This window comes from Mustela nivalis (genome assembly GCF_964662115.1).
Source record: "Mustela nivalis genome assembly, chromosome: 15".
In the NCBI taxonomy this organism is placed as follows: Eukaryota; Metazoa; Chordata; class Mammalia; order Carnivora; family Mustelidae; genus Mustela; species Mustela nivalis.
The window spans coordinates 5,383,087-5,455,175 of NC_139034.1; the positions used below are offsets into that span (position 1 = coordinate 5,383,087).

General features: G+C 41.5%; 1 long non-coding RNA gene across 1 annotated transcript; it reads left to right on the forward strand.

Moving 5' to 3' along the window:
* The first annotated feature begins 3,077 nt into the window (after window positions 1-3,077).
* Window positions 3,078-40,231, forward strand: LOC309849296. Its single transcript, XR_014303637.1, has 4 exons — window positions 3,078-3,242; window positions 10,344-10,384; window positions 34,765-34,986; window positions 39,493-40,231. It is a non-coding gene; the product is annotated as an uncharacterized lncRNA (long non-coding RNA).
* The last annotated feature ends 31,858 nt before the right edge of the window (window positions 40,232-72,089 follow it).

The following is a 72,089-nucleotide window of genomic DNA, read 5'->3' on the forward strand; positions in this document are numbered from 1 at the left end:
AAGATAATTTTTGGTTCCCCAAAAGACTTCCTCTGCTTTTCCAAATGTACCAGTTTTTGGGTCCTTTGAGGGGTCAATCTTCTTGGCTTAGGGTAGTTTCTTACTATTCTGGTCACAGTCTGTGTAGAGCTGCGCACAAGTTGCTGGCTCAAGAGACATTCCTCTATCATGGCTGGTCGTGGTTCTGGCACTTTGAATATCATTTGACAAAACTTGTCAAGATTTACAGTAACAAAACTTAAAGGCAACAATGTTACTGATTTGAGGAAATATTATGCATTAGCATTTGTTGTTCACTTACTCAGGAGAAATTTGATGGGCACATTTCATTTTGATTCAAAATATGGTAATGGTACGTGGAGCATGTGTGCTATGAATTTTGGCAACTTTGCATGGAGAGCTTCCAACAGACAGTTTTCAAGCAGCCTCCCCCTGGACTTGGAGATCTTCTTTGGTAGACTTGGGGGGAGGGAGTTCCCTTTGGTGACCTTTGCATATTGATGTGCCTTGATAGGAAGTGTGAATGGGCTTACTATTTTAATTATGATATTCTTATGTACTGGTCTGTGTGAATTGTGGTTTCAGCTAACAAAAAATATAAAACAACAGAAGAGATGTTTTACGGTTTTTGAATCTCAGGGGCACTTTAACTGGAGGTAATTATTTTTACTGATTGAAAATAGAAATGTGTGGATAGTATTTGGAGTTTGTCTTCCCTAAGAGTACAAGAAAGGCTTTATAGCTAAGCCTTACGATGCATGACTTACCAAGGATTCTGTGTTCTTGGACTCTTCATGCCCCAGTTTTGGGAGTTCTAAGGCAGATTCAGACCCCATTCAGGCTCACCCTTAGCAAGACCCATGTCAACTGAACCGTCTTCTAGGACTCGGCTCAGATAATACCTCTCCCTTGAAACCTTTCTGGATAACCCCAGCTAGAAACTACATCCCTCCATCCAGCCCAAGGTAATCCTTTCAGACCGTCCTTTTGTTTTTGTTCGCCTTCCTCTTCTCTTCCTCTTCTTCCTCCTCCTCCTTTTTTTTTTTTTTTTTCCTAGCACATTTTACTTTAATTTTGTCACAGTTAACTTTTAATCTTCTGGTCCTGGTGTAAGTCCTTTGAAATCAGGAACCATGTTTATTCTTTACATAGTCCCCAAGTGTTAAGCTTAATGAGCTGCCTTAAAGTGAGTGATAAATAAAAATTGTTGGGTGACTCATCAATGAATTCTTCATTCATTTGTTAACTCAGCAGTTACTTATTGAGAGGGTGAGGAACTGGAAGACATGTTTGCCTAATAAGCCAGATGGGCTTCTACGAAGCTCTTATGATGCCATGGTTCATAAGACCACCCCTATCTCCCTACCTCTACCTCCCGTTTAATTTTGGCCACGCTTTGATCCTAAGCTTCTGGTTCTAACTCATTTGGTCTTTCTATATATTTCCAGACTATCAGTTCTGGATAATTCTGATATTTCCCAGCTGTGGATGCCCAGAATAAGCATGATTCATAGTGGAAATGTGGAACCTTTATAGTGATAGATTTGACTTTTGCCACTCTGCACATAAGAATTATAATTTCATGGTATGAGAATTACTGATAAACACTACATGTTACATAAGGTTATCAATGCTCAGAAGCCAGTACTGGAAACCATTTCCTGATGACACATTAAAGTCTGGGTATGATACTATGACTAGAGCAGAATGATGTCGTATGGCGTGTATGATTGTCAAATCAATCATCTGAATAGCGTGTTGATGACTTTTTTCCATCGATGCTCTTCTTTAACTTCATCTTTCTCCCTTCTTCTCTTCCCTCCTTCCTTCCACTCTCTTTTACGTTAAGAAAGATTTCTTTTTGGAGGAAAATTCTTATCATACTACAAGTGGAAAAGTAGTACCACTTTACTATAATTGATTAAAGCATAAATGTGGGACTCCCAGAAGAATACACGTTTACCACATGATACACTAAGTTGCCCCTTCCATGTGTCCCTGCTCTGCTTTGAACCATGATGTTACTGGAACAACAGGTTGAGAAATGGTTGCCCACACTGGGGAAAGCCAAAGAGTCCTGGGAAGAGAGAGGCCTTTCTACCCACAAAGATGTGTTGTTGGGGAAATGTTACTGAGTCTCTTTGAATTTCCATTTCCTCATCAAAGAAAGGGGAATAATAAAGACTCCCTTGCAGAATTGATGTATCATAACAACATAACGTATGCAAAGTAATATTTAGTCCAATGCCTGGCAACAAAGGTAGAGGAGAATGAATAATTTGAAGGCTTCTTTATTTTTTCCAGTGAGCAAATGTGATGACAATTTTTGTCAGAGAAGGCAAGCAGCAAGTACGGAAAGTGTGCTCATAGATCTGGAATGACTCTTCATTATACTTGAGTCATTTCACATTCGAAGGTGTTTGGTGGGAAGAGGCTGAGGACGTGAATGTGCTCCTCCCGGTGGTCCAGATCACAGTATCAGGACCCTGAGAATGAGCTCTTGTAACTCACCTTGTGGTCCCTTCTTTCCTCACCACTCTGCTATCCTACCACTTGGGGGCGCTCCATCTACCCTGTCTCCAACAACGTCCTTCTCTTTGGATTCCTCTTCAGTCTGGGAAGAGCTGTTGTTTCCTGAGTCAAGTCAGGAGAGGGAGTGTAAGATAGTGACTAGGAGGAAGGGGCAAGATGTGCCGGCGCCTGGCCAGGTAACAGAGCCCTTGCCGGGGCTCTCTGGCACTGAGCCTGGTGCTGTCAGTGACCCTGGGCACCTCTGAGCTCTTGTGGTTTTGGCATCTGGGGAGAGAGCTCTTCCGCCAGCCTCTGCCTCCCACTCCATTCTTGTTGTAAGCCATCCCTTCTGCCCCATGGTAACCTTCAGGAGCTGGGAAGCAGCCCACTCCGCAGGGCTCTCCGCTCTACGCCCACCATGCAGCCCTTCTGTGGGTTGTGGTGTTATCACCAGAGCAACCAGGGGAAAGAGGGCAGCTCACATTTATCAAGTGTTCGGGAACATCATGTACCAGGAACGGGAATGCTGATGTCTCACACACAGGAGCCAGACTGCTTTCTAATGGGTGGTTAAACAAATTAAAGCAGAAACTTCAGAAAGCAGATCATTTCCCAAAGTCCTTCCATTTTACTGATAGGTAACGGAAGCCACAAGAAATGGAACCTTCTCCATGGCCAGTTACTAAGAAGAGCTACCAGCAGTTCCTCGTTCAACTGCCAGGAGTAAATTTGTAAGTCTGTTCATTGGAACTCACAACTCATTCATTTTGTACCTTTTTATTGTTTATAACTTTTGTAATTATTTTATAATTGTTATAATGAAAGTCAGATGTCTAGACAAGGTTACAAAAGTGCTTCAGCTCCTGTTGTAAGTCACATTGCAATGCAAGTGAAGAAGATACAATATTTTCAGGCTTTGTAATCAAATTATAAAAAAAAATCACAAATGAAAACAGTTTAAGCTCTCAAAATTGATATCTAGTGCTTTAGGAAATGAAGTTCGTACTTCTAGCTGACTGTGGAGCAAGGCAGAAGCCTCTATTTTGATTCTCAAGAGGACTGCTGTTTTCTGTGCAGTCATTTTTTCCTCTTCTTCTTCTTCTTCTTTTTTTTTTTTTCTTCCCAACCCTCTGGCCCTGCCATCTTCCTCACACTATCTTACATACTTGGGGTACAAGCACAGAAAAATATAGGTCCTGACCCAACAGTTAAAAACTGAACACAACAAAAATTCAGTATGGTGAGTTTAAATTCTAATTATATCCAGGATCTATCCACACTCTCCAACGTCTCCCACTGGACCAGCTCAGTGCTCTTCCAATTGGCCTCCCCAAATCCGCCTGGCACCCTCCACTCTGTTCTCAGCTATCTTTGTCTCTTCAAAATATCATACCACCCACCCCAAACTCGAAACTCCCACTGGCCTATAAAACTCTGCAAGGAGTTCTCTGTCTAATATTCCCTTTCCCCAGTCACCCCACACTTACTGGTTTCTGCCTTATGGGGTGTTTTCTGTTTCTCTGAACCCCTGGATGACCCACACTTCCTTCACTTAGTTATTCTAACTCATGCTTATGAATGCATCACTCCTTAGGGAAGCCCAGTCTGCTAGAGGACCCAGTTACAGACTCTCTTAACCCTGTAATTTTTCTTTTTTCTTTCTTTTTTTTTTTTTAAGATTTTATTTATTTATTTATTTGACAGATAGAGATCACAAGTAGGCAGAGAGGCAGGCAGAGAGAGAAGAGAAAGCAGACTCCCTGCGGAGCAGAGAGCCCGATGCGGGACTCGATCCCAGGACCCTGGGATCATGACCTGAGCCGAAGGCAGAGGCTTTAACCCACTGAGCCACCCAGGCGCCCCAACCCTGTAATTTTTCTTCAGAGCACTTTCTACAGTTGCGATTTCCTGTTTGTGGAATTACATGAGTAATGTCTATCTTCATGCCAGTCTTACTCCTGTACACATGGAGGGGCTTCTCAGCTCCATGAGGGCAGGGAACAACCTCGTAGGCTATCTGCTGAAGAGCTCCGGGAGGGAGTCCAATCAAACCTCCAAGCACAGAGACTAAAATGTGCTGGGTTTTGTACCCACAGCATATAGAGCAAGTCCTGGCTCTGGAGATGCATGTTGAATTTGTTTTAATTTAGTAACCACCACAAAGAAAAATGCAGCCTTGTGATACCACTTTCGGGGTTGGAGGACAAGGGCCCTTGGTTCAAGGCTGCCATCTGTCACTTCGTTCAATTGAATTACACTCTTCCTACATAAATTGTGTCCAGCCTAGATAGTCTCATGACAAGTGGTGACAATCTTAAAATACAGTAGTCTAGCATCAAGTGAACTGTAGGGGCAGGGAAAGCTGAGTGAGATCTTAAAAGGATCTCTAGGTTTCTTAATGCTGCATACACATTTTCCCAGAAAGTACAAGTGAGCCCTACTCTCCTGCCGCAGAATACCTTAGTTGACCTTTGGAAAAGTATCTAAGAATTGAACAATGGTTTTCCTTTGCACCAAAAATGTATCGCCCTCTTGCCATGGATGTAAGTAAGCTCTTAACTCCTCAGCCCATCCTCTTTCTTCTGTAAAGCATTTATCACCCATCCTCTCTTAGGGACTTGTCTTCCTATGAGCTGAGGTTAGTGGCCATTAGGACAGTTCCACACTCACTTCAGCTTTTCCCTTCCTTGATGCTCCCAAGGAAAGAATGCATTGACCGTTTCGTTTGAAACTGAGACTAGTAAGAATATATCAGCTTAGAGAGAAGTTTTAAGAAGTTGTACCAGATTCCCTGCAGTCAAGGTTCTGGTCTAAACTTGTCCTATAATGTAACATGTTATTTTCCGATGCTGCTGTGGTTTAGCCAAGGAGGTCTCTGAATCAGGAAGAACGATCTGGCGCTCTCACCCTGGCCCTGCCCCTCATTAGTCATGGGATTCTCTGATCTTTGGTTTCCTTGCTTGTGAAAACAGTGTTTGTAGGCCTATTTCTCAGGGTCATCATGAAGATTATGTGAGATAGCTCACGAGTAAGTACCTGACACCGAACTGGGCAGAAATAGAATTGCATAAATGTGAATTTCTTACCAGTTGTCAGTTTTCTTCCTTAGCTGAGAAATTTGGGAAGAATGCAAAAGTTATACTCTAGACAGAATTCCAGAAAGAATTTGGGTGAAGCTGGCTGAAAAATGTTGATGATGAAGGTGGTAGCTACTATGCTAATCTACCTACCTACCTACTACCCAGCGTCTGTCCATCCTTTTGTCCATCTGTTCACTCATCCATTCCCTGTCTATCTACCTCTCTCCCTGTCATCTATCATCATCATCATTATCAACATCTATCCTAACCTATCTACATACCCATGTATCCATTCTCACACACACGCATACATACACATAAACATGATTATAAACACCCATAATTAAACCCGAGGTAGCAAACTTTGTCCCAGATAAAAGGGACTGTTTTAAATTTAAAGAGTTTCCATTCAACTAATTAAAAACATATGACAGCTGTGGACACTTGACCTCCAGATTTGTCTTTCTAATTGCTTCCTGCACATCTGCTTCCCACACATCTGCATGTGATGTCACAAAATCCACTTACAAGCTTTACCTTCCTATCTGCTTCACTTCTTGATATTTTCCATCTTGGTTAATGGGATCATTATCTGTCTATGAAGTCATCTAAGCCAGAAACCAAAGACATCTGTATTTGGTTTTCTTCTTTCTTACATCCAGTTCCCTTGATTGGTACCCTACTGCCTACACATGCCTTGCTTGGTTCTGTCCCCTGTTTGGCATCCTGTCTTCCAAGGCCACATCTGTAGAAGTGAAAGTTAAGATTATCATCACTTAGAAGAGAAAATGGATTCTGTATTTCTTAAGACAAATTTTTGTAACCAATCTCAAAGTAAATTTGGCAATTACATGTTTGGAGGGGAGTTCTGAAAATAGGTGCTGAGTTTTCCTAAGGAAAAGGTACATCCTGGCCACCTCTCTTTCATGTCTCCCTGTCCTCAGAACTCAGACCTCACATGCCCTTTTGAGGCTATGAAAACTATGGCTTAAATTGATGATCTAATTGCTCTCACACATTTTGAGTTCCCATCCAGAAAATGAATATGTATATTTGTAAATAAATAAATTTATTTCCACTGCTCAACTTCTTATAAGTCCTATTTATTTTTTAAAAACATATCCATGCTTTCTATTTTTGAAAGTTTTCCCTTCTTGTTTTCTTCATGTAGTCCTTGAACTCTAATGATGTGAGTTTTATTTATTTTTCTTTTTTTGTTATTATTTTTGTTAACATATAATGTATTATTAGCCCCAGAGGTACAGGTCTGTGAATCATCAAGCTTCACAGCACTCACATTATCACATATCCTCTCCATCACCCAATCACCCTCTCCATACTCTCCCTCCCCCCAGCAACCTTCAGTTTGTTTTGTAAGATTGAGAGTCTCTTATGGTTTGTTTCCCTCCTGATCCAATCTTATTTCATTTTTTCCTTCCCTAGCCCCCACATCGCCCACTCTGCCTCTCAAATTCCTCATATTAGGGAGATCATATGATAATTGACTTTCTCTGATTGACTTATTTTGTTCAGCCTAGTACCCTCTAGTTCCATACTTTTTATTGATTAAAATGTAATATTCCTACTGAATCTCTATTTCCTTCTCTTAAGTTTGGCTAAAGTGCACCACAAATTTAAATAAACCTTTCCTGGATTGAGCGGGTTCTGATGTGTTTACTGTGTCCTTAGTATCTTTAGTACCCTAACTATTCATAACACCCAATGAACTATTGTATGACAAGGCATCTGGCTGGTTTTCATCCCCGCTTCCTTGGATAGAGTCTTGAAACCTTAGGAATGTCTTAATTGGAGCATCTTTGTTATTCATGGTGGATCCCTCAGACCACATCTGAGTTTATGCTAATAAGCTGACTCATGGTAGGTCCCTAAATAGTTTTAGAATGAGGGACAAGCATGTGATTAAAGGGTTGAAGTTTTGAACCAGGTGGTACCATCAGCTTGACTTCTTGACCTCTGGGGAAGGGATAGGCGCTATAGATTGAGTTCAGTCATGTGGCCAATGATTCAGTCAGTTGTGCGGGTGTAATGAAATCCTCCAAGAAACTCTGGGCATCTGAAGCTTGTGTGAGCTTCCTGGTTGGTGTTATACATTGATGTACCAGGAGGATGATACATCCTAAGGACATATTTGAGACCCTCTCAGATCTTGCTCTGTGTGTCTCTTCATTTGGATTCATTTGATTTGTAACTTTTATAATAAAACAGCCATTGAACGTATGAGTCATCCTAGTGAATTATCAAACCTGAGGGGGTCCTGGAAATTCTTAAATCTTAGCCAGTTGGTCAGAAGTGTGGGTGGTCTGGTACTCCCAAGATTTTGGGGTTGTGTCTGAAGTGAACACCGACTCGTGTAGGACTGAATCCTAGATCCCTGAAGTCTGACCTACCTCTGGGTAGTTAGTATCAGAATGCCATTGCAACTACTGCTTGTCTTCTGTATTATCAGAGTTCTCCAGAGAAACAGAGCGAAAAGGAATGTATAGACCCATAAAAGAGATTTATTAGGCAAAGTAGCCTTCATGGTTATGGAGGCCAAGAAGCCTCACAATCTGCCTTCTGTAAGCTGAAAAACCAGGAAAGCCAGTGTGTAATTAGGTATGAGTTTGAGGGCCTGGGAATGGCAGGGAGTAGAGGGAGTGCTGGTGGTGTTGGTCCTGGTGCCCAAAAACTATCCTTCTGAGAACCAGAAGCACCAAAGTCCAAAGGCAGGAGAAGATAGATGTTTCAGCTCAAGCAGAGAGCAGATTCACCCTCCCTCCGCATTTTTGTTCCATTCCGCCCTGACATGGGTTAGATGATGCCCGTGCACATTGATGAGGATGATTTTCTTTGTCCTATGTACTCATTCAAATGTTAATCTCTTCCAGAGACCTCCCCCCCCAACCTTACAGACATACCCAGAATAATGTCTTACCAGCTCTTGGGCACTCCTTAGCCCAGTCAAACTGACACATAGGATTAACCACCAGGCCTTCTATCCTGCTCTCTATCTGTTACATTGCCTCCTTCCAGCAGAGTCTTCTGCTTCAGCTAAGCTAATTGGCTCTCTGCTCCTCTCAAGTACTGCGTTTCTTTCAGCCTCTGGTTGGGACACCTTTCTCCTGTGACACCTCTGTTTTACCCATCAGAGTAAACCCCTTCTTCCTCTTGCCCCACCTCTTCCTTAGGACATTACCTCTTATGCTGTACTCTTTCTTCAACACAGGAAATTAATGTTTATTTTGAGAATATATTGTTTTCTTAATAGCATAAGAAGAGATCGTGAAGCTCTTATACTAGGCTTCCTATTAAGGAAAAAAAAAATTCCTTCTCTGCTTAGCATAGTGATAAAAACTTACAACTTAACATATACTGAGCAATTGAATAAGAAAGATTAAAATGACACGTGTACTTACATTGATATGGACTGTGGACTGCACTAACTCACTGTAAAGCTTTACATTTGGAAGGGACTTTGAAGGTCATTTGGTAAGATGCCTTTGTTTTGCTACTAAGCCTACTAAGGCACTCCATAAATATTTGTGGAATGAACAAAGATAAGGGAAGATGAGCCCCTAGGAGTAATTGACTTGCTTGTGCGCCAACGCTATTAATATTTATTAAACAAATGAATCCAGATTAACCCAGTATAGCAGTGGGACCACTCTTTCCCCTTTCCATGTGACCCTAGTTAGCAGCCACATTCTCCTCCCTCACTTGGTTATTGGATGTGAACTTCTCTCTGGTGCTAACAAGACTCAAATGATCATAAGTATCTTAGAGAGTGAATGATTTTTTACTCATTCTTTTTGAAATAGAAAGGCTTTATCTCAGATCAACGTTCAAATCCTTAAATGTCTCCTCTTAGAAGGCTTACCACATGTAGAATGAAATAAACTTAAATCCATAAGTCTAAGTATCTAAGATAAAAGGGAAGTCACAAAAGGTAAAGTGCTTCAAACTTGGGTCTAGTTACCACATATTTGTAAGCCCTAATTATTTCTATTAAATTGCCTGCTTATTTACTTCTGAATAATAGCACAAAGGCACTTGCTTTCTAAATAGTTTATTTCCTAGAAAGATATTTTTGGGTATATTTTTAAGAAATAAGATTTTGCTAGTTTTTCAGATGAGCAATGCTACTGGTGATGAACTAATCCTCCAAGGGAAGACTGTGAAGGAATCTCTCTTCCCTGTAGGACTTTGAGCAAAACTATTTACTTGGTATCTTTTAACTATAATCCACCAGGGTAGGCTTGGAAGAGCTCCAAAAGTCATTTCCAAGAGGATATTTATAAAGCATATAAGAGGCAGGGGGAAAAGAAAATAGTATACGACAGGGTTTTGTCTTTGTTTGCTCAAGAATAAAGTAGAAATCTGGGGATTGCCTCCACTTACCAATAGCCATAGGATCTTATCTGGAATATGTCCTCTGGAACCTTTGGTTCTCTGTATGCAATTGTCCCATCATTCAAGGGGAAAGTGATCTCCACTGCCTGTGGCATCAGAAATATGCCTGAATGCTTTTTGACAAGGTGGAAATCACAGTAAGATCTTGAATCTGATCTATCCTGAGGAAGCACAAAATTGGTCATGTTAAGGTTGATGAGGGTTCTTAGAAAGAGGAGGGAGAACATTGTCTCCCATGCTTGGACTCCTGTAATAAAACCATTGCAGGAGCAGCACAGGACTGAATTTGTGTGACCACAGCAAGTTCTTTACTTTGTGCATGTCCTTGTTCTTCATTTATAGGATGGCAACAGCAATCCCTACCCTACCCACTTAGGCTTTTGGTAAGTACTGAATGCAATAACATCTGTCAAGACTCAGAGTGGTGCCCAGCACTTGGAAAGTGCTCAGTAATTTTTGTGAGTCAACTAATGCAAAGACAGCAATAGTTGCTAAGTATACCATATATCCTGTATGAGGCATGACACAATGTACTTCACTGGTATAATGGAATGTAACAATTGAACAATTGAAATGCCCAGGCCCAAATCTTTCCTTTAATACCCAGCTGTTTGTTTTAATCAAAATATATCATTCCCTTCAGGGCATTCCTTACCTTCTGTGGTTATTTTGCTTCCTAGAGAAATCTTATGGATTTGTTTAAAGATGATTCCCTAGTATTTAGGTTCTTTGAAAGTATGCTTTCTGTTGCGGTTTAGGGGAAAGTAAAATTGTTTAACTCAAAGCAGCTCATTAGATTTTGATGAATATTAATGGGAACAAAGACACTGAGTTATAGTTCGGTTAGCGGTCAGCTCATCTAATGATGACGTTCTGTAGTTATCTGATAATAGCAATTCTAGAAATTGAAGGCAAAAGGAGCTACCTGGAATCTAGGAATGGCCAACGAAGTTGACCTCCTCAGCTATCTCTGTCCAGGTTATAAAGGCGTGGACCTCCCTTATGTCCCCTCCTGTCAGGATAGCAGAGTAGCCTCACCTTTAGCTATATCACTGTGACGCATGAGTTGGTGAAATTTTACCTGTTATATTCAGAACTGAAGCACACTAAATCCCCCTGGCTTCTGTTTAGGATCTTCCCTTCAGGACTGGTAGAATATTGTTGTAGCTTCACCTAGGGTGCATAATATCCATTTGCATCATCTATAGTGATGGGCTTCAGTGAAAAAAATGCCAGTATAAACAGAACTTCAGACTGGGTATTTTCAATACAAACATTTGGAAGTACCTGCAAGCTAAGTGCAAATGGTGTGCACACTATAGATGTGTTTAATACAGAGTATGTGCTGAGCAATGGCTGTATGGTTGCATTTTGTCCTTGCAACCCTTCAAGGTAGGTCCTGTTAGAACCCCAATTAACATATAAGGAAACTGAGGTTTAGAGTGATTCAGTAGCTCTTCTAAGATCTTACAGGCAGTTTGAGGCAAAACCACACCATGTTCTGAACAACTAAGTTGGAATCTTGAGAGTCATGTGTGTCTGATTGTAAATGCAGGTAAATCAATGCAAGAAGAAGTGCATCTTGGCCACAAGTCCTTCCACACCTGGGCTTTATTTTTCTTTTTAATGAAGAGTCCAGAGATGAGCATTTTTGGGGGGTTTGTTCAGCTGTTTGCCAATGTCTGGGATCCAAGTTGGTGTTTCTGTGATTCTTGTGACAGCTTCAAGTATCATTCCCTCCTGTGATAATGTGGAAAAGCAGGAAGCAAGGCTGGCAATGACCATGTTCTTCATTTGTCTCTTCATTAACCTGAAGGAAACGCCTCTAGAAGTTTTCCTGGGAAGACTTTGCCCAAGCCAGGCTAGTTACATGCCTGGGCTTAGCTATAGTGGGGATCGGGAAGCAAATGTGAGGGTGGGTGGGCTCAGTAATGGGAGGAGGGATCCGTTGTCAGAGGAAATGGGGGAGAGTAACCTCCAAACCCCCTCAAGAACTATGAAGTCTGCCTCCAGTAAGATGTCCAGACCCTCTGCTTTTACAATAGCTACAGCCAAAAGACTGGAAGTCTAGCACAGGGCTGTAGATGAACTGGCCTTTTATGCTCTTTTGATGACTATATTTTATAATTATAACTATCACTTTTTCAGTGAGGTAATTATTGATGATGAACCGTTGGAATATTGAGCCAAATTAAAAAAATTAAAAATCACCTTGTGACTGGTAAGGACATGCAAGTTAATAATAGCTGGTGATATCCATAGCTAAGATTGACCAAATGTTGTACTACAAGCTTTGCCTACAGTACTCCGGAAAGTCTTCACAGCAACGAAGAGAATCCTTCCTGTTTTGTAGCTGAGCTGTCCACAGGTTAAGCAAACTGCCCACGATTCCACATCTCATCCACAGCAGCACAGCTGTGATGCAGGAGCACAGCCCTTCACTACTTCTCTCCTAACCTGCCTCTGAGTTAGTGGAGGCTTAGGTTAGTGGTTCTCTGTTCACTCTGAAGAGAGAGACCCTTTATCTGGTACCATAAACCAATGACTGCCTTTCAAGTCCCCTCAATATTCCTATGGGAACTTCTGTCCTTCTTGGCTCTTTCCTGACCATGGCTCTTGGGTCCTGTGGTGGCCATCTTCTCTCAAGCTCTGTGTTTATTCCCTGTGGTTACCACCCTGCTTCACCATCCCCCAGTGTGAGGCCCTGCAGTGCTGCTGGGGGCAGCAAGCATGCTCTGAAGGCCTACTGGACAGAGGGGCATCTAAAGCCCTTTTAAATTCCTGATTGCATCTCTGCTTTGGCTCCAACCTTTTTGCTATCTACTTGTGATTCCCTGTCTTTCTTTAGACTGAAGCATTGGTTTTCCACTTGATGGTAAGATAAAGTATCTGTAAAAGTTTTGCAATTAGTTTTGTCTTTGATGGCCTCACACTGATAGACATTTTCTTCCCTAATGAGCCTTTAAAATTGGAAATATAGCTGCAGAAAGATTTATTCTTCTATTATCCAAAGCTAATCTCCAGGATGATGGGCTGATCTTTGGGCCTACATCTTGTGTAGGAAGGGAACAGCCCAAGAATCTCAGTCATAAAGTTATCATGCATCCTTGAAGCTTGTCCCCATTTTGTACTGCCTGGGACACATTCTTTACTGGCATGTAGATGTAATATTTATTTCTTATCTCATCTTTCAACCTTCCATGTGAAGTGGCAGTCCCAGCTTGAGCTAAAGCCAAAGTTAAAGACCTGTCTGGGGATCTGATGAACTGTTTGAGGCAAGGTCAGAATCACTGTGGATTTAATTTATGAAAAGACAACTGAGGAACATGAAATGACAAGGACAGCATTTTGTGTTTGTTCTGGAGACTGGCCCTTTGCCCTGCATCTGCCTTGTGCTAGAGACCAGGGTTTTTGGAGGAAGTTGAAGGAACAAGATTCTTGAGGATATAAGAAGCCCTTGTGGGTGACCAAATGTGACCCAAAGTCAGGCGAAGGTCTGTTCCCACTTCTGCATGGAGGTCAGCATAGCTTGGGTTGTGCGATGAACAGAGAATGGATGCAGCAGTTATCTGTTGAATGAAAGAAGGAAAGAGTGAATATTTAGAGACAATAAAGGACTGAACATCACCTCAAGGATATGCAGCCTGGAGTGCCCCAGAGAATGGTCTCTGAACTGCAGTCTTCTGAGCCACTATGCTGGATACTGGATCCCAAACAGGAAGGTTCCCAGGAAACTACGGGAGGCAGTGTTCTTAGCAAGGAAGTCTGAGGAGGACAATGTGGAGAATACCAGGTAGAGAAAGGTAATTTCATGGAAACTTCCAGGACTTCTGGAAAGAACGTAGGCTTTGAAGAGCTCCAGATAAGGGTCTGGGAAGTGAGGAGTGATGAATACTACAAAGGCATCTCTGAGCGGTGACTAGATGGTAATCCACCTCACTTTCTGCTTCCAAAGATCTCAAAGCGATGCCTTATGCTGATTGCACATAGCACTCTATGGCTGAGCAGTGACTTCTGTAGTAGCAGCGATTATGGCCCTGTTTGTACCTAAGGCTAAAAGCCCCTGAGAAGGCCAACTACATAATCTGGGTGTTAAGGGAGGCTCAACGTTTTTTTACTTTGTTTACGTCTACACTGTGTCTTTTATATGGAAACTTTTAAAATTATTTATTGCTTAATTCATCACTATTGTTTTACTTTGGTCTTAAAGTGATATATACATGATTGTATTTCTATCTCTATATACAGTTGATTGTAAATTATATATATGGTTGACTATAACTGTCTGTGTATCTATCTATCTATCTATCTATCTATCTATCTATCTATCCATCCACCCATCTATCTAGTTGGTGTATAGTTGATTCACATGTGCCCTCAAAGGCACAGAGATCTAAGAGCTAAGAGGCAGGGGCCAGATGGCTTGAGTTGAATCACATCTCTGCCTTTCACGAATGTTATTGAACCTTTCTGTGCTTCAGCTTCTTGCCTTGCTGGGTTCTCATGAAGAAATCTGTGTGCTATTGTCCATAAAGCTTCCTGAACATTGCTTGGTGCATGAGAAGAGGTCAACTGTGGTTACACTTGTAGTAAATGACTTCTGGTAGCCATCCTACCTGATCTCCCATCTCCTCCCACTGCCGCTGCCCAGCGCCTGCTTGGGAGCTTTCAGTAATCTTTACTTTCAGACATGGAAAAAAGAAAAATATGTGTAAGGCAGGGACAATTTGGGGGAGTGTAGTGGGGCATGCAGTACTGACCTTGCTCAATACAGACGTACAGATATTCACTGATTCTAGAACTGTGTTTGGTTCTAGGGTTGAAAGGTGAATATTTCATGGCCCTTGAGCTGGTGCACTCACAGCTGAATCCCCCTCGATTGCTGTACTTCTCATTTTCTCCCCTATAGATTCACATTTTCAAATTACTTTTAAAATGAAAATACTTCTGAATAATTTGTTGGCATATCATTAGGTGAATTAGCTCAATCCAGGTCTTTCCTTATAACACAGTGGCAGGAAGAAGCATAGTGAATTTTGACCAGGAAGTGAGTGTAAGAACCAATTTTGGAAGGGGGCCCATTCAAGGATCTGGATAGAAGTAAGTGACCCTAGAATAGAGATGTTCAGAAAACAATACAGAGAACTGTCAATGTCAAAGTTCATCTGTTTTCCAAAGTTTGTATGGGATCTGTCTTGAGCATTGCATAGGAGGACAAGGATATTCTTTCCCACTTGTTATCACTTTCTAGTCCCCATCAATTCCCTCATCCTCATCTTGAGACCCAGAGTTTTAATACAACAATTCATCTACTTTATGTTAAATAAGCTTTTGCTATGTAGTCTAAGAAAATGACTCTCAGTGATTTATTCCATCCTCTTGAGGTAGCTCCAGGCTTCACTTGTCTTCCCCCACCTGGCTCCTGCTCTTCGCTTCTCCATGCCATAACGTCCTGTGTCAAAACCAAGGAGCCGGTTGGCTGGAGATCTGGTAGGTGATTAAGAGTTCTCGGGAACCCACGGCATATTCTTTTTTTTTTTTTTTTTAAGTTTAGGTCACTTTCTTTTTTTTTTATTTTATTATTTTTTTAATTAATTTTTTATTTTTTATAAATATATATTTTTATCCCCAGGGGTACAGGTCTGTGAATCACCAGGTTTACACACTTCACAGCACTCACCAAAACACATACCCTCCCCAATGTCCATAATACCACCCCCTTCTCCCAAACCCCCTCCCCCCAGCAACCCTCAGTTTGTTTTGTGAGATTAAGAGTCACTTATGGTTTGTCTCCCTCCCAATCCCATCTTCTTTCATTTATTCTTCTCAACCCACTTAAGCCCCCATGTTGCATCACCACTTCCTCATATCAGGGAGATCATATGATAGTTGTCTTTCTCTGCTTGACTTATTTCGCTAAGCATGATACGCTCTAGTTCCATCCATGTTGTCGCAAATGGCAAGATTTCATTTCTTTTGATGGCTGCATAGTATTCCATTGTGTATATATACCACATCTTCTTGATCCATTCATCTGTTGATGGACATCTAGGTTCTTTCCATAGTTTGGCTATTGTGGACATTGCTGCTATAAACATTCGGGTGCACGTGCCCCTTTGGATCATTACGTTTGTATCTTTAGGGTAAATACCCAGTAGTGCAATTGCTGGGTCATAGGGCAGTTCTATTTTCAACATTTTGAGGAACTTCCATGCTGTTTTCCAGAGTGGCTGCACCAGCTTGCATTCCCACCAACAGTGGAGGAGGGTTCCCCTTTCTCCGCATCCTCGCCAGCATCTGTCATTTCCTGACTTGTTGATTTGAGCCATTCTGACTGGTGTGAGGTGATATCTCATTGTGGTTTTGATTTGTATTTCCCTGATGCCGAGTGATATGGAGCACTTTTTCATGTGTCTGTTGGCCATTCGGATGTCTTCTTTGCAGAAATGTCTGTTCATGTCCTCTGCCCATTTCTTGATTGGATTATTTGTTCTTTGGGTGTTGAGTTTGCTAAGTTCTTTATAGATTCTGGACACTAGTCCTTTATCTGATATGTCGTTTGCAAATATCTTCTCCCATTCTGTCAGTTGTCTTTTGATTTTGTTAACTGTTTCCTTTGCTGTGCAAAAGCTTTTGATCTTGATGAAGTCCCAATAGTTCATTTTTGTCCTTGCTTCCCTTGCCTTTTGCGTTGTTCCTAGGAAGATGTTGCTGCGGCAGAGGTCGAAGAAGTTGCTGCCTGTGTTCTCCTCAAGGATTTTGATGGATTCCTTTCGCACATTGAGGTCCTTCATCCATTTTGAGTCTATTTTTGTGTGCGGTGTAAGGAAATGGCCCAATTTCATTTTTCTGCATGTGGCTGTTCAATTTTCCCAGCACCATTTATTGAAGAGGCTGTCATTTTTCCATTGGACATTCTTTCCTGCTTTGTCAAAGATTAGTTGACCATAGAGTTGAGGGTCTATTTCTGGGCTCTCTATTCTGTTCCATTGATCTATGTGTCTGTTTTTGTGCCAGTACCATGCTGTCTTGATGATGACAGCTTTGTAATAGAGCTTGAAGTCCGGAATTGTGATGCCACCAACGTTGGCTTTCTTTTTCAATATCCCTTTGGCTATTCGAGGTCTTTTCTGGTTCCATATAAATTTTAGCATTATTTGTTCCATTTCTTTGAAAAAGATGGATGGTACGTTGATAGGAATTGCATTAAATGTGTAGATTGCTTTAGGTAGCATAGACATTTTCACAATATTTATTCTTCCAATCCAGGAGCATGGAACATTTTTCCATTTCTTTGTGTCTTCCTCAATTTCTTTCATGAGTACTTTATAGTTTCCTGAGTATAGATTCTGTGTCTCTTTGGTTAGGTTTATTCCTAGGTATCTTATAGTTTTGGATGCAATTGTAAATGGGATTGACTCCTTAATTTCTCTTTCTTCTGTCTTGCTGTTGGTGTAGAGAAATGCAACTGATTTCTGTGCATTGATTTTATATCCTGACACTTTACTGAATTCCTGTATAAGTTCTAGCAGTTTTGGAGTGGAGTCTTTTGGGTTTTCTACATATAGTATCATATCATCTGCGAAGAGTGATAATTTGACTTCTTCTTTGCCGATTTGGATGCCTTTAATTTCCTTTTGTTGTCTGATTGCTGAGGCTAGGACCTCTAGTACTATGTTGAATAGCAGTGGTGATAATGGACATCCCTGCCGTGTTCCTGACCTTAGCAGAAAAGCTTTCAGTTTTTCTCCATTGAGAATGATATTTGCGGTGGGTTTTTCATAGATGGCTTTGATGATATTGAGGTATGTGCCCTCTATCCCTACACTTTGAAGAGTTTTGATCAGGAAGGGATGCTGTACTTTGTCAAATGCTTTTTCAGCATCTATTGAGAGTATCATATGGTTCTTGTTCTTTCTTTTATTGATGTGTTGTATCACATTGACTGATTTGTGGATGTTGAACCAACCTTGCAGCCCTGGAATAAATCCCACTTGGTCATGGTGAATAATCTTTTTAATGCACTGTTGAATCCTATTGGCTAGTATTTTGTTGAGTATTTTCGCATCTGTGTTCATCAAGGATATTGGTCTATAGCTCTCTTTTTTGGTGGGATCCTTGTCTGGTTTTGGGATCAAGGTGATGCTGGCCTCATAAAATGAGTTTGGAAGTTTTCCTTCCATTTCTATTTTTTGGAACAGTTTCAGGAGAATAGGAATTAGTTCTTCTTTAAATGTTTGGTAGAATTCCCCCGGGAAGCCGTCTGGCCCTGGGCTTTTGTTTGTTTGGAGATTTTTAATGACTGTTTCAATCTCCTTACTGGTTATGGGTCTGTTCAGGCTTTCTATTTCTTCCTGGTTCAGTTGTGGTAGTTTATATGTTTCTAGGAATGCATCCATTTCTTCCAGATTGTCAAATTTATTGCCGTAGAGTTGCTCATAGTATGTTCTGATAATTGTTTGTATTTCTTTGGTGTTAGTTGTGATCTCTCCTCTTTCATTCATGATTTTATTTATTTGGGTCTTTCTCTTTTCTTTTTGATAAGTCGGGCAAGGGGTTTGTCAATCTTATTAATTCTTTCAAAGAACCAGCTCCTAGTTTCGTTGATTTGTTCTATTGTTTTTTTGGTTTCTATTTCATTGATTTCTGCTCTGATCTTTATGATTTCTCTTCTCCTGCTGGGCTTAGGGTTTCTTTCTTGTTCTTTCTCCAGCTCCTTTAGGTGTAGGGTTAGGTTGTGTACCTGAGACCTTTCTTGTTTCTTGAGAAAGGCTTGTACCGCTATATATTTTCCTCTCAGGACTGCCTTTGTTGTGTCCCACAGATTTTGAACCGTTGTATTTTCATTATCATTTGTTTCCATGATTTTTTTCAATTCTTCTTTAATTTCCCGGTTGACCCATTCATTCTTTAGAAGGATGCTGTTTAGTCTCCATGTATTTGGGTTCTTTCCAAACTTCCTTTTGTGGTTGAGTTCTAGCTTTAGAGCATTGTGGTCTGAAAATATGCAGGGAATGATCCCAATCTTTTGATACCGGTTGTGTCCTGATTTAGGACCGAGGATGTGATCTATTCTGGAGAATGTTCCATGTGCACTAGAGAAGAATGTGTATTCTGTTGCTTTGGGATGAAATATTCTGAATATATCTGTGATGTCCATCTGGTCCAGTGTGTCGTAAGGCCTTCATTTCCTTGCTGATCTTTTGCTTGGATGATCTGTCCATTTCAGTGAGGGGAGTGTTAAAATCCCCTACTATTATTGTATTATTGTTGATGTGTTTCTTTGATTTTGTTATTAATTGGTTTATATAGTTGGCTGCTCCCACGTTGGGGGCATAGATATTTAAAATTGTTAAATCTTCTTGTTGGACAGACCCTTTGAGTATGATATAGTGTCCTTCCTCATCTCTTATTATAGTCTTTGGCTTAAAATCTAATTGATCTGATATAAGGATTGCCACTCCTGCTTTCTTCTGATGTCCATTAGCATGGTAAATTCTTTTTCACCCCCTCACTTTAAATCTGGAGGTGTCTTCGGGCTTAAAATGAGTTTCTTGGAGGCAACATATAGATGGGTTTTGTTTTTTTATCCATTCTGATACCCTGTGTCTTTTGACAGGGGCATTTAGCCCATTCACATTCAGGGTAACTATTGAGAGATATGAATTTAGTGCCATTGTATTGCCTGTAAGGTGACTGTTACTGTATATGGTCTCTGTTCCTTTCTGATCTACCACTTGTAGGCTCTCTCTTTGCTTAGAGGACCCCTTTCAATATTTCCTGTTGAGCTGGTTTGGTATTTGCAAATTCATTCAGTTGTTGTTTGTTCTGGAAGCTTTTAATCTCTCCTTCTATTTTCAATGATAGCCTAGCTGGATATAGTATTCTTGGCTGCATGTTTTTCTCGTTTAGTGCTCTGAAAATATCATGCCAGCTCTTTCTGGCCTGCCAGGTCTCTGTGGATAAGTCAGCTGCCAATCTAATATTTTTACCATTGTATGTTACAGACTTCTTTTCCCGGGCTGCTTTCAGGATTTTCTCTTTGTCACTGAGACTTGTGAATTTTACTATTAGGTGACGGGGTGTGGGCCTATTCTTATTGATTTTGAGGGGCGTTCTCTGAACCTCCTGAATTTTGATGCTTGTTCCCTTTGCCATATTGGGGAAATTCTCCCCAATAATTCTCTCCAGTATACCTTCTGCTCCCCTCTCTCTTTCTTCTTCTTCTGGAATCCCAATTATTCTAATGTTGTTTCGTCTTATGGTGTCACTTATCTCTCGAATTCTCCCCTCGTGGTCCAGTAGCTGTTTGTCCCTCTTTTGCTCAGCTTCTTTATTCTCTGTCATATGGTCTTCTATATCACTAATTCTTTCTTCTGCCTCATTTATCCTAGCAGTGAGAGCCTCCATTTTTGATTGCACCTCATTAATAGCTTTTTTGATTTCAACTTGGTTAGATTTTAGTTCTTTTATTTCTCCAGAAAGGGCTTTTATATCTCTCTAGAGGGTTTCTCTAATATCTTCCATGCCTTTTTCGAGCCTGGTCAGAACCTTGAGAATTGTCATTCTGAACTCTAGATCTGACATATTACCAATGTCTGTATTGATTAGGTCCCTAGCCTTCGGTACTGCCTCTTGTTCTTTTTTTTGTGTTGAATTTTTCCGTCTTGTCATTTTGTCCAGATAAGAGTATATGAAGGGGCAAGTAAAATACTAAAAGGGTGGCAACAACCCCAGGAAAATGTGCTTTAACCAAATTAGAAGAGATCCAAAATCGTGAGGGGGGAGAAATGGGATAAAAAGAGGTTCAAAAAGGAAGAAAGAAAAAAAAAAAAAGAAAAAAGAAAAAAAAGAAAAGAAAAGAATTTAAAAAAAGAAAACACCTAAGAAAAATGTAAAAAAGAAAAAATATATATATTAGATAAACTAGTATAAAATCATTAAAAAAGAAAAAGGTAACAGTTAAAAAAAATTTTTACCCGAAGGCGAGAAAAAAAAACAAAAAATGAAAAAGAAAAAAATTAAAAACTGCAAGACTAAAAAAAATAACAGGGAAAAAGCCATGAGTTCCGTTCTTGGCTTTCTCCTCCTCTGGAATTCTGCTGCTCTCCTTGGTAATGAAACCGCACTCCTTGGTAGGTGAACTTGGTCTTGGCTGGATTTCTTGTTGATCTTCTGGGGGAGGGGCCTGTTGTAGTGATTCTCAAGTGTCTTTGCCCCAGGCGGAATTACACTGCCCTTACCCGGGGCCGGGGTGAGTAATCTGCTCGGGTTTGCTTTCAGGAGCTTTTGTTCCCTGAGCGCTTTCCGTAGAGTTCCGGAGGACGGGAATACAAATGGCGGCCTCCTGGTCTCCAGCCTGGAGGAGCTGAGAGCCCGGGGCCCCACTCCTCAGTGCGCCCTCAGAGAACAGCGCCCAGTTACTCCCGTCTGCCTGACCTCCGGCCGCGCTCCGAGCTCACTGAGCCTGTGACCGGTTCAAGGTCACCCCAAGCTGCGCGCTTACTGTCGGCTCTGTCTCTGTAGCCGGCTTTCCCGTTCCAATACCCGCAAGCTTTGTGACACTCAGACACCCCCGATCCTTCTGTGACCCTGTGGGACCTGAGGCCACGCTGACCCCGCGTGGGCTTCACCCCGGTTTAGCCTCTGGAGCAATGTCCCTCAGCGGAACAGACTTTTAAAAGTCCTGATTTTGTGCGCTGTTGCTCTGCCGCCTGCCGGGAGCCGGCCCCTCCCCCTGGGGTCTATCTTCCCGTCGCTTTGGATTCACTTCTCCGTGGGTCCTACCTTTCAGAAAGTGGTTGTTTTTCTGTTTCCAGAATTGCTGTTCTTCTCTTCGATCTGCCGATGGATTTTCAGGTGTTTGCAATCTTTAGATAAGCTATCTAGCTGATCTCCGGCTAGCTGAAGTAGTCTTAGCCTGCTACTTCGCCATCTTGACTCCTCCCCCCCACGGCATATTCTTGATGGCATCATCCTCTCTTGGAAGGGGAACATGGTCTGTGTTTTTTTAGCTCTTGGCCCTTTTACAGATATTTTCACTCCCAAATAACTGTTGTGAATGGACAGACCCGGGTCTTCCTTTCATTTTGGAGGGGCTCCTTCCTCACCATGAGAAGTCCTAGGTTTGAGCAGCATAAGCTATTTCTGCTATAGGTCTTGGAGACAAATACCCATTTTCCTTTGCTCCTTCATTCTGAAGAGAAATGAGTACCGAGATGAATGGAATTGCAAACTGCTGCCCCCTTTCCCCCAATTCATGGGTTGAAGTCCTCACCCCTGGTATCTCAAGACATGACCCTATTTGGAGATGGGGACTTTAAGAGGTATGTAATGTCAAATGAGGTATTTAGGGTGGGCCGTAATACAATATGACTGCTGTCCTTATGAGAAGAGGAAATTTGGATACCTGCACAAAGGGAAGACTATGTGAGGACACAGGAAGAAGATGATCATCCAGGAGCCAAGGGGAAAGGCTTCAGGAGGAACCAGCCCTGCCGATACCTTGATCTTGGACTTGCAACCTCCAGCTCTACGAAACATTAAGTTTCTGTTGTTTAAGCCCTGCAGTGTGTGGTATTTTGTTATGGCAACCTGATCAAACTAATACAGACACCATCTTTGTTCAGTCTGAAGAAGACCAGGATCAGTGCATCCCCCACAGGGAGAGTCAGAAATAAAGAGGTTTCTGGTCTAGTTGGGCCCTAGGCCTCATTCATTAGAGAGAGGGCTTGTGGCCCACATATTGTTGGATTTAAGTCAGCAGACTTACAGGGACAAGGCCTGTAAATTACAAACAGAGTGTCTTAGTCCTGCCACCTTTCCTGGCCTTCTGCCCCAGCAGGAAGAACCTGTGACCACTCAGGTGAGTGACTCATCAAGGATTGGGATTCTGGCCAAATACCTTTCGAACTCATCACACAGCTAACACTATCTGTCATTTAGATCTTTGCATTCAGGGGAAAATATGTTCTACATTCCCAATGACAATGTGTAGTGCATTTTTGGATTGCAACTTGTTTAAATTGAGAAGTGCCAATATTTGTAGATTTCTCCCTGGTTAGTACCAGGCCTGACCCTGTTTAGCTTCCGAGATCAGACGAGATCGGGCGTGTTCAGGGTGGTATGGCCATAGACTATTTGTAGATTTCTGATGAACATATACTTTTTACTGACACAGCCCATAGACTTCCACCTTTTTGTGCTAGTGTAGACCATTATTTTCAGAGTTACTACTACTTGCTGCACTTCTCTGTCACATTGAGTAAATAGTTTCAGAGGATTTTGCAGAAAAGCTGAATGCTCAAAAGTCCTTCTTGGGGTGCCTGGGTGGCTCAGTGGGTTAAAGCTTCTGCCTTCTGCTCAGGGATCAGTCATGATCCCAGGTCCTGGGATTGAGCCCCACATTGGGCTCTCTGCTTCACGGGGAGCCTGCTTCCCCCTCTCTCTCTCTGCCTGCCTTTCTGCCTACTTGTGATCTCTGACTCTCAAATAAATAAATAAATCTTTAAACAAGCACTTAAAAAAAAGATTTTATTTATTTATTTGACAGGGAGAGAGAGAATGCAAATGCAGAGGAAGAGGGAGAGAGAATCCTCAAGCACATTCCCTGCAGAGGATGGAGCCCGAGTCAGGGCTGGATCCAGGGACCCTGAGATTATGACCTGAACCAAAATCAAGAGTTAGACACTTAACCAACTGAGCCACACAGGTGCCCTGAGAAGTCTTTCTTTTTTGTGGTACCAGAGATTCTTTCTTTCTTTATTTTTTTAAAGGTTTTTTTTTTCTTTTTAAGATTTTATTTATTTTTTTGACAGAGATCGCAAGTAGGCAGAGAGGCAGACGGGGGTGGGGGGAGGGAAGCAGGCTCCCTGCTGAGCAGAAAGCCCGATGTGGGGCTTGATCCCAGGACCCTGAGATCATGATCTGAGCCAAAGGCAGATGCTTAACCATCTGAGCCACCCAGGCACCCAGTACCAGACATTCTTAACAATCCGAAAGATTGGGAAATTTTAGTTTTCAGGATTTGAGATGCTGTCTCCCACTGATATGAAAATATTCACTTTGGAATGTTGAATGCTGGTTCAATGAAGATGAGACAATGCCTTTCTTAATGACTTGCCATGAAGTATTTTGTTCTCTTTAGTGTTCTTTACTATCATATGAAGGAGAGTGAAAATATACCTCCTTCTTGAAAACAGTAAACGAGTTCAATTCACATTAGTTAAAGGCTGAAAAATAGGTAGTATTTGTAACCAGATCATAACTATCAAATCCTGCTTTGGGTTTGAGAAAAATGATCAGACAAACATTTACTGAAGGCTCACCCTGCTCCTAGCACTGAGCCAGGATCAATGAACCATCATGCCTGCCCTCAAGGAGCTGACAATCTAATAGATCGGACTCACAGTATTGAAAAAATTCTATTGGGTACTTATTAGTTCCAGAAATGAAAGAAGATAATCAAATAAAGTGCTTAGCCACATACTGGGCATATGATCCAATGTTTCATAAATGTTGGCTGTTATGGCCATTATTATAAAAAATAGCAAAAGACATATAATGATCTACTTGTTGCCTTTTCATTTGCTTTATCCTGTAGGCAGCTCTTGGGCAATGCCTGGAAAATAATGTTAATTATTACAGAAGTCTGTAAACACCTTCTCAAGTGTTTCATGACTACAGCATCACCTTTTCTACCTAGGGATAAAAATAAACATTCACTCTCCCTGGGTAACAGTATTGCATTTTGCAATTCAGATTTTATATTTGAGTGCCTTCTTAACAGCTCTGCCAATATGTTCATCTTCTGTGGGTCTTAGGACTCAACTTTGACATTTCTGAGCACCTGTTCCCCCATCTTTTTGCCAGCATTAGCTAAATTATCTACTGACTTTTTAAATGAAGGATGGCCTCAAGATTCAGGGATTTTGGATGTTGTTTCACTTATATTTTTGCAGCATCGAGGCATGCATTTATTGCAAAAAGTATGCAACTACACCTTAATGCTGAGGCCCAGAAGAAGGCAGAGAAGCAACTCACTGATAGGAATGCCCATGCTCTATTCCTTCATGGTCCTTTGTGCCATTATGGCTAGAAGAAGGGCTGGAGGTAAGGAGACAAACATTTGAGGGATGGCCGTCTTGTAAGAATAAATTCCTTCCTACTTAAAAATGGCCTTGCTGCAGCCTCCTCTGACTCTGTTGGCTGACTGACTCCTGCTATGGACAGGGCATGACCTCAGGCATGGCTTTCTATTGTGACCACACTCTAATCCCAGCTCCCACACTGTTATGCCGCACTGGGACATCCAAACACAGCTCCCTCTTCTGCTCTCATCAGCAGGGATTTCTCCCACAGTTGGACCACATCAGGGTCTGCTTAAGAGCCACATGGGATCCATTTTCCACCATCAACTCCCGTTATTGAGGACAGATGTGCATCCTGAAATTTAGGTCCATCCCAACTGCAATGGTCATGGGACACTTGATAAACTCTGCACTTTAGTGGCAGGAAAAAACCAAACAAAACAAAATAAAAGAAAACCCTCACTTTCCAAACTTTTCTGGGCAAGCCTGATCATGGAATCAAAGACCCTGCTTGCCTTTTTCTTTAACATAGAAACTCTTTAATTAAATGTGGATTTGTTTTTCACTCCATAGGAGAAGAGCACAGTTTTATCTTTTATGCATGTTGAAGAACGTGTTTATTGAACAAAGGAAACAGACTGAAATCTCGTTGGATAGGCTCACAGGGTGGTGAAGATGGACATGGAGAAAGACAATATTTCACAGGGAGAATTTTTACAAGAAATCCTAAGAACAAGAAGGTGATAAGAACCTTAGGGGTCTTATCACCCCTAAGCAGGCAGGCAATGGGTTAATTGTGGGTTAGTCTGTGTAGGAAGTGAATGTGCCTTCGGTAGGAAAACCCTCAGGTCTGGTCCTGGTCTGTGGACATGGAGTCAAGGAGGACCCTGGGGAAACCCACTGTCCCCAGGCACCTCATCCTTTTCTCACTAAAATACGGAGGGCTTGGCTGACCTCTATGGTCTCTTTAAGGGTTAAAGGTCAGCATCATTTTCTCGCTGTCTGGGTGGATGCTTTTCTCTGTGTGGAGGCACGCATCACCGTGCACGACCTTCTCACAGCTCTCACGTTGGGGCACTAGGTGTGACTACTTCCACTCTCCTCATTTCTCCCCATCGGGGTGGCCTCTGTCACCTCCTGTCTCAATTCCGGAAAGCAGAGCAGTGTTAGCATATGGTGGACACCCAATTTGTGATAATGGTGGAGAGAGGCAGGATGAGGAAGGAAGAGAAAGGAAACAGAGGAAGGAAGAAGAGAAAAGAGGGAAGGACAGAGGAGAGAAGCAGGAGAAGGATACTTGCTATTCTGTCCTCAAAACTCTCCCCACAGCAAGTGTGGGGACTGCCAGATTCTTTTTTTCTTCCAACTCTTTAGTTCAACCTCCTCCTTCCCGTGTTCCTTGGTATAGAAGACCAGTTTGTTCTAATGTGAGTAATTGTGTTGACGCTTTCAGGAAACATGTTTATTTTAATTGGATTTCCTGAGGATAACACCTGCAATGGAGAATTCAGGGCTATAAGGCAGCCAATTGGAAGAAATGCAGGGTCCCTCAGTCAGGATTGCGTAAGTGATTTCCCACTGCAAATGCTCACAGTGTCCACATTAGGAAAGAGTTTTGGTGTTGCCTGTTTGGGCAGAGACAATATGGACTTACCAAATAGTGCCTGTCCTCTTTTATGGTGAGTTGGGGGAGCCAATGGCTGTGAGCAAAAGGTCTAGGACCCCTTTCAGGTGAAGGCAGTGAAAAACAGAGATGTCTGCCCTACCTCTGGTCCCCTCTTCAGTGGTCTGGAGACAGAGTATTCCACAGAGAGGGGCTTTGGGATGCAGGAGACTGGCTTTGCCTCAGTGACAAATAGGCATTTATTAGGTCAGGCCAGTGAGATTTAGAGATTTGCCTTGTTGGAAGTTAGTATTAATTTCCAAGACTAATACACACATCCTGCTACAAAGCAAACAAAAGAACACCTTCACAGCAAGATTTCTAAAGTTTTGGGTGAAGCATTCCTGCTCAGAAGGTAAATGTAAATTTGCATCTTTCTTCACAGGGAGGACAATATTTCTTCCCCACTGTGAAATGAATATCAAAGTTGAAGAAATCAATCCTTTCTCAATTCATATATTTGTAAAAAAGTAAGATGGTGCAGAGTCTGAAAGTATGATTTCGTATCAAGTTGGAGAAGATTGCTATAATTCCCCTGGGCATAGTCAAGTCGCTTCATTGAGCACATAATGTCTCATACTTAAAAAAAATGCTATGTATGTTCTCATTTCACCTGAATGCTCTTTATACTTGTCTATCTATGGGAGGTTGGGCGGTGAGTGGCATACTAGTAGGATGTGTTGGAGCAAATCTCGATTCTGACAGTTCCAATTCTGAGCTGGGGGACAGGGTAGGAATGGGGAAGGCGCAAGATATCTCATATTACTCTCTTTTGCCCTTAGCTGCTTTCTCCCCATCCCCAGTCTGCTGCTGTTTGCCATGCAGAGATAGAATTGTTCCGTGGACAGAGGTAAAAGGAATTTCTCCTTCAAAATACCATCAGAACTGTTCTGTACTTGGATTTGAGGGCCCAGATACCCAGTAACAAGAGATTTAGGCCCTAACCCTGTTTTTGCTGGTTTGCCTACTGATGCCACCCAGCCAAGCTCTGCACACTCACGTGAGATTATGCAATGCATGACACAAAATATGTGTGGTCCCAAGCAAGTATAGGGCAGCTTCTTCTGAGGACTTTAGCTATATGCAAAGATGTGGGAACAGAGTTAAGGATCTCAACTGGTGGGTAATTCAAAACATTCATGTCATATCAAAGCATATATAGGGAATGTCATGGATTAAAAACACAACATTTATTAGGAGTGTTGAAATTGAAACATTGACTTCAGGGACAAATTATTATGGTTATTTTTGCTTACCATCACGCCCCTTAAATTTCCGTCCCCAGACTTATGGGACTCTATATTCATTGTTCTTTGTTGTTAGGTATACTTTGATGGAAGTATTTGGGAAGCAATGCGTGTCAGAAGGGTCTCAGATGGCCCTGGTTATATTTTCCTCTGGGCAATATTTGTCTCTGTACAGTTTAGAGCTTTTTTTTTTTAATTTAAAAAAATTTTTAGCTTTTTTTTTTTTTTTTTTTAAAGATTTATTTATTTGACAGAGAGAAATCACAAGTAGACAGAGAGGCAGCCAGAGAGAGAGAGAGAGGGAAGCAAGCTCCCCGCTGAGCAGAGAGCTCGATGCGGGACCCGATCCCAGGACCCTGAGATCATGACCTGAGCCGAAGGCAGCGGCTTAATCCACTGAGCCACCCAGGCGCCCAAAAATTTTTAGCTTTTTTAAAAAAAATTTTTAGGGAACATATTACAGCAGTTTATTTATTTATTTTTTGAGTCTATTTTTAATTTATTATTATTTTAATTTTTTATTATGCTATGTTAGTCACCATACAGTATGTCAGTTTTTGATGTAGTGTTCCAAGATTCATTGTACTGTTTAGAGCTTTAAGAAAAACTTAATGTTCAAAATATTCTATAGATTTGCATGTAAGAGCTCTTCAAATATCTACTGAACATTTAAAAATAAGGGATGGTTCTCAGTGATCCTGAGAATTAGAAAATGATCATTGTAATTGGTCAAACAGGTTATAAATCCTGAGGAAAGTTCCATGTCTTTGGAATAAAGACACTATATGTGAATCCATTTTAGCCAGAGATCTGTTGTCGGTAGTGGGTCTTCTGCAAGTAACTTTGGGATGAAAGGCTTTGAAGTCTGGGGCATGTAAAGGAGGGGTCACTGAAGAGCAGTTTGCCTTCCTGGGAAGAAGCCCTTTTCCTGAAACCCCACGAAAGCAGCATCTTTACTGAAGATGTGTGTTTCGTGCTCTGCTATTCCCCTTCTGAGCTGTCTAAGAATCCAAGTGACAGAAGCTGCTTGGCCCACAATGATGGGGGCAGAGTGAGAGAGTGGGCTGCCTCTTGTCATTTCAGGGCACTTACATCTGGCTCTTGGACTGTTGTACAATTTGATTAACGGTGTCTCCTGTTTAGGTAACAATTAACAGTTTACAAAGTAATACACATTAGAATCAGGAGTTTAGGCCTGGAAGGAATATTAGCAATCTCTAATAGGAAAGATATTAAGAATACCAAAGATTCTCATCGCCTTCACTTTGCAGTTGAGGCATGGAGCTCCACAGGAGGGCTGGGGTGACTTGCCTAAGATCACACAGTGGCACAGTATCGTGGGGGCTAGAAGGGGTCTTCCATGCCCAGTCTTTCTGCTCCCCACAGGACATCACAGCACCACAGGCGTAAATGTGTCTTTGCCTCAGGGGTGATGGGCAGAGAGGCAAGCCCATGCCACTGGCTGTCTTGTACCAGCCTTTCCAACAACCCTTTGAGGTAGGATGGACATGTCATGTATGTAGTTAAGAGCATCTTTAAGTGACAGAAAAAGAAACTGAGCCTCAGAAAACATGGGCACCTTGTTTAAGCCACACGTCTGGTGAATGACAAAACTGGGACAGAATACAGTTATTCCAGCCTCAAGATCTTTCTACGCCCATGCTGCCTCAGTGCCCCAAACACCGTCATAGTCCAGGGTGTCCAAAGCCTGCTGAGCACCTTTAGGGCAGCTGGAAGCCTTTCATGCATGTGGAGGAAAATCTAATCACCAACAACTGGATGAAAAATTTTTAAAAAAGAAATAATTATCGGGATCTGTTATTCACACAACAAAAGAGTAATTTCCTAGCGTTGCCTAGGCAAAGATAGTGGATTTTGCAACAGGCTTTGCAGAAGGAAAAGTGCGGATTTTGTCAGTTGTCACCTTTGGCCCACTATCTTGCCACCTGCTGACTTTAAGAAAAATTTGTCTGAAGATGAGGATTAATGTAATGGCTGATTCCATTACTTCTGTACTTTTTGGATGAAATTTGATCATTCTGCTTCACATTCCTTCTCCTCACCTGCTCTGGAAAGCAAATTGAATTCTTTGAAAGAAAATTCAGTGCAACCCAGAACACATACAGAACCAGCCTCTACCCCTCCTTTTAAAAACTGAGGGGCTCCTCTTAGCCACAAATGCTTCTCTTCTGCTTTGTTTACATTGCACAGTTTATTCCATTAAGGTCCAATTTCAGGGGCTCAGGGAAACCCAGATGGCTCGAGCCTGGCTGCTCTGAAGAATATATGCACCCGCAAGGAAACAATTTCTTAGACTAACTTCCTCAAGGATTCTCTTTAGCATTCACTGGAAACTCTGCTCATGGAGAGCTCACCAACCTTTAAATGAGCTGGATGTTCTTTTTTGACCCAGCCCATCCAAGCTAGGCGTCTGGGTGCTAATCTTGCTTCCCAGCCCGTGTGGGCTCTGGGAAAGCCTGGGAAGGTCATCCCTGCTGCAGGGCCTCTTCCCGCCTCTTCTCCCTACCACGTTGTTCCCCCTGCTCAGGCTGCAGCTGCTTGGGAACTCAACAAATAAAACAGCATCCAATGGGCTGCATCCCACCCTCCCCACCACCATTTTTTCATAGGGTTTTTTAATATGTATACAACACATAATCAATACTCTTTGCCTTTGAAACATCTAGTTACAGGATTTTGAAATACAAGAGATTCATATGTTTCATTTCACAGTTGGGTAAACTGAGGCTCAGGGAGGTTAAGTGACAGGTCTCAGCACCCCAAATCAGCAAATACTAGAGCAGAGCAGGAATCCCACCCTGGGGATTCAGTCCAGAACAACCGTGAGCTGCAGTGGTTTTTTTTTTTTTTTTTTTTTTTTTTATGAAATAAAAGAAATTTACGTGAATTTTTAAAAAATGAAACAAAAGAAATTTACATGCCCCCGCCCCCTGGCCTGCACTCTTAGCTGTGGTGTAGCTACATGCACAGGGCTCATGGCTTCAAGCCCTCCTTCCTTGAAGGGCAGACTCAATCTTCTCTGCTGACCCTGAGCTACTGGAATACTTCCCTTTTTGAATCTCTTATAGTCTGTGTCATACACTGAATGATTCTTGTGCTGTTCATGGCTATTGGTTTCCTCCTCCCAGTGAACTCAAAAGAATGACAGGGAAGGGATCTTGTCATGTGTTTCTGTCTTCAGGGTAAAACAAGATGGCGCCTACAATGAATATTGGTCGATTGAGTCATTGATTGACGTGTATACTTTGGCTGCTGTCTCACTGTAAGTCATGAGATTATGTGCTACATTGGTCATGGTGGTTCTGGTGTATTCTGTGATCTGACTGTAGGCAACCCAAGTCTGTCTGTTCATCTTAAGGGGCCCCTTCTGGCTGCCATCTCTCCTGTTGCCCCCGAAGCCCATTGTTCTGAGTCTTTGCAACTACTCACCATCCACCAATCTTGCCATATGTACCTGCTCCTGCTCCTTGCTTCCTTCTCTCTCAGATGCTCTTCTCCTTTACTTCTCCTTCAAAGGTCTGCTCATTGCCACCTCCCCTGGAGGTAAAATCATTTTTATTTCCTCTGTTCTCATCCATGCTCCTAGCCCCGGGCTTCCCTCTGAGTCTAAAACTTGCCTCCTTGCGTCGTGGTTATTCGTTTGTGAGTCTTTCTCCCCTGCCAAGTCTGGGTGCTCCCAGAGGCCCAAGACCTGTCTTAAGCATCTTTGCACCTACCCTGCCCTGGGCCCTGGCACAGTGCTTGGAGCTGCAGTGCCCGGAAATCGGTTTTGAATGAGCGGGTAATTTAACTTGCTGTGTGAGATGCGCCAGCAGGAAGAGTGTCCACAGAGCGGATGTGGGAGGAGCCGATGACTGGACCTTGGCACGTGCTGAGCTCTCACTGTGGACCAAGGAACCACCATGAGGGTTGTGGGAGGTTTCCTGACACCACAAGACCCAGGCCCCATCCTCAGGGAACTTGTCATCTATTGGGACAAATAAGTCCAGAGGTGAGTTTACTGCAATGAAACTTAAACTATAAGAATCTCATCTCCCCACACCATTTCGAAGGGCCTGCTTCCACTGAACTTGAAATTGTGTGTTTTCTTCCTTAAAGAGAGCTCATAAAAATGCAGGACTTTCACTGGCATGAGTAGGGTCTGCTCTTAGACTACGGATGTTCCTGGGGTCTACCCGTGGGAGGAGTGACAGCATCCCTTTCTAGGGCCTGCACCAGGAGGGAGAGTTCACATGGGGCTCTTCCTGAGGGCTGGTAGATCCTTCAGGAGATGAGACAGTGGGTCCTGCCAGCTCCCAATTCCCTCTTTCACAGTTAAACCAAGGAACCTTTTAGGAAAAAGTATAGAATTGATACTTCGTGGTATCTGCCTCAAAAAAGAAATAAATTCTGCACAGCATGTTTTAATTGTGTTACATATTTTTCAAAGTTCCTTTGTGTTTGTCATGCTGTTAGGTCCTTCTACGGGCCCTGGAATGTAGGTTGAGGAAAGTGTCATGTCTATTAGTAGACAAAGAAACTGAGTCCAAGGTCACTCATGTTGGGTCCCAGAGCAACCCGTGTCAGAGTTGAGGTAGAACTTGAGTCTCTTGATTAACCTACATTTTGTTTCCTGCATGAGCTTCAGAGAGGAAAAACATCACAAGTCATGTGTGGAGAGGGGGGTACTTTTTTCCTCCAAAAGGGTTGTGAACATGGGAGCTGGCCTCCCAAGTTTGGGAGATGTGATCAAAGAGGAAGGGGCCAAGACAGGAAACACACTATGTGTCATGTGTGTATGTTGAGGTGTGATGTGTGTGCGTGTTCATGTGTGGTTAATTGTGTGTGTGGCTTGTGTTTGTGGGCATGCCTGTGTGGTACATGATTTGTATGTGTGTGTTTTGCAGTGTATGTATGGGGTTTGTGGGGTGGGTGTGTACATACATGTATGGTGTGTGATGTGTGTGTGTGTGTATTTTGTGGTGTCTTTGTGCATATATGTGTGCAGGTTTTGGGAGTGTGCTCCACCTTGAAAGATGTATTTAGGCAAGAAGATTGTAGATGAGCTGACATACCATGAGATGGAAATTTGGGGGAAGAGGGAACCAAAGGAATTTAAGGACGGCAGGGATTTGATTCTTTGTCAGGTTTCGTGGATTATTCTGAATTTAGGATTGAAAGAGGCAGCTGGAGTTTAGATATTTTTAGTAATTACCACCTTTTTAATACTTTGGTTCCCAATTTAGTGTCCCCTCCCTAGAGAAATGAAAACATGTCATCCTGCTTTCATGCCAATTTTGCTGTGTGAAACAAAAGAGGTCATGGCCGTCCTTTCCAAGGGCTGGGGTGACTAAACCTGAGGCTTATTAGAAATTCCTGCCTGCATTTTCCTAGCAAATACAAAGTGCTTCAGAAACATTTTTGAATACATCTTCCTAATCTATTCAACAATACTCAGTATCTGTAAGACCTAAGGAGAAGGGCTCACAGTGGTAGTGCTGGATTTGTCTAGCTCTGGACTACACTTCCCTTACATAGGGAACATGTCGAGGCTGAAGATAGTATCAAGGCTTGTGTCCATGAAACACAAATACCAGCACCTCCTTTCTTAGGGCCATCTTACGTGGCAGATGCCGTATCGCAATGATTTCTTCAATTAGTAGTTGTTTTTTTAAAAAAAGATAATAAGTTCATAGCAGCAATGGCCACAATCACCAAACTGTGGAAAGAGCCAAGATGCCCTTCAACAGATGAATGGATAAAGAAGATATGGTTCATATACACAATGGAATATTACTCAGCCATCAGAAAGGATGAATACCCACTTTTGCATCAACATGGATGGGAATGGAGGAGATTATACTAAGTGAAATAAGTTAAACCGAGAAAGTCAATTATCATATGGTTTCACTTACTTGCGGAGCATGAGGAATAACATGGAGGACATTAGGAGAAGGAAAGAAAAAGTGAATTGGGGGAAAATGGAGGAGGAGACAAAGCATGAGAGACTGTGGATTCTGAGAAACAGAGTTTTGGAGGCGAGGGGGATGGGGGGTGGGGTGAGCCTGGTGGTGGGTATTAAGGAGGGCACGTATTGCATGGAGCACTGGGTGTGGTGCATAAACTGAATCTTGGAACACTGAAAAAATAAAATTAAATTAACAAAAAAGACAATGAAATCCCAGAAGATATCCTACACTGCTGATGTATCTTGACAAAGATATCGGGCTGCAAATCAAGCAAGTCATGCACGTTTCCTGAGTGGGATTAAAATTGGGGTCCCCAGTGAGCTTTCTGATCATGGTGCCTGGTTTGTAGCCATTAGCCTAGTGCATTCTTTTAGTGTCAAGTGTCTGCTTTAATTTATAGCTGGGTGACACGTACATCTTCATAAATAGACGCATATCTTTGAATTGCAATGCCAGATAAAGCTTAGCAGTCTAGTTGAGGGTCAACACAGCCAGAGACCGAGCTGCAGGAGAAGAGGGAAAGAGGTGGCCTGGCCATTCTGGGTCCCAGGGGAAGGGGACACAGTGCCATTTTTAGGCCAGGGTGTGGGTGGGGGTGGGACCAGAGGCCTGGAGCCACGGAAGGTGAGTGTGGAGACAGTGGTTGCAATCGGATGGATTAGGGAAGATGAAAAAAGGCGAAAGATGAGAGGTAGGGGATTAACAGACAAGAAGTGTCAACTCCCTAAGAGAAGCTTTGGGTTTTATGGAATGTGCTCCGTGTAAAAAATAACTGCATTTTGATGTCTCTTCCAGGCTTTTCATAGCCAGACAGCTGCAGAGGCAGAGAAAAATGCAGAGGCCCAAATGGGAGGCGTGTATTCAGAAGCCCGACCTGCGGGAAAGGTCCCAGGCGGCGACCCGAGCACGGAGCTTTCCCTTACATTATGCACAACCTGGATATTTGGACCTGCTGCTCAGTGGATCCTGTCCTTCTGTGAAGGTGTCATTATACACTTAAAAAAATGCACTTGCATGGTAAGATCCAACCTCTTCTGTTAAACAGGTAGTTAGACAATGCAGTGCCTCTTGATAGTTAAGTGTGGCTAAACGTGTGCAATGCCTCCACACACATGTGCGTGCACACACACATGTTCTGAGATGGTTTAACTTGAGAGTTCAGCTCTATCCTTGGGTACTGTTAAAGTATTTAATACGAGGCAGAGCCCATTTACGAACAAAAGGACTGTCACTTTGATGCCTATGCACGGAAAGAAAGATGTGCTTGTTGGCCACCAAATAGCTCCGTTTCCGTACAGTTAATCTTAGGAGCTTCTGTTCATGCTCAATTCTGATTTCCACTTTGCAGAGACTTGCCTCTGCTGTTTGGACAGGTGAGAGCATCAAACACACAATTCTGTTAAAATTATAGCTTGTTTGTGTGAGGCAGAAGCATTTTAGCATGTTATCAGTTACTCCTACTGTCTATTTTGACGGCTATTTATTTATGGAATATTGGCATATTTTTATCTGCAAGTCTTCTCAGTTGTTTTTGGAAGAGAGATTTGGAGAAACATGAATGGTGGGCGCAGCCATGGACAGCCGATTCTAAATTAAATGATCTTGCCATTTTATTTTTAAAAAAGAGAAATTAGCACGAGTTCATTTAATGTCTTGCAAGGTCCAAGCCAGAAATAATTCCATAATCCTAAAGGACTGCTCCTCTTTAAGACTAAAAACATCTCTTTAAATACATGTGCCTTTATCTTAGCATTTTGCATTCTTTTATATTTCTCTGGGCATTGGATTTTGGGCTCTGTTTAGTGCACATCCCTTTCTTCTAAATTCTCCTTAAAACTAATCTCTTTTGGGGAGTCTTTCCAGAACGTTGTGTCTCAGCATTCATACTTTTTATTGTGTGTACAGAGGGAATTTGTTTTTCTCACTTGGTTCTGCATGGCATGGGGGCTGGATAAAAGTGGGCGTGTCTTTTATCCAAAATATAAAAAAAAGTTTTTCAGAACACCCGATTAAAACCAACCACAATGCTGAGAGGACTGCTTGGGACAAGAAATCATTTGCATGTCAAGGTTCTTTCATTCTTTATAATAACCTGCTGCTAGAAATACTGCAGCTCCTGGATGAGCCCGACCTAAAACTGATATCCAGCAGTGAAATTTGAATTTCGATATATTTTGTATAATGAGACCCACTTAAAGTCCTTTGAGCCTAAAATCTCATGAAAACCATTTCTGTAAGATCCTTTCCATATTTCCTGTTTCTAGGGATGTAATTAGATTTATGTATGACTTAAGAGGCTGTTGTAGCTTTGGTTATAGTTACAAAGAGGGTGGACTCCGGTCAGAACTGTAACATTGCCAAGTGCCTTATTGGCGCCCTTTTCCCAGGTACCCATTTGATTTCCCTGGGACCCCATTTCAGGGTCCACTGGGCCAGATACTGACCTTGGCTGAGGCCCCACTTTATCCTGTGATTCCCATCCCCTTCTTATCTGTTTGTTTGTATGATCATTCATTCATTCATTCTTTCATATAACAAATACTCATTGAGAACCAGGTTCTACTCTGCTCGAAATTTAGAAGAGGACAGAATTGCCACGGTTAAGACTTCATCTGTGCATAAGTTACAGAAGTAATTAATTCCTACCACAGCAGGTTAGGAAAGTGGGGAGGGGTGTCTGAGGAGAGCGAGGAGTAGGAGCAGGGTGTGAAGGGCAGGTGCAAGAGGCAGGAACCCTCTAACAGGGAGTCTCCAGGGGAGGCAAGGAATCTGCTCTTCTAGAATCCAGCAGGAAACTGGTGTGCTGGAGCAGGAAGGGCAGGTGGGTGCGTACAATGGTTCTTTACAACTTTGAAGATATCATAGAAATTGTACTTGACTAGTTTGCTTTGCATTTAGGCTACCATTTAAAAATATTTAATTTATTGATTGCTAATAATCCTAGGTAGTGTAAACCTCTTGGAAATATACTTAATATTTAGAAAAGTGCATTTCATTGTTAGTAATCAAAATTGCGACTCTCCAAAAATTTTCAACATTTCATATGGGATTTGTCAACTATAAATTGATTTCTTTTGAATTCATGTTTATGCCATTTCCTATTTCATCAAAGTTTGAGAATTTTCACAGTTCTCTTGCCTGTTTTTCAAGTAGCACATCCCCTCTGGTTTGCTAGTTCTAGGACCAGTATCCAAATTCTCTTTATATTGCTTTTGGTTTTGGTTCTCTCTCTAGGTCATTTCTTACTCGTCTCCCCCTTAGCATTCAACAGGTTAGCCCCCTCATTGTGCTCTGTGACTTGGCCTGCTTTTACATCTCTTCTCTAAAATTGTTTTCATTATGAATTTTCTTATTTCATTATGTATAGTTCTTAAAAACTTCCACTATACTCCAGAATTTGCATGGATATACATTTCAAGTAAATCTGTTTATCCTTTCTTATCAATGTCTGCTAACTTGTCCTTAGCACATTTTTATTCAAGGCCTAGTCTATGCCTAACATGATGGGCTTTGGGAATATACAGATTAAATAAAATCTATAGCTTATTAATGCAGAGTCTAAATAATGGAACTTTATCTGTAGTCTCCTGTTCCTTTTAGGCAGCATTTTACTTAAATAAATGTTGTTTATTATACTATAGAAATGGATGACACACTCTTTATTTTTCTATAATGATCTGTTGTGGGATGTGATACTAGCTTTTTGTTTTCCTTCCAATGACAGGTAAGGCTTCATCAAGCTTTGGCATAAAATTATGTTTCTACTAACTGACTCTTTTTTTTTTTTTAGATTTATTTATTTTTCTTAGTTGGGGAGGGGCAGAAAGAGAGGGAGAGAGAGTGTCTTAAACAGACTCTGAGCTGAGCTCAGAACCCCACCCTGAGGTCATGACCTGGGCCTGATGCTTACCTGACTGTGCCACCCAGGTGTCCCTCTACTAATTTACTTTAATGGCAAATATTGGCAGCACTTGAATTTTTATATGTTTGATTTTTGGAAGCTCAAAATTTATATCTTCTTAAAACTTACTAGCTAATTCCTGATTTCTTTTTCCTTCGCTTTCTCAAGAAGAAAAAAAAATTACTACTCACACCTTGATTAGCTCTAAGCTACTTGTGGTTCCTTGAACTATTTAGGTCAAGTGACTTCTAAATGAGACCCATTCATGTTCTTTGCTGAATGTGTAAGTACTGTTTTCCCCCAGCAAATACAATACCCAATAAAGCCAACTTTACTGTTATTACTTGGTGGGTGTTTTCCAAGATGGTCACTGGGATTTCAATGTTTGGCAAACTATGGTATGGTAACTGAAAAATTCTGCTGTTCTGGATAGAATTATGCAGTGCTCAATACATACAAGCTTGATGCTCTACCAAAACTGTAAATTGTAAAACATCGTAATTGTAATTGTTAAACAGCCAAGAAAATGTTACAAATATAGAATTTTAAAATATTATTTGCTTTTCCAATCAAGGTTCAGTTCAAAACACAGAATCCAGTTCAGGTATTTTAAGCAGAAATGACTTTGTTTTAGGGAGCTTAGGTGCCCACACAAGTACTGGGAAGACTAGAGAAGTAGGCACCAGGCTAGAACTCTGGAAATAATGCTTAGAACAAAATCTTTGTCCTAGTCCAGGACAGGGGAGTCTGAAGCTAGGGATGGACACTTGAAAGCAAGATCTGCTCCTTGTCTTACCTGCAACTGCCTCTTAATACCCAGAGGGGAAAAAAAACAAAAGGGATCAATCCCTCCTCTACATTGCTTCTACCTTAAAATCTTAACAACATTTTATATCATCAGGACCTTTAGCTGAAGGGGAGTCTGGGAAATGTAGTCCTTAGCCTCTCAGCTTCTACAGGGCACAGAAGTATTCTGGAAAGGGTTGAGAACGAGTGCTGAGTGCCAGTTCATTATACCCAGCAGAATTACAGAAGGGCAAAATAATGGATATGCAGATGGCTGCCACACAAGGAGAAGGCTTCTTGTAGTTTTTGTTACTGGAATCTTCTATCATCAGAGCAGTCAACCCTCCCCATATTTGTCATACTTGAATAATGACTGTCAAGAAAATTTTAGTAAGGTTTAGGTCTATTCAAAAAGGAAAGGGAAAGTGAAACATGAAGGTAACCTGAGGAGTATTAATGAAGTCACTTTCATGCTAATATGCCCCAACCTCAACCCCCACTGCAGGCTGATGTAGGGGCAGCAAGCAGGGATCCAGCAGCATCTTCAATTAACACAAAATTCAAGTGGTACAAGGTCTCCTGGGAGCTGAAACATTCTGTGAACTGGGAAGCATTTGTAATCTAGGTACTTAGAAATATTGTCATGTTAAGTTTTCTTATAACCAGAGTCAACAAACACATCTTAGGCCCCAACCACGTGGAGCACCTTGTGTGGTGGGGTTTGGAGGTGATGCCAAAGCATAACAGGGCATCTTTGGATGAGGCAGAGAAACTCTGGCTAAGTTAGGTGAAAATTGTCCCTACTGCCTATTGCTTATGGGGTGACATTTCTTCAGGTCTTGAAGGATGCCCAGGATATCATCAGGAGAAGGTGTTGACTCTAGGCAGAGGCACCAGGATGGGTAGAGTTGCAGGGACCTTTTTGATTCAAAAAACTTAACACCCAGAAAAACAAAGAATCTGATTAAAATGGGCCGAAGACATGAACAGACATTTCTCCCAAGAAGACATACAGATGGCCAACAGGCACATGAAAAGATGCTCAACATTTTTCAACAAGAAACAAGTATTGATGAGGATGTGGAGAAAAAGGAACCCTGGTGCACTGTTGGTGAGAATACAAACTGGTGCAGCCACTCTGGAAAACAGCATGGAGATTCTGCAAAAAGTTAAAAATAGAGCTACCCTATGACCCACAATTGCACTATCGGGTATCTACCCCCAAAATACAAAAACAGTAATTCAAGGGGATACACACACCCCTGTATTTATTGCAGCATTATTTACAATAGTTAAATTATGGAAGCAGCCCAAGTGTCCCTCGATAGATAAATGGATAAAGAAGATGTTATATCTATCTATCAGTCTGTCATCTATGATAGAATATTACTCAGTTTTAAAAAATGAAATCTTGTCATTTGCTAGGACAGGGATGGAGCTAGAGAGTATAATGCTTAGTGAAATAAGTCAGCCAGAGAAAGACAAATACCATATGATTTCACTCGTGTGTAGAACTTAAGAAACAAAACAAAAGAACAAAGGGAAAAAGAGACAAACTGAAAAGCAGTCTCTTAACTATAGAGAACAAACTGATGGTTACAAGGGGAAGGCCGAGGGGTGGGGGGAATTGGGAGAGCACTTACTGTGATGAGCAATGAGTATGTATAGGGTTGTCAAATCACTATAGTGTACACTTGAAAATAATATAACACTGTATGTTAACTATACTGGAATTAAAATAAAAAAACTTAATAAAAAACAAAAAAACCCCAAATACTGTAATTTTCTTCTTGCTGTTTTGGCACTGGATAGCGAATGGCTGAGATTTATCATTCACCATAACAATTTTTGGGTACAATTTTATAAGGAAATTCTTGCTTTGGTTTCTAACAAGACCCTGTGGCCTCAAGAATCTGAAAAGATTTTGTGATTTAGTTTTATTTTCATAGAAAGACCAAAAAAACCTCTGGAACACAAATTGATTCTGTATTTTAGGTTTGCTGTATAGCTTCTGACAACCACAGATCTCTCAAGCTCTCAAGCTTATGTTAACTGAAATGAGCAAGAATTCCTTCAAATTCAGAGAAGCCCGTGAATGCTGCAGCGAGTTCCCAGAATTCTGTTTACCTACAACTAGCCAAATGCCTCTTTTTAGTCCTCCGAGTTGGAACTAGGAGTCACCTATAATTTTATGTTTCTTGAAAGTTTTCCTGAGAAGTCATTTTTAAGTATCTCATTTTTTAAATTCTGTATCATATTTTTATTGCCTTTATATTTTCAGTGAACCATGCCTATAAATAGTTTAGCCAACTGGAATGGATTCTTTATCCAAAAGGGCTTTACTGTCTGATGAAAATTGTATTTTCTCAGGGAAAGAAGGAGAAGATGAGGTTTTTTTGTTTGTTTGTTTGTTTGTTTGTTTTCCTCCTGGGTACTTCCTCAGAGCTTTGATTCTGCAGTCTGAACCAACATTTGGGCATGAAATTTTTTGAGGGTTTTTTTTCTTTAAGGCTTTAGTTCCCTTTACCCACATGACTTCTTTCATCCCCTCTCATATAATTATTCTATTTGTTGGAACCAAGACATGCTGAAACATTACAGGGAATGCTTCTCTCTCATGTAGACTGGAAGTGGGATATAATAGTCACCTAAAATACAGTGTGCTGGTACATTCTAAGTCTAGAATTTATGAATCTGGGAACTGGGAAGTGGTATTCGAAGGAACATCGAAGGAAGTGGTATCAAAGGAATAAGTTGGCAATCTGGTTTTATTTTTTTCCCACTAGGAAAAGTAACATGATTATTTAGTATGTAATTTCTTTTGTCTCTCATTGGATTTGAAGCTGCCCTTAGCCCCTACGTGACCACAGGGGGTTTCCTTAACCCTCTGCACCCCTGGCTTCTGAAAGTGGGGATAATATTAGCAGCTAGCTCTCAGGGGTTACTAAGAGGATTACATGAAATTAAATTATATTCATAGAACTTTACAAGACTCTTCACAGCTCCCGGCACAGCGAGGGCACTAAATTAATGTTATTATTGCAATTAATGCTGTTAATGACTTTCGGTCAAGCTTGGGCCTATGGCCACTGCTTGTTTTTTATCTGCTAAATTTAAATAAATGCTGTGCAGCTTGTTGAGTAACTGTTATTCATTGTTTAATGGAGCCATGTACTGGCTCAGGACTGTGCTGTTTCTCTCAAGTGCTGCCCATGGCCACTGGGAGATTTATCTGGTAGAGGGTGGAGATAAAATCTGAAGGCGGTTGTAATAAAATGATGAGCTACAGTATTACGTGAGATGGTCTCTTTATATGCACTGCTGAAATAAATTTTTATGAAAAGAACATGAGTCAGTAGGGATGAGGACGCCCCTCTAGCAAGAGCAGACAGGGACCTGTCCTCTGGGTAAGAGTTGCCAAGGTGCTCCCACTCCCTCCTCGGTGCTCCCACTCCCTCCTAGACGCTCCCACTCTCTCCTAGGTGTTCCCACTCCCCTAGGTGCTCCCACTCCCTCCTAGATGCTCCCACTTCCCCCCAGATGCTCCCACCCCCTCCTAGGTGCTCCCTTCATTTCAAGAGGCCCTCTGAGTCTCGTTTCTTTTACTGGCCAAACAAGGTTGATGCCTAGGCTTGCCATGGTTTGATAAGCTCTTTCGCAAAAGTTTTTTTTTTTTTGTTTGTTTGTTTTTGGTAGTTATCGAGTATTTAGTAGTTAATGAAATTAAGTAGACTGGTGCAATAGGTGGTGTACAGTTTTTCCTCAAGAGATGATGGCCAAAAGAGACCAAGGGTGCTCCGGAAGTCGTGATGAGAAAAGTAGGGACCTGTGTCCTTAAAAAAAAATCCTAAATTAGTAATTAGTGGTAATTAGTAATAAATTGAACTAAGTGACTGATGGCATTTGGTTTATCCCAAGGATACAGAACATAGATCTCTTTAAGCAGGTGGTTTTATTTTTCTTAGTTTCTGACTCTTGTACTTGCTGTATGATCTTAGGTTACTTAACCTCTCTAAGCAATGTGTGCAAAGCACACTTTCAGAAATGCAAAAATACTACCTGTAATACATTATGTACACAGTGATGTTCTTGGGTAGAAATTTATGATGCTGTTATCATTCTTTTCCCCAAGGATCAAGCCTGAGATCTGGTTTACGGAGCTCCTGTGGTATGATTTACATAAACAATGGGTTCCGTCATTTTTATTCCTGAGTCTCACAGTGTGTAGTTGTCACTCACTTCATTCTGCTCCACTGCTGCCAAACTGGACCTTATCTTTGACCAACTGCTTTGAAAATGTACACGGCAGGTCAGGAGAAATTGTGGCGGGGTCAGCACAGATGCTTCTTGGGTCCTGGAGACACAGTCTGCAGAGCCCACTCTTCAGGGGGTGAAGGAACAGCTTTATCTTAGGAGATAAAGGTGGACCCAGAAAGGTGTTCCTTACTGGTCCCTGAGTGTCCTGTGGGGATGAATGGGCCTCCACAGGAAGCTGAGATTCTCAGGAGCTCAACCTGAGCTTGCAATGTGGGTTTGACCCTCTTTATTGGTTTTTAGCTTTAGAACTTGTCCTACTAGTTAGAACAGTCACTCTCCTGGTGGCATCAGCTCAATTACACGGTTGTCAGTAGCTGGCAAATTCCAAAGCCATCTTTGGGGAGTGCTGCTGGGTTAGTCAGGTGTCTGTGTAGAGTTTGAAGTGGTTGGAACAGGGATTGCTTCAACCCCCACCCCAATAAAACACCCCTATCTATACAGTCACGAGAATTCAGAGTGGAAACTTTTTAGCAAGCTAACCCAGTGGCTGTATTTCAGACTTGGCACAGGAATTTTTTGGTGAGTTCTATTTCCTGCCTTGATTCTGGAGACTCTGATTGGCTGGGGGCAGTGCAGACAGCAGCATGAGAAACATCATTTCAATCCTGCCATGAGAAGCTAGCTATATTCATTGACCATATGGCTTACGGACACATCCCAATTTTACTATATAGTTATTTATCTCTTGATGAATTCTAACTATGCATAGTAGAAAGAAAGGCATTTTCTCTGATAAGCTGTTCCTGGTTCAGCAGGTCTAGTGTGGGGCCTGCCTCTGGGTATTTATTATTTCTAAGCTCCTGGTGATCCTGGGCAGGCTTTGGAATAATGTGACTTAGAGAATTTTAAATAGTGAACTTCTCAAGTAAACTCTGCCATTCCTTACTCATCAGCTGTGCCAGTCATGATTCGGGGCCTTCAGAAGACCCAAAGTTCTTGGCAGGAGAAATCCTCCCCAGGCTGAGATGAACCACCTTGATCTGGTTCCTGTGTAATAACCCCAACCCTGCTTATTTGGTCTCTGAGTAGTGATGGTGGGTGTTGTGTGGGGACGGGCCTCAGAGGTCCCAAGATGAATGGAAAACAGGAGGAGGGGTGTGCCTGGGTGGCTCAGTGGGTTAACTGTCTGCCTTTGGCTCGGGTCCTGATCCGGGGTCCTGGGATCAAACCCCAAGTCAGGCTCCCTGCTCATCTGGGAGTCTGCATCTCTCTCTGCCCCTCTACCCCGACTCATACTTTCTTTCTCTCACTCTTTTCTATCGCAAAAAATTAAAATCTTTATTAAAAAAAATAGAAAGCAGGAGGAGGGAAGGACTTCTGTGCATTGTGATTTTCTTATTTAAAGCAAAATTCTGCACCTTATGTGGTCCAATCTCACACTTTGAGTACACCATGTATAACAGTGGACACTAAAGGACTCCCAGCCCTGCCTGGCTCGGTCCCATGAAGGCCAGAAGAGACCGGGATACAGGCCCCAGGCTGCCTAATGCCTCATGCTAGTGAACACTGTGGCCAGCAGCAACTTCTTCCATTACAAAGGAAGGTGACTATTGAGGGGACAGCCAAGGTCTTAGATGAGCAAAATGATACTGTGGGTTGAAAAGGAATCCTGACCCTGCTGAGCCCTGGGCGTATGGTCTGCTATTCCATGACACGGTTTTGAACTGGAAAGCAGTTTTGCGGGTTGCGATCAATGGGTAGGACGATGCCTTCCTATTGCTCAGAGGAATATGATCACATAAGTGGTATAAAGTCAGCAGACGGGGGGTAGATGAATACTGACAGGAGGAAAAGGAGAAGCACTGAGGTTGGCTGAAAAGTCAAGCCCTTTGAAGTGATATATTATTAAAAAAAAACCCACAACATTTCTCTGACCACATGATTTTTCACAGGAAGAATGTATAAGTTTTTTTTTTAATAGAGTTTTTATTAAGAAAGTTATCTTTAAGATAAAAAGGTCAGCTCTAGGTGGAAATGGTAACTTACAATTACCACCAATTTTTTTTTAGCCAATGAATTGTGAAAATATCATCCCTAGGTCAAAATAAATGTTTAAAATATACAGTCCATTTCCCAAGCCTCTCTTCACAGATTTCTTTTCCATCCCTGCTTCCCTCCCTACCCGCTATGGAACCTCCATATCCTCCCCTCAGCCCAGGCTTCCTTTTTGTTGCTTTCTCCATCTGACCCTCTGCAGGGCATCTTTTAGCCACCAACTCGTATGTTCCCCAACTTGGACGATTTCTCCTCCTCCCTCTAGATAAAATTGATTGCTCAAATTATCAGTGCTCTAACCTCCAGCACATTTTTCACACCTCTGTTATGAGAGATTTTCATGACACATGGTCATTTATTCTGTAAATGTCTACCTGCCTTACCATGCTGGGCAATCTAAGAGAGCCGAAGGTGTATTGTGCGTCTCTGTGTTGCTAGGCTCCGGCAAGGTGTCCTAAGCAGAGAAGGAACTGAGAATGTGTGCCATTCAGTGAATGAGGGGATTCGTGTGGGATAACACTGTCTGCAGAAAACTGGGAACCAAATCGCTTTCCTTATTATCTGGTAAGACAGACACATGGCACATTTTGATAGTAAAGCATGAGGAATCAAAGGAAGTCCTCAAAATAACTCCTCCCTTGGAAAGACATAGGCATCTTACACTTACAGGGTACCTAGTAAATACCAACGGCTCACAATGCATATTGTACACAAAATCCTTAAAATATGCATTGTAAGCATTGTTAGCTACAGGTGGATGAGAAGACGGGCACCTAAAGAGAGCGGGGATTTGCCAGGTGTCACCCCGCAGCCCTGGGCCAGGGTGAGACTCCTCTTCTGGTCCCTGGTCCTGAGCTCAGCTGGCAAGCCCATTGCAGGGCTTCTGGGGTAGAGCACAGACTTCAGAAAACCAGAGAGCATTTGGTGCAGAGCCCCAGACTTCTCTGGGTCTAGCTTTACTTCTTCAGGAAATTCAGTGATCTGAATATGCGTTGCAGACGAGCCCACCCGTGGCTGTCAAGGCAGTTGTGTGGGTGGGAGCATGTGGGAACTGGCTGCGCCTGCGTACTGTCTTTCTCCTTGCCTGTCTACTGAATGGCGTGCAAAATTCTCGAGGACTTCAGGTGCCGTAGAGCATGTCTGCGTGAGGCTTCCATCCGTCATTGTCAACCCCAGAACTCACATCAGTTTTGCTGTTTCTAACATAAACTGTGACTATTGCTGGGGCTTGAGGGTTTGTAACGAGCAATAAAATACAAGTGGACGTTCCATTTACTTAAAGCTTTTACATGTCAGCACCTAACTAAATAAAAAAGAGGAGGAAAAATAAACTGACAATGATTAATATCAGTAATGATTTGTTTTGCTTATTTTCCAGAGTAGTAACTTGATCCTCTCTGTTTAAAATTGGCAGAGAAGTGATAGGAGGAAGCGCTAAGGCAATTTAGCTTCTGTCCTTCCTTGTTCCTTTACCACTATTGGAGAAAACTTGGTTTTTCTGTGGAGTTAGATGTGTTATGTATTCATTTTCGTTCAGCAAGAAACATGGAAATGAAGTTCTGAGTGTGCTAATAAAGATAAACTTGTCTAATTTAACAGTGATTATTTATATAAACTGGCACACTATTAACGCAGTGGTGGGTGAGATGCTGATTTCCTAGCATCTGTGGGTACAAACCGTGAAGTCATTCATTGAAGTCATTGAAGCTCGCTTAATGTTGGCAACTTTTGCTCTCGGTATGAGCAAATACAGATGATAACTGATATGGAGGCTGGCAAGAACTTTGAGAACTGGTTGAAACATTTATCCCTTGCTTTTAGTTGAGATACTAGGGAAATCAACCTGCCTCACTATGTTCCTTGTTAAGATATTTGGTATTATTGGGCTCTCCTTAGCATCTCAGCATGCTAATCAGTACATTGTTTCCTTTCTTCTCAGACTACATCTGAGGGCGAAGGGTTTCAGGCATTATTCTTCCTTTTTGAGTGTTCTCTGGTTTGAGACTTGGGCTATCGTACTGCATTTTGCAACTGGCCCCGAAACTCCAGAATGTCCTTATGAAACCAGGTCCAGATACCGCCAGTTAAATAGTGTCAAAATGTCCAAGTGCAGCTTTGAATTGCAGATTTAGGCTGTAAAGGAATTAGCAGTCAAGGTGTAAAAAGAGGCCGAGTGAGTGTTTCAAAATGGCGCTCACTCACACATTACATCACTGGCACTGGCCTTCAAAGAGGAACTTGGTGTCTGAGCCTTTGTGTGAAATTTCCGTTACTGCAGAGAGTGCCTGAGTGTGTTCTGTCATCATAAGGAATAGTGGCTGGTTAATTGCTTCTGAAGGCTGGCTTGAAATGAGACATGGTGATGATGGTGAGAATGAGAACCAGACTCCCCTGGGACAAACACAGCCAGGGTGCTCAGTATTAGGCCCTGCAAGGCTGTCACAGTTTGAGTCTGCCGTATGCAGAGGAAACTATAAGATCTTCTTATCTTCTTCTTTACCTATTGTTGGCTCATTAAAACTGCCGAATAAAAAAAGATTGTTGACAAATAACATCTTAATTTTAAAATGTTGGTTATGCTCTAGAGTAGATATCTGTAACCTTTGGCCCACGGGGCCCACCACCTGGTTTTGCAAAGAAAGTTGTATTAGAACGTAGCCAAGCTTAGTCATTTACGTCTTGCCTGTGGCTGCTCCTCCTGCCACAGCAGAGAGTAGTGGCTGTGACAGAGATGATAGGGCTCACAGAGACTACTTCTGCTGGCCCAGTTCAAGAGAAAAGTCATGTGGGCCATGCATGTAATCTAGGCTAATGACCACATTAAAAGAAGAAATAAAAATGAGTAAAATTAATTTTCATAATTTTTTAATAAACATATTCATAATATTTTTTATTTAACACAATATATCTAACTACTGTCATTTTGGTAAGTAACAGTATATGAATTAATGATGAGATATTTACATTCATTTTCTCATATGGAAACCGAAATCCAGTGCTTATGTTACTCTTGGAGCCCATCTCTATTTGCAGGAGTCACATTTCAGAGGATTAACATCCATCTAACCCCAGAGCACAGTTCTACAGAACAGTGTTAGTACCTTGATCTTTCTTTCACCGCCCAGAAGATTCAGTGGGCTAGTACCCCACCGGTTCCCTCCCCCTTCTCAGTAATTGTCATCTCAACTCTGGGAAGACAGGAACTTCTTCGAAGTGAACCAGATAATTCTAGTTTTATGTGGCTCTGGAATAGTGAGATCAAAGAGTCCTAAAAGCAGAATAACTGAAGGGCTTTCATATTGTAGCATCTGCTTAAGATCTTTAAACGAAGACCCTGAGACTGCTGAGAGGTGGTTCACTTCACCGGATCTTTTATCTAAAAGGCCAGCTCACTTTTTTCCCTAATCAATTCCTATTTATTGGGTTCTACAATTTCTGCTTTGTTTCTGTGGTAGCCCAAATGCTGTGCAAAAAAGCTAAGCTGCAAACCCCAAAACTGGATAGAGAATCCAGCTAAGTCTTTGATGTCTGTTGAAGAAGCCTCAAGGGACACATTTGGTCAGACCCATAACTTCTCTTGCTCCTGTGTTAAGTCAGACCACACTTTTGGCCGAATTGCTGCGATGCTTCCATCCAGATGCATAGGAAGGAGAGAAAAGACATTTATTTTTGCAGACACGTTTATGTTTTTTAAATTACTGTTTAAAGTGAGAAGGATTCATTATATTATCTGGCTAAAAATATGTATAAAATTAATATGAAACTCAAGATTGTTTCAGTAAACAAGAAACAATAACCAAAACCATACAAAGATTTCTTTTTCATCAGAGCAATAAGGTGGAGAGAGAGAATGAGAATTCATTTAAAAATGGTAGGGTATTTTCCTAATGTCCTTCGTGTACATTTGAAAGCCATTAAGGGTGTGGACAAGATTTCTTGTTTGTGAGTTACAGTTATGTGTTCTCTGGGTTGCAAGCTTCAGTGTTCCATTAGTCACCAACAGTCTAGAAGAGCAAAGTTGTTGCAATTTAATACTCATAATTTAATATTTAAGAGCTGAGGGCTGAAATGAAGAACTAATGAAATACCAGTCTATGGGGTATTAAGTCTTTCTGTGGAGTTTTTATATATTTCATTCTGATTCCACATAGATAGTTCATTAGGTGCATTGATGAAATGGGTCAAATTGGATTGAAGGGAATTCTGAAGGAGGTGAAGTTGAGGGAGGGGTGGTTAGGGGATACAATGGAACTAGAAGCTTTGATTCTTGTCTACCTGGGAGGTCTTGATGGATTTGTTTAGACTGGGAAGGTAGACAGGAGTCATCTTATTGTAAAGGAGCAGAGGACCCAAGTTTAATGTGAGTCTCAATGAAGTAATATGATAGTTCATTTCTGAGTCTTCCTTCTTTCCACTGTAAAATAAGATCACTTGTATACATTCTACTTACCCTACAGAAGTGCTGTGAAAACTAACAAAGTTAATATGATAATACATTGTAAGTTAAAAGGCCCAGAGTTAGAAAGGTATCATAGTAACTTTCAAGAATGAATATCTGTCCAGCTCATTAAAGGTTGATGGGCTTTTGTCTTTTATCCACACTTGGGTCCAAGTTGTTTTGTAAAATATATCCCTCAAAAGTGACCCAAGTGGCATGAAAGTGGGTAGTTTTCCCAGTGGGTTATGATCTAACTTTTATGGATTTCTTCTATTAGTAAAGAGAAAAAGATATAACAATAGATAACCAATTTTATTAAAGAAGGGTCAAGGAGGCATAAGTTAAATAATTTTATTTTTAATTTTTTCAACTTTGAGCTGCTTGGATTGTCCCAGAAAAAACAGGTCTCATCATTTCAAGATGATGGCTTCAGAGAAAGTGCCTAATGCCATTAATCCTAGAGCATTGCAATCTGGGCTGGTGTGAAAAATTTGTGTGTTTTGTTATGAAGACTAAAGATCTTATATAACCCTTCTAGTGCACTTAGTTAGCTTTGGAAGACCTAGGCAATATGTATTTAGTGTGAAGTCTAGCTACCTATTGAACAAAGAAGAAAAGAAAATGTGGAAGTGATTGTTTGGAAAGTGCAGAAAAGATCTATTTTCTTGCCAGAATTATATCTGAAAGTGGAAAAAAAAAACAATGTTTAGGTTTTGTGGAGCAGGGAGACCTTTAGCTTGGAGATGTCTGATTTTTAAACATTTGTTCTGTTGGGCTTCACAGTCTCCTGATGTTGGAAGGATCTTAGCAATAAAATATTTTAACAAGTCCTGCTATTTAGTCATGAAATAGTAGAGGTAGCATACAGCATTCATTTATATGAATGAATATATATATTGAATTGAATATGAGGATTGAATATGAGGAAACCACTTCCCCAAGGAAGGTTGTTAGAGATGGTGGCTGTGGTGACCATAAAGACATACCATGAGGCTCTCAGGTTGTCGGAGAAAACATAAACATGTATTTGCTGGAAGGTGGGATGATCTCTCAGTTCCTTTTAACACCTGCATTTTTTTTAAAGATTTTATTTATTTATTTGACAGAGAGAAATCACAAGTAGATGGAGAGGCAGGCAGAGAGAGAGAGAGGGAAGCAGGCTCCCTGCTGAGCAGAGAGCCCGATGCGGGACTCGATCCCAGGACCCTGAGATCATGACCTGAGCCGAAGGCAGCGGCTTAACCCACTGAGCCACCCAGGTGCCCTAACACCTGCATTTTAAGATGCTTAATGAAATGGAAGACACTCCCTTAGTTGCATTTATTGCATATGGCGTCCTGTCTCCCTTTCTTCTTTTTCCTCCCTCTCTTTCACCCTTTCTCCTTCCACTTACTCTCTTCAGGGTGGGGTAGGAGTCACTATGCTTCAGATATACCTACTCATGTCCCTCATAACATTCTCCTCATGAGTGTCTATTTTTATCCATGAAGAGCACCTTCTAGACTTTGAGGCATATTTTACCCTTTAGAGACACTTTGATTTCTTTTTATTCTTTGCAGATCGTTTCCCTAAATATTCTCCTTTTGGTTCCCTTTTCCTAGCTCCTGGTATTCTGACATACTCAGCCTTTATAATATTTCAAACTTTCACTACTGGCTCCCTTTGCCCTTGGAAGACTTTCAGCTACCACTCTTCTGTTTTCATGGAGGTGGGTCTTAAGATACAATAGCTGTGCAACCTTGAAAGTCTTAACCTAACTGCTTTGAGCCTCAGTTTTTTTTTTTTCTGGTTTTATTGAAATATAACTGACATATAACATTGTGTTAGTTTCAGGTACTATAGCATAATGCTTTGATACATATATATATTGCAAAATAATCATCGCAATAAGTTTACTTAACATCCATTACCTCACATAATTACATACTTTGTTTTTTCCTGTGATGAGTGAGCCTCATTTTCATCACTTGCAAAATGTGAAGAAGAATCATATGCACTTCATGGGGATTTGAGAAATAAAATGAGATATAGTTGGTAACTGGTGCATTTATTGAATACATTTAAAAATGAACACATTGATGACTTGCAGTAAGCTTTTGATAAAGGTCTTTTAAAAGTTGATTGGATTGCCATAGCACACATTTTGGTCCTCAGTTCAGGTGTTGTCTTCTTGAAAAAGACCACTGTATGGTGTCTTGCGAACTGGGATTCAAACCCTCTGTTAATGCCCTGCTTTGTTTTTCTCTCTAATCCTGTATTACCATAATGTGGGTAAGCATGTAGATGATTGTCTTAACCTTACTCTTTTCTCTAGAACAAGATAAATAAATCATAGATCATTTTTAATTGAAGTACTAAAACTCTGATGCAAAATTCTAAGTGCTAGACAGTGCCATCCTAGCCTGAGCAAATTATAAAAAAGGTGAAATCACTAAAAAAAGGAGACTTCTTGGTAACTATTCCTCCCAGTTGTGAATGGTCTTTTCTTGAGCAGTATGTGTGGGGTTTGAAGGTGACACACCATACCTCATAAGCTTTTCGGCTAGAGTAAGTGTAGATTGCTTTCAGATATATCATCCTCACCAACTAGTATGTTCTAAGTGGCTGATAGGTTTAGACCTTATGGAGCAGAAATGGAGGCAATGTGGAGAGTTAAGGATATAAAACTCCCTGGTTTAGTCTTTAATAGAACTGAGATTTCTTAGTAATTTTTCCACTCACATCCCATTTGCTGACTAAAGAATGAACACTGAGGCTATAGGCAAAAGCGTCCTGTTCTAAAATGCTCACTTGACCAATTTCTTGGGAGACCAACATTAGCTACATGCACCCTATACTGAACATCTTAGACTTTAAGTAGAAAGAAAATCAATACATTCAGGTATATGTGGGGAAGTTTCACGTATAGATCTTATCTTTTTTTTTTTAGTTTTTTAAAAAAAATTTTATTTTTAAAATTTTTTAATAAACATATAATATATATTCATCCCCAGGGGTACAGGTCTGTGAATCGCCAGGTTTACACACTTCACAGCACTCACCAAAGCACATACCCTCCCCAATGTCCATAACCCCATACCCCTTCTCCCAACTCCCCTTCCCCCAGCAACCCTCAGTTTGTTTTGTGAGATTAAGAGTTGCCTATGGTTTGTCTCCCTCCCAATCCCATCTTGTTTCATTTATTCTTCTCCTACCCCCTTAACCCCCCATGTTGCATCTCCACTTCCTCATATCAGGGAGATCATATGATAGTTGTCTTTCTCTGCTTGACTTATTTCGCTAAGCATGATACACTCTAGTTCCATCCATGTCGTTGCAAATGGCAAGATTTCATTTCTTTTGATGGCTGCATAGTATTCCATTGTGTATATATACCACATCTTCTTGATCCATTCATCTATTGATGGACACCTAGGTTCTTTCCATAGTTTGGCTATTGTAGACATTGCTGCTATAAACATTTGGGTGCACATGCCCCTTTGGATCACTATGTTTGTATCTTTAGGGTAGATACCCAGTAGTGCAATTGCTGGGTCATAGGGTAGTTCTATTTTCAGCATTTTGAGGAACCTCCATGCTGTTTTCCAGAGTGGTTGCACCAGCTTGCATTCCCACCAACAGTGGAGGAGGGTTCCCCTTTCTCCGCATCCTCGCCAGCATCTGTCATTTCCTGACTTGTTAATTTTAGCCATTCTGACTGGTGTGAGGTGGTATCTCATTGTGGTTTTGATTTGTATTTCCCTGATGCCGAGTGATGTGGAGCACCTTTTCATGTGTCTGTTGGCCATCTGGATGTCTTCTTTGCAGAAATGTCTGTTCATGTCCTCTGCCCATTTCTTGATTGGATTATTTGTTCTTTGGGTGTTGAGTTTGCTAAGTTCTTTATAGATTCTGGACACTAGCCCTTTATCTGATATGTTGTCTGCAAATAGTATAGATCTTATCTTTAAAGTTATCAGAAAATAAATAATGGAGAAAGCCTTTCCTGACTAATCTGACAAACATTTGTTGAACTTCCCATCACATAGAAAGCACTGGTGAGTGCTAAAGATAGAAAGAAAAAAAAAAAAGGCAGGGAATCTCTGGCCTCAAGGAGTCTTCAGACATTTGGGGAGACATACAATTATATTAATGCAGTAAAGAATCCAAGAGAAAAACTTAAGGTGTCCTATAAATGCATAGGAGAGAGAGCCCAGAGAAGGGCTGAGGTTGGGGAAGTCTTCAACACTAGTGAGTGATACCGCAGCACTCACTGTCAATGAGAAAGCCTTTGGTCAGAGATTATCCCTTGTTTTACATCATCACATTCATAATGGGAAGATGCACTGTATGAAAAAAGTGCATAAATCTTTAGGCTGCAATGTAGTCTTCACTGATCATTGAAAGAATCCAGCAGGAGAGAAACAGTAAGTGTGAAGAATACAATACAAGTCCTATAATCCAGACTTCTGTATTCAATCATCAAACAAGTAGTGTGTCCATCTCTGGGCCAGGCCTTGTCAAGAACTAGGGATACATGTGTGAGCAAGATGATGTCTCTGCCCTTAAGGGACCTTTCATTTTCTACTGGGAGGGACATGCAATAAATTCACGCACAAATAAATAATTCAGTATAATTTAATTTTATTTTATTTTATTGAAGTTTAGCTGACACAAAATGTTACCTAAGTTTCAGGTGTACAGCATGGTGATTGGACTGCTCTCTATATGATGCTCTGCTCACAGATGGGTTCCCATCCGTCCTCAGACATGGTTATTGTGATACCATTGACTCTATTCCCTATGCTGTACCTTTCATCTCAGTGACTTACTCCTCTTAGTTATTGGGAACAGCTGTGAAGCTAGAGAGTGGCTAGGATGAGATGAACGGTGGTTGCTTTCTTTAGGGTGGTCAGAGAAAGCTGTCTGAGGGAGAACAAACTGATAAGAAAAAGGCAGCATGTGCAAAGGTCCTGAGAAGGGAATGAGGCTGAATGTCTAAATAACAGAGGGGTCACCAGTGTTTGCTGGAGCTGAGTGACACAGGTAGGGGATGGGAGGCAATGGGGCCAGGGAGATAGATGGAGGCCAGGGCATGGAGATCAGCATCAGAAACTCCAGATCTGGCACGACAATGAGTTGTGGGTTGAGGGCCTTCAAGGTGCATGGGAGAGGAGACAGGAGAGGTCCACATCATGAAAGACTTCCAATGCCAACCTAGGAGAGAAGGGATTGCCTTTAGGAGAAGGGGTGTGCATTTGGAACAATTGCTCTGGTTGCAGAAGAGAAGTGGGTTAGAGAAGGCAGAGGTGGAGGCAGCAGGGCCAATTAAGACGCTCTTGTAGCAACCCAGGGGGAGGTATTTTGCTGGGCTCAGCTTTTATCCTTTGTGACCAGTGCAGGGCTGGGTGCCTGGTGCAAGCTCAGGCAGTGTTCGCTGAGGGCATAGGGCACGCAGTTGGACCTGTGCTTTCTGTCACTGGAATTTAAACATCTTCTCTCTGACTTACTCAGCTTTCTCTCCGATGGCATGTAGAATGATACGGAAACATCTCTTCTGAGCCCTACCTAGGAATATATCATCTGATCATTTTATAAAGCATTTGACGTTTTGGGTTAATCCTGAAAATCTGGGCTGTGTGGTCTGTTTGAAAAAGAGGAATAAACATTTCTCTTTCCCGCCGGTCAGAAATGGAGATCTTTTATAATGACCTCTTACAGAAAAAGTAGGAAAAATTGTTTGAAAGAAAGGAAAGGTCTAAAACATGTTTCATTTATATAGTGAAAGATTCCCGGGCTATGTAACAGCATGACTTTTCACAGTGCATAATGACTCTCTTTATTAGTTTTAGCAACTTATTGGAGTATTTTGGAGGCAGAATTTTCTATGAATAGGTAGAAGACACATCTAGAACAGTGTGCTCCTAAGGCACCCTTGCTGACAGCATAATCACAGCTCTGCCCCCGGCGGTACGAGCGGACGGACGGCTCCGCACAAGTTACTTCAAAGTCACTTTGTATTCAGAGAAATTGACTGTAATTCCTCACAAAAAAGGACCTTTGAAAATTACATTTAGCATATTGTATCCCCATAATCCTTCATGTTTTTTGACTTCCTATAATTTGTGCTGAAGTCATTATCCGTTAAAAGCAAATTTAAAAATATAAGATCAAGGTTTATTCTAGTTATGAAAAAAGACAATTCAGACCAGCTCACATCTGGCACTCTCTCTCTCTCCCTTTCTCTTTTCTTCCTCCCCCTTTGCACCCAACACCTCTCCTTCCTTCTTTTATTCATCATTTGCTTCTTTACAGGCTACTTCCTTCTTCAAAATACTTTGCCTCATGGTCCACAGTATCAATATTGTCATTATTTTTTTCTTCAGTGCTGGTGTCAGATTGCATTTGTACAACTAAAGATGCCTTGTGGCTTTCAAACTTTGTTGCACAGAGCCTCTAAGATCTCACAAAAATTTCCTTAGCCTCGGGTTCCTCAGAGGAACATAGGGCTTGGAGAGCCAGAGCAGCTCTATCTTGATCTCTTCATAGTTGAGGGCTTCTCTGTTTGACTTAATTTGGAGATAGGGCTCCTGACTTAAATAAAACAAGAAGATGAAAATCCACAATCTTGGTCAAACGGACAAGCAGGCACCAGGTCACACATGTATGTGCCCTTTGCTACAGTCTCTTACTTCCTTCAATTCTTGTTGTCCTCAGAGGTCAAACAGATTTTGGGCACCATTTTGGATAAATTTCTTGCTGCTCCAAAATCTCTCTATATGCTTTTTGAAACTCTGGGGTCAAATACTTCAGACAGCATTGATTTCTAGCTATCTAAGTCGAGGAACTGAATAGATTTTTATTTATATGTCAAGCAATACTTGTCTTATGCAGTTACTGATACTCACACAACCATACACACTCATGTCTGAATATGACTTCTTTCTCTGACAGACATCTGAACTGAGAAAATATATGGAACAAAGGGAACTTTTTATTGTTACTCATTTGTCACTTTTTTTTTTAACTGCCCTGGAGAAAGTGAATGTGTGAATGTGTGTGTATGTGTAGATTCTAGTGTAAAACACTATAATAGAAATATCATGAACAGTAAAAGGTCTAGAAGGTATTGTGTCTGAATATTTCAGATTTGGTAGATAAGAAAGCTGATCAATTTCCCTTTGAATTTCCTTCAAATTAAAATTTTTTCAAAAGTTCAAAAGCATGGCATTTCCAGCATATGGGGTTGAGTAGAAGTGGAGACAGCCTCAGGAAGTTAGTGCTTTAGAAATGGTGTTATGTTTGAGAAAATAAGATTCCAATTAGAATTCCTACACTTTCTAGTCAGTGACCTTTAGGGAGACATTTAATCTCTCTCTACACCTCAGCTTCCCTCTCTATAAAATGGAGATAATAAAACCTTACCCTTGTGGGATGTTGGGGCAGGAAATTTAGATAGTAAATGATGGTCAGCTGGAGTGTTATGAGGACAGGGAATCGCTGTTTATTCCGTGGTGTCTATACAGTACCAAGGATATGGGAAGCGTTCAAAAAATGTTGAATAAACAGTTTTTTCTGCAAAATGACTAACAAGAACATGAGATGAGATTTGATTGAATTTTTCTACTCATTTTCCATTACGGTGTATTCCGTGGTGTGGAGAATATGTGTGTGTGTGTGCGTGTGTGTGTGTATACACACACACATATATATATACACACATATATATATTTTCTCCATATATATATCGTGTATATATATATTCTATAGATAGATATATGTATATCTATCTCTATCTACCTATCTATCTATATATCAGTAATATTTTTGATAATGGTCTCCACCCTTCATGGGACAAAGCAGAGAAGTTGTGTACTAGGTCTTATTTTAATTAGCCTACATTTCCTACTCCTTAAAAAAAAAAAAGAGCTAATAATCACAGATAGTAAAAATATTCACTGAGGTGCAGCCACATGTACCCAAAAGCATGCCATTCGGCTCAAGGGGAATATAAAACATAGGGTAGGTCTTCTTTGCAGTCTGAGGTCAGAGAATCCTCTCCCACACAAGGCCAGCACATGGCCCACCATGCAGGGCTGCAGAGCATTCTACACTTTGACAAAGGAAACCCAATGCAAGGAGCTGGTGCCCCAGCTTTGGGCCCATCACTTGGTGACATCATCAAGTAAGTGCCAAAGATATCAAAGGCTTGTTTGAATCCTGCTGAAATCTTTCAGAAGGGGTTTATTGGTCTTTATTGTCTCTAATGGCTATTGCAGCAATTGTGGGAGGTTGCCCTGATTAAAAAAAAAAAAAGTGAAGTGAGATCACCATAAGGAAGAGTGGTGTTCTCAACCAGGTGACACCTTCAGGGGCAATGTCCCAAGCAGTAGTTGAGAGGTTTCAGAAAAGCCTGATGAAGGCAGTTTGATGAGTCTCTTGGAGGACCTGTGTTTTTGGAGACGAGAGGTTTTTAAAAGTCATACAGAAAACTTTGGCCACCCTTTCATTCCCTAGAGACGTCTCCAAATATTGGCAGATACAGCAGAACAAACTCACTTGTAAAGATGATTGTCTGTCATTATGGACTTCACAGATGAACTTTAACCCTTTCATTGCTGCCAGAGCCAAGGCAGAAGATAAAATGAAGTGGTAAGTCTCTGGAAAGGAGACACGTGTTTCCAGAGGAGGTCCTGATTGCAGTCCCAGTCATCATTCTCTCTCTCACTTTGTTTTATAGGGGGGGGGCATGTCGGGGGAGAGAGAGAATCCCAGTTAGGCTCCATGGCCAACATACAGCCTGACGCTGGGTTCAATTTCACAACCTGAGATCATGACCTAAGCCAAAATCAAGTTGGGCACTTGACTGACTGGGCCACCCAGGCACCCCTCATCATTTCTTTTTATCTGCTTTTGCTAAATTTTGAATAGCCTTGATTGGATGGCAACAAAGTCAAGAACATTATCAGTAAACAACCACCATTAAACACTATTAAACAAACCCCAAAACCTTTCTCTGCTGATGAAATTACTTTAGAAAATTAAATTTTGTTTAGTTCTCTATGTTAAATAAACCTCCTAATTTTGTTTCCTGGGGCCCATTTCCCCTAGCATGTGTCAGGAGGGGGATAAAGAAGTAGAAGGATCCACTGGGATTTCTCTCTGCCCCACCCATGCCACTTCTATCTCCATTTGAGTCATCCCTTTCAAAACATTTCAAGAGAGAAAAGACCTGCTAGTTCTGGGCATCTGAGAATTTTGTAGAAAATTCTAGCCCCAGAGGGCCCTTCTCTCTAGAAGCCATAGAACTAAGAGATGGTTCTTTTAGTTTTGATCTGTCATTTAGTAGTGATACACCTTTTGGTTGACAAAAACCAGAACTTGACTTTATTGACAAATTAATATGTGTTGGGTACTTTACATGTATTTTAATTTAAAAAAAAAATTTATTTATTTATTTTGAGAGAGAGAGATTGAGAGAGAGGGAGAGAGTGAGAGAGAGAGAGAGAGCATGAATGGGGGGAGCAGCAGGCTGAGGGAGGGGGAAGCAGACTGCCCATTGAGCAGGGATCCTGATGTAGGGCTAGATCCCAGGACCCTGGGATCATAACCTGAGCCAAAGGTGGATGTTTAACCAACTGAGCACCCAGGTGCCCCTACATGTATTTTTTTTTTTTTATTTAATTGCCACAAGATACCCATGAGGACAGTAGTTTCAAATTTATTTTCCAGATAAAGAAAAGATTTGGAGTGAGTATGTGAGTTATTCAAAGTGAACATCAGTAGTATGTAAAGAAAAAGAAAACTAGGAAATAGAATTGAATTTCAAGACGAAAACAATAGTTCAATTTATGAAACTCCATCTCTTACCCTGCAGTTAAGGGGTAAGACACCCACTTCACTCTGGGGGTGTGTGGTTTCAGCAAAAGTTCCCCAACCTGGAAACCTCTTGGTGGATTGTGTTCCCCAGAGGAAGTTAGGTAGACCTTAATGTCATCTAGGAGGTAAAGGTCAGGAATGCCAGTAAACATCCTGCAATGCACAGCATAGCCCTCACACCAAAGAATTATCAGGGCTAAAATGTCAATAGTGCCACAGTTGAAATACTCTGCTTAGGTAACCTTGCTTAATTAATGGAATTCCATAGGTTAATTTATGAAAGCCAGGTGGTGGCAGACTCTGAAAGAGTGGAGCTTTTGCTGAGAGTTTGGGTCTACAGAAGATGAAAGCTTTCTTACATTGTGAGCAGATGCCCTTCACCTACCTTACTTCCAGTGCTTCTCACGGTGCTTTGTATAGTAGGATGTGGATGGACAGACTGGAGGCCAGTTGGCTTTGGTGCAGGAAACTACTGAGTCAGAGTAAGGTGGCAGAAATGAAAGCCTGAGAAGAACGGTGAGACACTGGTTTGGAACATAAAATTCCAACTGGCCACCCACCATTTTGGAAGACCCAGCCTTAAAGTCTTGGGGTCAAGAGCTACATTCCATTTCATTTCTTGTCTCCCCATTATGCTAAAACCACCTTCCAACTCAAGGAGTGTTTTTCTGTGCAAGGAATGAGCTAAGCTCATGACCACCTGAGGCTTTAGTATTTAGTATTTGCTCTACCTAGAATATTCTTTTCCCCAAGTGTTCTCATTGCTTGTTCCCTCACAGCATCTGAGTTTTACACTTAAAATCACCTTCTCAGAAAATCCTTCCTGATCTTAAGAGTCTTTACCCTCTTCATACTTTTAATTCTTTCAAATTGCATTATTTTTTTTAAATTTTTACAGCTTTCTGAGACTTAAAATTATTATTTACTTGTTTACCTATTTGCCTCTCTCACTAAAATTTAAGTTTCATAAGAGGAAAGATTTTGTTTGTCTTTATCATTGCTTTATTCTGCATTGCTGTGCCTTTAGTATTTGACAACCTTATTTTCAAACAAAAGAATGTGTGTGTGTGTGTGTGTGTGTGTGTGTGTGACTGAGTATTCACCTGTAAGACCATTGAGTTGCACAATTCCAGAGCACAGCAGACCTGGTTACAGCGAAAACAATCTAGAAAGATTATTTATTACCTGAAGTCATGGAACTCTTACAGGGATTACCCATGTAAGGATCCTAAGCTTTTTCTAAAGGTTGAGAGTAATGACCAAGTTATGAAGTCAACACAGAGCCAGAAGTTTTTGTTTAATCTGTGAGCACTGGACTAGACAGCATTTTATTTGGAGTTTAACAGAACTCTATTCAGACCATCTGTTTCAGGAACAATAAGTAAACAGAAAATATAAATTTAAAAATAATGAGGAAGATAGCACATTGGGCAATCAGTTACCCATTGAGGAAAGACAGAGTGATAGCAATGTTATGCTCAAAGTATCTCAGTTATTCCTAATTGATCAAAATACCCTGATGTTTATAGCAAACGAGAGAGTGACTCAGAATGAAATGAAGTCAGCGAAATGCCAGAAGTTTTTACATCCAAAACAGAGACATGGCCCATATGTTCAGAAATACTTTTGTCCTTAGGAAATGTTTATGAAAAAAATGGATAGGCAGTTCCTCAAAAAAGAGACTCAACTAATAGTAATACGATTTAGATAACAGAAGCGTTTTTCCCACTAAGATCACTTTCCCTGTTATTTACTGATTGCTCCACCATTGGGTTTGAGAAAACATTCAGATAGCAAATGCAAAAAGTTGCATTAATGGCATATTCATCTTACATGGAAAAAGTCCAAAAAATGAAAGATTTTTCAGAAAGTTTTTCATGGTAGCATCCATATACTGTTTTTGGTAAGTAAACATGATAAATGATTAATAGTGCCATTGTCTCATAATATACTAAATATATACACAAATATTTATAAACAACTGGAAATCTAAAATCTGCACTCCATATAATCCCATACAGTTATATTGGCACATATGATGATTTCATCATTTTTCGAAGTAAGAAAATGATGAAGTAGCAGAAAGTATGGTGTTAAGACAAAGAAAGGCAGATGATTAGTGCTATGTGGTGTTGTGCATGACACGGAACAGGGACTGCTGATTGCCTGGGAGAGCAGGCACAGGAGCCTTAAGTTAGAAAGGGAAATTCGGGTCCTGTCTTATGTAAACATTTTAGTGAAACGTCTTATCACTAGGATGATCATACATTTTATCATCAAAAAGAGAAACTTTTGAGAGTAAGAGGGGGAGTTATGAGAGTCATGATGCTGGGATAACTAGTGTGCCCTGGAACTATTTCTGCACACTTTTATTGGTCATGGCATGGTGTTACCATTGTGTATTGGTGGGAAGCTAAAGAGACTCCAAAAGGTTTTCTAACAATCCCCGCCCCTTTGTGAAATTCCTTCCTCTTGAGTGTGGGTTGGACCTAAAGACTCCCTTCCTGCAAATAGAATACAGAAAAGTGGTGGGATATCTGTCCTGAGATAAAGTTATGAAGTGACTATGACTTTCACCTTGCTTTCCATCTCTCACTTTCTCTTGGAGTCCTTGCTCTGGGGAAGCAAGCTCCTGTGTTGTGACCTACCTTGTAGAGAAGTTCATGAAACAAGGAACTAAAGGCTTTGGCCAACAGTCACCTGAGTGAGCTTGAAAGCCATCCTTCCTCAGTTGAATCTTAAGATGACTAGAGCTTCAGCCAGTACCTAATTGCAGTGTCATGAAAGACCTTGAGCCTGAGAGCCCAGCTATACCACGCCAGATGACTGATCTATGAAACCTGTGAGATAATAAATAGTTTCTTTATCCAGTCCCCAGTTTTGGAGTAATTTGTTGAACAGCAGGAGACAACAAATACAGAGAACTTCAGATATCAGGATATTGGTACAAGTTTGCCTTTTGGGGTCAGATAGGCTGCCTTTCTTATTCATAGTTCCGTGGAGAATAGGAACACAAGGGTGCCACAGATAGGTTGATTGAGGCCAGATGAGGAGTTTTTAGTGACCCTGGGAGTAAGTCCACCTTAATGTGTTTGCATTCCTGCTTCACTTGAAGGAAAATAGAGTTTGAGTTTGTTCATTTGTACGTTTTCTCACCAATACCCCTTAAATTCAATGGAATTTAGACTTTTGGAAAATGTGAAAACAAAGAAAAAACAAGCAAATTTCATCTCATCATTATCAATCTGTGGCTTTCCTCATATTCTGAAATACTTTTTTATTTTTAAAGCCAAGACACATAGTAGAATTTGGTATGATATTTATGGAGAAATGGCCTCAAAATTATTTGAAGTTAACAGAGCTAGAAAATGAGTTTAGAAGAAAAAGAATATACCACATATCTTTTCCCTTTTTTCCTCCCCTGCCCCCTTTCTTTTTCTCTTTTTTTCCTTCCAACCTTCTATCCTGATTCTGAGATTGTGAAACTGTTGCATTGGGGTTTTTTCCCCCTCAAGAGGAGCTCTTCAGAGGGATTTAGACAGAACATCAGGGTTATATTAGAATGGCTGGCTTGTCACCATGTAGAAAGCCTTAAATTGAATTTATCTTTGTGTTCTTTATGCCTGATGTGTTTAAGCTGCAAAGGGTGGCCCAGGGTCTCAAGGTGAAAGCATGAAACGACAACAATTAAATGAGATCCAACTGAAAAACTAGAAGCTGAAAGAATAGAAACCAGTGCTTGGGAAGGAGCCCAACTTGAGTTGCCTCTCAGGATTGAAGTGTGGAGATCAGGGTTATGATGTCACAGCCCAGAGATGAAAGCTTCCGATGCAGAAGCCCTCTGTCCTAGTAGTGGCAAATGTTGGTCATGCAAGATGCCATATAGCTGCTTTCTTTCAACTTTCTCCCTAGGCAGATGAAGAAATGGAGTTGAGCAGGTCATGTTGGCAGCAGATTGGTTATGGAACTCAGACCATCATATTATCAGTAATGTTTTAGATGCTCACAGTAGAGGTTCAAGTCTCTGTGCTTCCAGTGATTAACTGTGTGACCTGGTAAGACATGTGCTAAGCTTCTGCTCCTTCACTAGTACAAATGAAGATGATGCTCATTCTTACTGCATAGGGTGGTTATCAGGATGGATAGCCTGGGCCAGAATGAATCCTCATCAATGTAGTGATTGATTGATTGATTGATTGATTTAATGTTTGTTAGTCACCATACAGTGATGTAGGGTTCCATGATTCATTGTTTGTGTATAACACCCATTGCTCCATGCAATATGTGCCCTCCTTAATACCTGTCACTGCGCCAACCCATTCCCTCACCCCGTCCCCTCTAAAACCCTCAGTTTGTTCCTTGGATCCCATAGACTCTCATGGTTCATCTCCCCCTCTGACTCCTCCCTCCCATTTTTTTCCTTTCTTATTCTAATGTCCTCCAAGCTATTTCTTATGTTCCATAAATAAGTGAAACCAAATGACAATTGACTTTCTCTGCTTGACTTATTTCACTTAGCATAATATTTTTCAGTTCCATCTATGTTGATACGAAAGTTGGGTATTCATCCTTTCTGATGGCTGAGTAATATTCCATTGTCTATATGGACCACATCTTCTTTATTCATTTGTCTGTCAAAGGGCATCTTGATTTTTTCTACAGTTTGGCTACTGTGGACATTGACGCTATGAACATTGGGGCACATTTAATACCTCTGTATCTTTTTGGGGGCAACACGTTGTCTGATTTAAGGCTATATTACAAAGCTGTGATCACCAAGACAGAATAGTACTGGCACAAAAATAGACACATAGATCAATGGAACAGAATAGAGAACCCAGATATGGACCTTCAACTCTATGGTCAATTGATCTTTGACAAAGGAGGAAGAAATATCCAATGGAAAAAAGAGAGTCTCTTCAATAAATGGTGCTGGGAAAATTGGACAGTTACATACAGAAGAATGAAACTCAACCATTCCCTTACACCATACACAAAAATAAACTCAAAAATGGATGAAAAGACTTCAATGTGAGACAGGAATCCATCAAAATCCTCGAGGAGAATATAGGCAGTAACCTCTTTGGCATTGGCCACAACAACTTCTTTCAAGACACATCTCCAAAGCCAAGGGAAACAAAAGTGAAAATGAACTTTGGGATTTCATCAAGATAAAATCTTCTGCACAGCAAAGGAAAAAGTCTACAAAACAGAGAGGCAATCTATGGAATGGTAGAAGATATTTTCAAATGAAATTACAGATATAAGGATGGTATCTAAGATCTATAAAGAAATTCTCAATCTCAACACCCAAACAACAAATAATTAAGTAAAAAAATGGGCAGAAGACATGAACAGACACTTCTCCAAAGAAGGCATATAAATGGCTAAACGACACATGAAAAAATGTTCATCATCATTAAACATCAGGGAAACTCAAATCAAAACCTCACTGAGAAATCACCTTACACCAGTTAGAATGGCAAAAATCTACAAGGCAAGAAACAACAAACATTGGAGAGGTTGTAGAGAAAGGGGAACCCGCTCATACTGTTGGTGGAAATGCAAAGTGGTACAGCCACTTTGAAAAACAATGTAGAGGTTCCTCAAAAAGTTAGAAGTAGAGTTACCCTATGATCCATCAATGCAGTGATTCTTACTGCTTGAGAATTTGCCCAGGGTTTTAGGGTTGACAGATTCAAAACTTGGGGCCAGCTTTTCTAACTTTGCCTCCAGCACTCTTTCATTCACATCAAGTTCACTGGAAGGAGGATAGAAGGCAGTGATTCCAGAATCTGAGGGAATAGCCCCTGTCCACAGCTGGTGAGCTATCTCCTAGGATACATGCAGGGAGTGGGGTGGGGGGGACTATGAGTACTCCCCAACAGACACTATTTTAGCAATAGAGAGCAACCGAAACAGTTTGCTTTGAAATACCATGTAGAAGAGATTTTGGCTTTGGGATGTTGGCTTCCTACAAGGTTCTTGGGGCTGTGTGACTTAATTTCAGGTGAATCTTGACAGTTCAATACTTCAGAGGGATCTGGAAGAGAACTACACATCCTTGTAGTAGTTGAGAGGTCATTAAAGCCAGAATCAAAATTGATGGTAGAGAGAAAAATAAGATCTCTTGTCCAGGCGAGACCTCTGTGTAGAGCACAATGACCAATTCTTGGTCAGGATCAGCTGCATGCCCTTTCTAAGGATGGGACTTTCCCAAGATCAATACACTTTCCTTTTTTTGTGTTGTTATTGTTGTTTTGTTTTGTTTGTTAAAGACTGTTTATTTGAGAGAGAGAGAGAGAGCAGAAGCAGAGGGGAAAGGGAGAAGCAGGCTCCCCCCGGGCAGGGGGCCAGATATGGGGCTCAATCCCGGGACACAGGACCATGACCTGAGCTGAAGGCAGCTTGCTTAACCGACTGAGCCACCCAGGTGCCCCAGTACACTCTCCATGTCAGTTCTGACAAATGTCTGAAGGGACCACAGAAGACATCAGTTACTGGCATGCCGTTCAGAGCCAGTCACACCTGGGCTGCAGCCCATGGCTGGCACTAATTGGCTAAGAGAATGAGGACCACGATTTCACCTGTCTGAGCCTCACTTGGTTCTTTGGTAAATTAGGGGAAATAATTAGACTCAGCCATAGGTTTGCTGAGAAGATGGAGGGTAACGATGCATGTAAAATCCTGTATGTAGAGCACAGTGCCTGGCAGGCAACAAGGGCCAATAAAGTGAGAACCAGACGTGCATTTGGATGCTCTTCTGTGGGGTTCATTACTCGGGAGGTTAAATCAGGGAAGGCAGGTGAGAGACTTTCCATCTCACATTTGGATCAGGAAAGTCACTGTACTGTTGCTGTCCCTCCCAAAAGAAGGGTGTGAGCTGGGGAGGAGCGTCTGAGCCAGGCCCTGTGATGATGCCAGCCATTCCCATAGCCCTGTGACCACCATTCCCAAGTCTCATTTCTCCAGGATGGTCTCATTACTTTGTTTAGTGTAAAGGACTGAGACTTCACGGAAACACTCCGGTTTCTCTTTTATCACCTGCAAGGGGCATACAACGGAGTGGCTAGGGGCAATGAAAGCAGAGGGGAACAGAAGGAGAAACAACGGGCAGGCATCCAGTAATCCCTGTCCCCTCCCAGCCTGTTCGTGGTGGGCGTTTGACACATATAAACAAAGGTTTTCTGGCCCTGATACTAGATTCCTCAAGTTTTAAATGACCTGGACCAGGCTCCAGCCCGGGACAGACTGGCGTTCCTGCACACACCATTCCCCGATCCTTCCAAGCCAAGCCAAGCTCCCAGACAGGTAGGCTGGCAAACACTGGCTGCTCCGTTTCCCCTCCCCACCATGAGGCATCATTTATGTGTCTGCTGGAATGTGCCTCCTGCCACTTTCACACCTGGATGCCTTTTACTCTTTCTTTAAAACCTACTGCTGGGAAAAGCCTGGATCCCACCTCTCCAAATCCGGCTTGGTTCCCACAAGAGCTGGGCTGCCCCATGACACAGCCCCATTTCACAGGTGCGCTCGCCTGTCTCTCCTGCTCACCTGGGCTCCTTGAGGGCCAGTGCTACACCTGGTACAATAGTGCCTCCGCCTCCCAGCATGGTTGTTGGAACTCAGTGAATGATTGAAGAATAAGTGAATATTCCAATATCACCAATGTCCTGGCTTTTTGCATCTGTACCATATCCTTATCATTTAATTATATTGTCTTATACTGAATTTGTTCCTTCCGTTTTGACCATGTGATCCGGCTGGATTAAGAAGCCGTGGTTTCATGGCTGGGGATCAGTGTTGTGGGCCAGTAATTGCTTTACCCCTCTTCCCTGCATTAAGAATGATAATTGCTGCCATTTGTTTTGTTCTAAGCTTCTGTCTGATAGGTGCCAGCTGTATTTGCATCTCTCTACTCCTTTCAAGGTCAATGAGATGAACATTTGAGGTATTTTATGCAAGTGAAGACTGAGGCTCTGAGAAGTTGAGAGCAGACTTGGATTCAAGTTGTTTGGGTGGGGAAAAAAATAGAATGGTTCTAAAATAATTTTTGAAATTGCATCTGCTATGTATTCAGAAGGTTCTGACCAGCTGGGACTTGGTACCCTCTTGAGTGGCTTGGTTGAGTAGCCATAACGCATTCAGTCATAGGGCAGGGGTGAGGGGCTCTGCACCCTGCAGCACCCCTGAGGCCATCACGCTCTCCCGGGTGGGTGATTTGTTAGAACGGCGTTGCCCCTTTCATAGAGGGAGTTCCCGACTCAACCCCAGGCCCTCTTTCGTGTCTGTCCTCATCTATTACAAATGTCTCCAGGAGAAGAGCTTATAGTGGATGGCAGAGTGATTTTAATGGCTAATTGAAAAATCATGGGCTTTTAAGGCTCAGAAAGGCTTTCAAAAAGATTGATGATGGCCCATGGATGTGGTTTACCTTCTGCAGCTCTGTGTGTGACTCTTTCTTCCCTGAGGATATAAAGTGGGTCATTCACCCTCCAGTGGCCGGTCTCTCTTTCTCTCTGATTAAATGGCTGCATGTCATTGCATGTTGGTATATGGCTTCAGTAATTTTCCCTTCTCTTTTTAGTTGTAAACTTTGGAGATGATAGGAAGGCCTGGGATATTTTGAGCCTTTTTTTTCCCCCTTAGGTGGAACTGTGGCTGTAATTTATTCCACACCATGGGAAATACACCCTCTTTCCTGAAGTGGTAAAGAAACCCCTTTAAACAATGAAGTGTCATGGTGAGCACATGGATGGTGATGTCATCAACACCTAATAAATAAAATAATAACATTTTACATTTCGTGCTGTGATTCTGCTCCGCCAAATCCTTGCTGCTGTAGTGTAAGTCAGGGCTTCGGAAAGAAAGCCAATTTGAATGTGGGTGAACATCAATTAAGACGCGGGAATTCAGAGCTTTCTTGGTGATTGTCACACTGTTATGGGAAGCTCCCCAGGGTACCCTCAATTTCCATGTAGACTAGATTAGGAGTTCTCAGACTTTGGAATTTCATGCTGCCGTAAAATTTCCAAAAACGTTAGAATACTGACATGTTTGTCTATTTTTAATTTTATTTCTTTTTTAAAAAATTAGAAATACTTAAAAAAAAAAAGCCCAAGCTAAAATCAGATCAATAAATAGACCCCCTCACACCTATAATCACTGCATAGTTTATAAAAGAAATGAAATTTCAACACTCAAATATTTAAAAAGCTTAGGTCTTTAATCTGTAAATAAATGACTACTTAAAATAGGCTACATTTGGCATTATGAAAAATTTCCTGCATTTTTCTTATATTATTGTGGGCTCATCTTATTATTTAAACTCCTAAGAAAAGAGAGCAAAATACATGATAGGTTAAATATGCCTAGGTAAGTAGAGAAAAAAAACTACCTGCCAATATTATAATATTGCTCTCTCTAGCTAGTGGAAGCAAAGGGATAATTTTTAATTTTTCTTTTTTGTATTCTAAAATTATTTAAAAATATTTAGTATTATTAATAATAATAAAATGACATGAACTATGTTAGATCTTCACCCCAGATTTTTCAGGGAAAGGGGTGGCTCTAAAGGATCTGTCTTGGCATATTCACACAAATGTCAGACATCACGCCCCTCGAGTGTGCGTTTGCCCTTAGCAGCAGGCGGCGGTTGGTCCCCTGCCATGTGGTGAATGAGTGTCACTGTCTTTGTCTCTGCTTATGCCTTTCCTCCTGCCACCACCTCCGATTCCAGCTCCTCCTCCTGTCTCTTACTTTTGGCTTCCTCAGGGCCTCCTCTTGACATCTCACGGCCTGTGCTGTCTCATGCCTTTGTTGAGGTGGATTTTCACCTACTGCATCCTCCACTTGCCAGCCTGCAGCCTCCCATTCTATTTATGGATCAAATTTCTAAAAAAGGAAGATTCCGTTTGGGTCCGTTGTGTATCACGGCCCTGTTTGAGCAGAACTTTCGGTCAGGACCTCACAGAGGCTGTCACCAGCTGGCTTGGCTGCCTTCGAGGCTGGTGCCTGGCTCTGGGCCAGCTTGCTGTGGCTTGGGGCATGAGCTCTGTACTAGGCACGTCCCATCGGTTATTGATTTCATGACTGTTAAAGACCCATGAGGTAGGTGACAATATTGACCTGACCTGAGCCCTGTGCTCTGGGGAGAACAGCCAGGATTATGCAATCCCTCCACGCTTTGGTGTTGCCAGCACCAGCCGACCACAAAAGACCACCCTGCTCTCTCATATTCTCACATAAGACCCAGCTCCACCCTTCCGTATGTGACTTTTATAAGATTTGCAATGACTCTCTTATTTGCTCATCCGAATAAACCCCCCAAGTTTCTCATTAATGTGTGTTCTTCCTGTTGCAATGGCCTGAATAAAACCTTCCCCTTCATTGTGCATTTTATCTTCCACAAAGGAAGTATTTTCTCCATCACTATTCCTGTGTAAACTAAAATGTGCCCCACACCACACAGACAAAAACAGCCAGCACTGGATCTCAAGAGTAGCTACGGAACAAGACTCTGAATCTGTGTCCATTTTACTGAAGACGTGTGTTGTCACATCAGCATCGCTGGGATAGCTGAAGAAATGGCTCTCTGACAAGAGCCATGCTCCTGGCTGGGCAAGTCAACACTGCCCGGTGACAAAGATCCTCATGTCTTCTAAACTGAAGAACACCACCTTTAAGCCGACCTTCTTTTCCTTGGTACCTCTGGGTCTGTCAGGTTTGTTAGAAGCAAACATGTAGGATTCCAGAAGCACGCTCATTACTCACCATTCTTAAAACGAGCTTTGGAGTCTTGGCAAGAAGCTGGCCACATTTAGCTGTGAACCAGGCAGCGGGTCGACGGATGGGTCATCTGTTGGATGCTGTCTGGGAGATGTAGTGTGATGCCAAATGCTCTGGTCACCATGACTGGGGGCCAAAGGAAATAGGAATGTAACACATATCATTACTACTTGTATGAGTTACACGCTAAAATAGTATTTTGGACATATCATGTTTAAATCTAAATTACTAAAATTAAAAAAAAACAACAACAAGTAAATAGAACTGCCTCTTTTGCTAGTGTTTCATGCCATAGCCTTGGATTATTATACACAGTTTATGTGTCTAGGAGACAATGCCCTTGGAATGCGTGTGTCCTGGATAGAGCAAATTGTGTACAGCCTGTCTCCAAGTTTGTTCCAAAGACGATCGACCCTTGGAGGCAGTGAGAGCTTCTGGCATCCTGTGACTGTGGCCAGGACAGCATGGAGTGTTCTGTGAATAGGGCTCTCTCGGTTAGGGAAGATGCTTCTGTATGGCAGAAAGTCTCACCCCCAAAGATACTATGTGATCCTGTGTGAAATTTAAATATGTCATTATATATAGTCTGTATATTATGAAATTATCCAGATTTGTTTCCTTACATGATTTTTTTTTCTTTCCAATATTAACAAACCTTGGTGTCTCTAAAGAATCAATGAAGAATTTCATGAATTAAGTTTTGTCCATCTTGACTTCTGGCCTGAGGTTGGCCACCTTCCTGGATGGTTAAGAGTCAATACTTCCGGAGAGGGCAGGAAGGAGAACAGTGGTTGCCCCAAGAAACTTGCACGGCCTCAGCCTGTCTCGGTTTCTCAGGCAAGACAGGGATGGGGCAGGGGGAGGTCAAGTAGCAACCCTACTCCCTAGAACCCTGGGTGTTAGCACGTACTTTCTTCCTGATTGAAAAAAAATACACGTGTACCTTGGAACAAATACTGTTTCTAGAAAATGCTTATTTCTTTTCTGTCTCTAAAGTGTTTGAAATCATTTTCAGCTTAAGGCCAATAAGTAGGCTTTTTTTTTTTTTTTTTTAAAAGAAAACACTATTTTATATGAAAGTGTAATACTTTATTTTAAATCTACCTGAAACTACAAGTAGAGAAAAAGATGTTTCCAGAGTTCAAATGTGTTAAAAACAAAATTAATTCCCTACTCTTGCTTTCCTAAGACTTCTGGCTTCACTTGAAAAGCTACATCCATTCATAATCTCCATTTAGGAGAAACAAAAATTGTAAGCCATGGGGTGCCTGGGTGGCTCAGTGGTTAAAACTTCTGTCTTTGGCTCAGGTCATGATCCCAGGGGCCTGGGATAGAGCCTCATATTGGGCTCTCTGCTCAGCAGGGAGCCTGCCTCCTCCTCTCGCTCTCTGCCTGCCTCTCTGCCTACTTGTGATCTGTCTGTCAAATAATAAAAATCTTTAAAAAAAAATCGTAAGCCACTTCTTTTATTTCCAACACTCTGAGACTGCAAAAAAAAAATGTATTTAATACATATTTTTAAGATTTTATTTATTTATTTGACAAGTAGGCAGAGAGGCAGACAGACAGAGACAGAGAGAGGGGGAAACAGGCTCCCCGCTGAGCAGAGAGCCCGATGTGGGGCTCAATTCCAGGACGCTGGGATCATGACCCAAGCCAAAGGCAGAGGCTTTAAGACACTGAACCACCCAGGCACCCCCCCAAAAATGTATTTACACCAATGAATTCCTATTAAATGAGCCAGCAGCACCAATGGAGCTTAAACAGCTTGTTAAAAGACACAGTGGTCAAGACAGGCCGCATACCTGTCGGCCAAGCCAACCGCCATCTCTTCTTTCTTGTTGGCTGCACTTCCTTATAAAAACAGATCCCCTGGGCTTTCATTGTCCGTGATCAGAACCCTATTCTGCCACTTAGAAAGCATGTGTGTAGGTTTAGTCCACTAACTGTCTCAGTGTGTTTGGGCTTCCAGAACACCAAGGCTGCAGAAGGTGTGGCTTATAAACAAGAGACACTTAGTTCTCACAGTTCCAGTCT